This window comes from Gopherus flavomarginatus, chromosome 5 (assembly GCF_025201925.1).
Source record: "Gopherus flavomarginatus isolate rGopFla2 chromosome 5, rGopFla2.mat.asm, whole genome shotgun sequence".
Lineage (NCBI taxonomy): Eukaryota > Metazoa > Chordata > Testudines > Testudinidae > Gopherus > Gopherus flavomarginatus.
This window is the reverse complement of record NC_066621.1, coordinates 136,689,088-136,753,517: the sequence shown is the minus strand read 5'-3', so window position 1 is coordinate 136,753,517 and position 64,430 is coordinate 136,689,088. Positions and strand designations below refer to the sequence as shown.

At 44.5% G+C, this 64,430-nt stretch overlaps 2 protein-coding genes across 4 annotated transcripts in view; one reads left to right on the top strand and one right to left on the bottom strand.

The window, feature by feature from the left end:
- Nucleotides 1-4,065: 4,065 nt before the first annotated feature.
- SLC25A47 (solute carrier family 25 member 47) lies at nt 4,066-32,144 on the bottom strand. The gene is made up of 7 exons (XM_050956010.1): nt 31,926-32,144; nt 27,081-27,114; nt 10,501-10,544; nt 10,182-10,253; nt 9,443-9,625; nt 8,335-8,605; nt 4,066-6,110 (listed from the first exon to the last, which is right to left on the bottom strand). The coding sequence occupies exons 1-7, from the start codon at nt 32,142-32,144 to the stop codon at nt 5,830-5,832; spliced, it is 1,104 nt and encodes a 367-aa protein (XP_050811967.1). The 3' UTR covers nt 4,066-5,829.
- Nucleotides 32,145-54,889: 22,745 nt separating this feature from the next.
- SLC25A29 (solute carrier family 25 member 29) overlaps nt 54,890-64,430 on the top strand; it is a 14,070-nt gene continuing 4,529 nt past the window's right edge. Inside the window, exons 1-3 of one of the 3 annotated variants that reach the window (XM_050954226.1) lie at nt 54,890-55,143; nt 55,518-55,592; nt 60,721-60,764. In XM_050954226.1, the coding sequence (XP_050810183.1) occupies nt 55,110-55,143; nt 55,518-55,592; nt 60,721-60,764 (153 nt within the window). In that variant the 5' untranslated portion in view covers nt 54,890-55,109. Of the gene's footprint in view, nt 55,144-55,517; nt 55,593-60,720; nt 60,765-62,652; nt 62,897-64,430 lie in introns of those variants that run through there. The other 2 variants (XM_050954227.1, XM_050954228.1) reach the window with 2 other exon arrangements.

The window sequence follows — 64,430 nt, the reverse complement described above, 5'->3', positions numbered from 1 at the left end:
TAGATATGGAGTATACACATCTCTGTTGGTGAAGCAGAGAACTGGGAGTCACGCTAACTCCGCCACAGCCTTCTGGCAAGTCACAGAACCTCCTCTCCCTTCATTTTCACATCTGTAACAGTGGAGTGATAATACTTACCTCCCCAGACATTGGACCAAGTTCACTTATGTTTGTAAAGTTTTTATACTCATATGGAAGACACCATAGAAATGCAAATTACTTTTCCATTACCGGGATCTAAAATACCTCGGATTATGCTGAGAAACCCCTTATGACTGAGGTATTTCTTTTAAGTTGTGCATTTGGTAGAAAATCTACTTCCTCAAAATATCCCATAAACTATTTCCTGTCCACTTTCTTTGAGCAACAGACCCTTACAATCTTTGGTGGAACACATGCAATAGCAATACAATCAATCAACTGACATTTTTCGATGGTGATGAAAATATTATTCATTAGACTGGATCTAAAGAATAACAATTTATGTGTATTTATAACTCATACCTGTCTGGATGATAAAATTGTAAATACAGTTGAGCACTGAAAACAGTGTTATATTGTAATATTTGACGGTCATTTAAAATGAAACAAAAGTAGCTAGGACTGTTTCTAAGATTCCATCCATTAGAGGTTGATTCAATAAACTACACCTCTACCCCGATATAACGCTGTGCTCGGGAGCCAAAAAATCTTACCGCATTATAGATGAAACTTGCTTTGATCCGCCGGAGCGTGCAGCCCCTCCCCCCGGAGCGCTGCTTTACCGCGTTATATCTGAATCCATGTGATATTGGGTCGCATTATATTGGGGCAGAGATGTATGTATGTGGTATGAAAGGTGATAGGTAGTTTGAACCCCCTGAAAAATCTATTTGTCAGGACTTCCATACTGTAGAACCTGGGCACGTGCATACCAAAGTCTGTGGTGGTTGTACAATGAACAGTGCCCTAGTAGTCCTTTACCTATGTAAAGATACACTCCCAACTTTTTTCATACCTTACTAGATAGAGGGTGTGACATTCTGAACGTTGGGGGAGCACCCTGTAGCTCCCCATATTCCTCATCTGTATATAATTGTGATATTACATATAAAGCATGCCTTGTAAGGTATCAAAGGAAAGGTTATGATCTTCTGAAAGTCATTTCTCTGTCTGCATATGTATATCATTAATGCATGTGAAGTTATGAGAATTGTGTTGTATGGCTGTCACTAAAACATGCTGTAAACTGGGGAATCAGCCAGGTATTAGCTCTCCAGAGGCAACAGCAAGGAAAGTAACCAACGCCCGGGTGGAGTGTCAAACAACCCATCAAAAGCCATTGTCCAGCAAGGGAGCTACAATTCAATGACTCACCTGCATGAGGCTACACCAGGGGATTGCTCAACTTTGCCTGCAGACTCAGAAATGCCCCCTAGACATGCCTGGACTTGTATTCTACAAGTACATGGACTGAGGGTATAAAACCAAACACAAGGGGCCCAGGCTTGGCCTTTCTCCTTCACCCACCTATGCTGCAAGCAACAAGGATACTCTGAAGGCTCCAACTGAGGGGACTGGCCCAGATTTCAAGGGTGAAATCTATATACTATGGACAGCAATATCCAGTGAGGTGAGAAAAACTGCTTAATCTAAATGTTGCCCAATCTAATAGGGTTGAGAGTTTAGATTGCAGGGTAATATTTTCTTTTGTTTTGGTAATTAACTCTGACTTTTTGCCTATCACTTAAAATCTATCTTTTGTAGTCAGTAAACTTCTTTTACGGTTTACCACTGAGTTTGTGGCAAATCTGCTCAGGTTTGCAGAAGCTGGTGTATATCCACTGTCCGTTGATGAAGTAGTGAACCAATTAATAAATTTGCAGTGCTTGTCTTGAGCAGTGCAAGATGGTATTTTCCTGAGGTACAGTACTAGGAGCTGGGGGAATTCGGTTCTGGTGCCTTTCTCTGTCTGGTTCATGAGTGTCTCTGGGAGCATTCATGCAATCTAGCTGATTGTGGGGTCTCCATATACGGTTGTGCTGGGCAATAATAGCACCTGGAGGGGTTTGCTGCTGGTCACTAGCCAGGCATTGTGAGAGACAGCCCAGGCAGAAGAGAGTTCAGGGGCACAGCAGTCCCACAGCCCCAGGATGCACCCCAGGGATCCCATCACAGAGGTTTATTGTGGGAAAGGAGGAAAATGTTTAATGAGTTAACTTAAAGTCTGATCCAAAGCCCACTGCAGTCAATGAGAGCTTTTCCATTAAGTTCAATAGGTCAGGCCCTTAATGCATAAGAACATGAAGGACTAATACAGTAGTCCTGCTTAGAGCTAGCAGACAGTGCACAATTTCTCCCTTCCCATCCTCAAAATTCTGCCAATGCACTCGGGTCCTGCACTCTCGCAATTTGGCACAACTGGCAGCTGCTGCTCAGGAGTATGTTGAGTGTTTTTTTAGTATGATGCGAACATACATCCACCTGGGACCAGGTGAAACTTGTTAAAGTTGGGATCTTGCTACCACTTGTTTAAACTTCATTTATGTGCTGAAAACAAATTTATGTGCTGAAAACTACCTCTCACCCCTGACCTGATCTTGGGAGGTTTATGCCTAAAATAAAACTATAATTTATATGTTAGGAAAAGTTAAGAAGCTTAAAGATGTTGATAATAAAAATAAATAAAGCTGTAATGCAAGTAGGAGAAATAAAATGTGTAAGTATTTGTAACAGACTTTGCAAAAAGTATGAGGTGTAATCAGTTAGCATCAAACCTAAATAGTTAACCTAAGTGCTTGATTTAGGGTTATAAGAGTTAGCAAAACAGGCTACAAAACAAAGTGCTTAGTTTTTTCTCCTAGAATATGGGGGCCTGTCGTCACAGACAAAATCTCACTGGGTTTAGTACACTGAAGTCAACTTTACCAACAGCTTCCCATTTATATAGGCCATCACATCACCATAGTATCCGAGCACCTCCAAGTATTTAAAAATTAAAATAATTGCTATCTATCTTCCTTCCCAGCCTGTAGGCAAACTAACTTGATTTCCATCCTGTCATACCTACAGAGGGTATGGACCCTGTACTAGAAAGGTGAAACCCTGTGTCTCCATATGTGAGAAGTTAACTGTTTGATTAATGTGGACTTTTTAACAGTGCCCTTTCTAGCTTCCCACAATCCAACTTTAACCCTGTTTGAGCCACACTCTCAATAGTGTAGAGTATTATGGAATTATGGATATTTTTCTCATTTCTTTGAAGAACTTCCAATGCAAATTTCTTCTGTTTGTGCAGATTTCCCAAGCAGTACAGCACTATATGTCCTAATTTGTTTCACTAAACTTACATTACTGTGGAAGAAAGGGGAACAGAGTGTGCAATTCTGTAACTTTTAACTCAGTTACAGAATTAACTGTATAGAATTATTTTGTATTTAAACTGATAAACACTAGAAGAATGTGAAAACAGAATGAATGAAACATGTTTGCTGATATAATGCTTTAATAAAGTACTGCAGTGATTACTTACAAAAAGTATGTTTCTGAAAACTGAAGTTTACGTATAGCAACAGCATGATTAATATTTTCCAAAGGAGACAGACAAACTCAGATTTCCACTGGAAAGTGTCACTCAACAAATCCCAGAGGTTGGGGAGAACAGAGTCTTCAAAAGCCTCAGTGAAATCCTTGAGAGCTTTTGTCAGATAATGACCAATTGAAAACTTTACCTTGACTTGCTGGTATTTTGTTCATCTCCATATAATAAAAATATAGATCAAGTTGACATAAGTCTGTGTTTAATTTCTCCATTTCAGCTCCTAATACCTAATGAGGCCATCTACTTTCATTTCACACTTTTCTTTTAGCCCCTTTCCCTGTTCTTGTGAAGACTGATCAGTCACTCGCAGATACTGCTTGTCCAAACTCTGCAAGGCCTGAAGTTGCCCCCAAGTTTGAATCCTCTATAGTTTCTGTGAATTAAGGATTCCCCCAAGAGGTTCTGTTCACTGCATACTGCCAGGTGGACCTGAGCTCACAGTTAGTCTCCAGTGCCCCATAACAGGGCAGTAAAGCTGGAGCTATGTGGGAGAAGTTAAGGGTATGAAAGCTATCAAAGCTATTGCTGCAGTGTCTCAGGAGGTTTGGCATGACAAGAGGAACTCAAAAATGAAACTATGGCTCTCCAGAATGAAGAGTGGCTGAGAATGACAAATACTCCTTGTGACTAGCCTTGCTAAATTGCCTCACTTCTTAGTGTGATACACCCTGGAAACCACACGGCAATAGTTGAGAACATTGCCTCAGAGACAGGAAGTAAATGGAAAGACAAAAATATATGCAGCAGACTGGCCCCTCTACCGCAACACTGCTTTAAGTGTAAGGCCATTAACTTCATGTTACAAAAGAGGTTTGTTTACACAGAAAGCCGCAGTTTCTGGCAAAATATGTTTGGTAATCAGCATGGCAAATGTGTTGTCTTCCTTGTGCTGACTGGCCTTCAGCCTGGATAATTTATCAGAAGAAATAGTTCTCTGATAATTAAAGTTGCAATTAATAGCTCATGGTCAAGGCAATGTTAAGCAAAACAGAACTGTCAGTTCCTGGATCCCAGCATTCACACCTCAAAAACACTTTGCTTGGTATATTTGTGATTTACCTGTATCTGTGGTACATACACAGTGTACAGTGTTAGACTTACAGCAAAAGTGGGCTGGTTTGTTTTATTAATCATGCATGTGGAGTGAAGACCAGTTTTTATTTTTCTAGGCAACAGAGAGGGAGAGAGGAGAGACACTGAGTGTCCAGGTACCCCTGTTGTCCCAGGGAAGACAGCATGGTGCCTGCTGGCAGGGGAGGCCATGTCTGAGAGCAAGGAGAGCGGCAGAGTCAAATGATTGGCAAGTGCAACCTCAGGAAGAATAACTAGTTGGACCAATAGGAAGGGAGATGCCTGCCCCTGGGAGCCCTGGAAGGGGGAGGAGCTATGTTGGAGCAGTCTGGAGCCAGACACAAAAAGGGCAGGACTGGCAGTGTGAGCAGCTGGTGAGACCCAGGCTTGCATGCAGGGTTCAGCTGAGAACCGGTCTCTGGGGACCTGGATGCAGAATCCATCAGCTTGGCCCTTTCTTCCAGGCAACTCCCAGTTGAGAGGGCTTTGTTGGGAAAAACCCTGCTTATTAACCTGTGGAGGGGCTTAGCAGCTTATCCCAAGTATGAGGCTGTTGGGCTGCACTAAGCCAAGTCAGCCAAGATGCTAATTGCTGCTACAGACCATAGCGTGGTCAAGGGCCCCTACAAAGTGCACGTATAAAGGGGACACTAATTTTACAGTTGCTATATCAGGTCACATGACTGGGGAACTTGACAGATATTATCAGTGTGGGAACTGATGATCCTGAGAGTAGTGTTTTACCCTGTTACATTTACTTCCTGTTTAACAGGATTACTGTGTTTGTGTTATTTCTTGGGAGTTGGCAAGTAAGTGGGGGTTATCCATGGTTAGAATTGTACTTGCAAGCTGCCCTGGTGAAAGGAGCAAGGGGAGGGTGGAGGCACTGTCAAATAAATTCATATGGGAATACAGAAGTTACACCCTACTGAGCTGAGGCAGGATCCAGAAAAACTCAGGCCTGTCCATTAAAACCTGTGAGATTTCCACTAAAATAGTTAACCAGGAGGAGAGAGGTGCTACACAAGTTTGATCAAGTTTTTACAAAAGTAGGAGACAACTTGACAAGACAACTTGACAAGACCTCCGTTGGTGGACTGTTGTTTGAGTGTTTGGTTACATGAAAAGTCTTCTCAAAGGAAGCAGCCACCTTAGAACTGAGTGATGTAACATGCTTTTACTTCATAAGAGCTTCTGCAAGTCTCATTACAGCTTCGTATGTTACAAACACCACCATGTTCACTGGAAAAGCACGAATGCAGTTTAATCCAAGTCCTTTGAAAAGAACTCTTATTCCATCTTCTTTCACACTTACTCGGATGCAGTGTATGAGTCCTCTGTACTTGCGCTGTCCCAAGTTATCTACTTGCATCCGTGATTTAATTACATCCATAGGAGTAGCTACGGCCCAGCCAAACACACCAGCAAAGCCACCAGAAAGAAGCACAGTCAGTATGTCTGAAAAAAAAGAGAACCAACAGTAGGAGTAGTTAACCAGAGTGTGGCAATGATATAGCAGTAAGCATTTCCAGAGAGACTTTTTCCAGCAACTCGTTCAAATCTAATACTGTGAACAGTTTTAGAAGAGGAAAAACTGCAGAAAGACTGTTTTACTAAAAATTAGTTTTGTACAGTGTGACTGACCTCACAACAGTCCAAATCAGAAATACCTCCACTGATGTCAATAGCATTACAACCGTATAAGTGAGATCAGAGTCTCTTCATGCAGACGTTCCACTGACTTCAACTAGCATTCTAGCAACCTCAGCCAGTCCACTGGATTTATCATGCCATATCAGACCATTCTAGGCTTTCTAGGGGGTTGTAGTGTTCCCATCACTACACTATGCATGTCCATTTATACTGTATAACCATTCAACCAGCACTGTTGATACACCATCAATTTTCAGATGCTGCTTCCAGTTGTGACCAATGCTTGACCTGATGCTGAAATAAAGTGAAATGAATCTACAATGAACCTGACCATTTATGCAATTCGGGAAGGGGAAAAAGGAATTCCTTCCTGCCCAAAGACAAAGCTGTGTTCTTAACAAAACTGTGCCTTGTAACTTCTTTCTCTAGATAGCAAGCTTACTATCCTGTATTGTCCGTAGTAGTAAATTCTGCAGGATATCTAGCACCTGTATATTATATATAGTTCCAATGTTTCCAATATTTTAAATGTGCTACCTTTTGATTTCCCAGCATATTCATTTTTTCATGTAGCAACAAGACAGGTAGCTAGGGGCACCTTACCTATTTTAATGTAGTATTTGGTTTTGAGACACTATAGTTAAGGCTGAGCTGGAGCCTGCCACTCCAAGGTGTTCAGAGCCTCTGCAGCTGGAGTCCACCACCTGTTTCCAATTGCTTATATAAATTTCTCACCAAGAACAATCTTCTTTGCTGAAATTTCTCACAGATGGGCTTAGCCCAGAGCGGGGGAGGCATTTTGTAGTCATCTTGGGGTTATTTGCCTATTAGGAAACTTAGGACATTTTTTGTTTGTGTGTCTGGGATAGTTCAAAGGCCTTTGTTTTCAAACTTCAGCCTGGGCATGTAGCGCATGCAGTGCTGTGGGGTGTAGAATGCTTGGTTTGTCTCATTTGCTGGAATTCCTCCCCATCGCTATCTGAAGAGGAGGTGCATGGCTTGAGAACTCAGCATTCTGAGTGTCCAGAAGAGATTGCTACACTTGGAATAATTACAGTCTAATGAAGCTGGTCTGATTTCACAATCCAAGCAGAGCTGAGTGCAACACAACCCGGATGGGAGATTGCTTAAGGAAGACTCATATCCTGCAAGAAGTGGCGGATTGCACTAGCTGACCCTCCTCTCTCTAAAACCCCAAGCCTTAAAGGGACTGAGGACCTGCCACTCTCTCTGATTGAATTAAATCCTTTGTTAAAGGGTTTATTCAAATGAGAGTTGAGGCCAGTTGGCACTTTGTACAATTAAACCCTTAGTACAGAACCAGTGCCCCATGTATTACTGCCGGACACGGTGCTACCATAAATTGGATGGTTCCAACCCCTGGCAGTCATTAAAAACTGCATAGCACATCATCTAAGAGCAGGGGTGTTATCCCCAACATATTTAGTCAAATTTCAGTTCTATTCTTCTTATAGTAAATAGCCTCTGCATCTTCAAATAAATATGACAATCTTTGCTTTTTATCCTAAACTACTCTAATTAGATTGTTTTGCATTTTTAAATCTGTGTCCTGTTTCATCCCAGAGGTAGCTGCATTTATTCTTAAGCAATGTGATTCCTATTGACTGGGAAGCCTTTTTTGGGTAACCACTACATGTCACTTATTCAAGGAATCCCACCCTACTTTACTGAGCTTGCAGTCTAATTAAAGGATGATCAAAACGATACTGAAAGACTTGTTGATACTTTAAAATAGTCACCTCATACAGATTTCACTATATATAGTTTGTACATTCAGTAAGTAAATCATATTGGGAACCACTTGGATGAATGGTACTATATAAATGCAATAATCGTAAGCTTTGTGGCTGAAAACCAATGCACAACAACCTACAATAAGGATCTTTTATGAATCAAATTTCCAAGAAGCTAGGTAAAAAGAATATATACTCAAAATATGCTTTCCCTGCTAATGCAATATAAACAAACCTATTTTTGTAGGCAATCCTGAACTGTTTTCTCCACATACCTGGTTTATTTTTTCCAGCTGGAGTAAACCAATCACACAGGATACTATAGGTTAGGAAATACGTTGCAAATGAGTGGCAGTCCCTGCACAGTAATGCAGAACAACCTTTGTATAAACCCCTAAAACCTTCCTCCTTTGCTATCATCCTCAGACAATGCACAGGTCCTTGATACTTTGGCTTGGAGAGGTGAGAAGCTGTAACTGAGTAATGTGATTGCTTCTGAGTTTGCATTCGAACTTTGGCTATTTCGGTAGGCGATATTAGCACCACCTGGAAAATTAAAAGAACGTATAACATTTGAACTTTCACAGTGTTTGGATTAACATCATTATCCTTCTTGAGCCAATGAATCAGTCACACTTGACTTTTCCAGGCAACAGTAGCAGTTTTACAGCCTAAAGCTAGCCAATCCCATCCTCCTCCAGTTCAAGTGAGCACGCTCTAAATCATCATAGAGCAACTGCAAGTTTAATGTTTGGAGCTGCCTAAACATGAGTTAGGAGCACACAGTGTAATGAGAGGCAGGCAAAAGTGGTGCACTGGGCATAACGCAGTATTGAAGAATAGGAGCAAGCAGTCAGGCCATTAGGGTAGAAAGCAGGGAATCCTAAACTAACACTACATTATACCAGTCCTAGTACGTGTGTCAGTGGGCTGGAACCACTGTCATAAACAATACTAGAAATTAAACTGAGAAGAGAAATCTTTGCTATTTGTTTTGCCTGACTTAATCTGGGCATTAAATTGCTCTATATAATGTGATCTGCTATGAAAAATTATCTACTGAATGGTCCACCAGATGGGGCAAGGAAACATATACATGTAATTTGTGATGTGTTTTTATTTTAGAGAAGATTAATGTCAGACACCCAGCAAGACTGAACCAAACCAAACCAGCATGTGGGCACAACAGAGGAAGAATAGAACTTCTTTTTATTTATTTATTTATTTATTTTAATTCTGTTGCAAGATTCCAAAGGATTATTATAAACAGTGGGTTCCAATGACCTTCCCATAAGGACTGAACAAAAGTTATTCACTATCTTTCCAGCCTCACATATATAGACCTGGGACCTTTCTAAGTGGTCTTTTTTGTGATTTACCTACCCGAACAGCACCAGTAGCACATCCAGCAACGGAAATATCCACCTTTGATGGCTTCACGTCTGAAGTGCCATATCTTAATCTGCAGATGTTATAAAGGAAGTTTCTGTATGCCCCAAATGAAAAAGAAGAAACAAGCGACACTGTGGAAACTGACAGTGACATGCCTTTGTAAAATCCCCAGGCCTGGTTTGAAAGAGAGAAAGAATGTATTAGAAAGGAAATAGCCTGTACTTATGCAAATACCCTAACCAGTCTGCTCTAAAATGCAATCCATTCACTGTAGAGTCACCCTCAGCCTGCAATTAGCTCTCGTAACAATTTAACAATAAAATAAAGTTCAAGCTAAGTCTTCTCCCCAGGGCTGGCTGTTTGTACACTCTCCATTCAGGGTTGACCAGTCCAGACCCTAAGTTCTCTTTGATTACTTCTGAGATCTCTCCTCCCTTCTATCTCGAGTGGAATTGATGGGCTGCTTGAAATATGAATCAGCATGACATGCTTAGCAGTTCAGCAACTGCTAACAAGTGGGTTCACAGGATCATTGTTCTGATTGTTACACTCGCTTTTATGATAAATGTAATGTATTAAACTAGATGTACTTAGTATCAGAGGGGTAGCCGTGTTAGTCTGGATCTATAAAAAGCGACAAAGAGTCCTGTGGTACCTTATAGACTAACAGATGTATTGGAGCATAAGCTTTCGTGGGTGACTACCCACTTCGTCAGACGCATGTACTTACTTTCTCTGCTTTGTATGTTTCTCGAATGCAGTGCCAAATTCCATTATAGCTCCTCTCTGTCTGAATTCTCACCTATAAGCAAAGGATATCATATTCAGAAAATATTAACAAATACATTAATGCCACACCATTTTATTTGCAGTAGAATCTTGTTCTCAAGCAGACAGCAGTTACTATCAGATATTAATTATAGAACGCTTTTGTATAAAGAATTTGAAAGAAAAATTTACAGCATTCAGTTATATCACTGATTTACTAAATGGAGAGGAAGAGGCAAGAGCAAAAAGTTAAGTTTTAGAAGTAAAGTTAAAACAAATACCTTTACTGTATCCAGTGGATAACCCACAGCAGCACTTAAGCCACCTGAAACAGATATTTTATTAAACAAGGTTAAGAATGTACATAATTACAGGACCAATTTCCTAATGCAAAGGAAGTCATTAAATGAATTTCAGTAAAATTCAATTCCAGGTAATCAAGTTGTTTTTGATACCGTAACTCTAATTTGTAAACCAGAAAGTTTAAGCCAAAGATCAAGATGCGAAAAAGAAAGGCTCAGACAAATTCAAAGAAAAACTTTGGAGTGGCCAAGGAAACATCCCAGAGGTAACAGCAGCATAGTGCAAGCCAGGATTGTAAAAGAAAAAAGTAACAAATGTTGCTAGGAATATGCTATGCACAGTACTAATGTCATGGGCTGCGGGCTGCCCTGTTGACACTGGACTTTAGTTGTGTCTGGAGTTTTAACAAGAGATGTCAAGAAAATAGTTGATTGTTTCCTAGTTCCCTGGCTTTTTGCATGTCCTTTCTTATCTTAGACTGTAAGCTTTCTGGGCAAGGACCAAGCCTTCATATGCAGCACACCATGGCTCCCGCTCCCTTGGCAACACATAGGCCTCTAGATGTTACTGAATAACCCTTACTGGAGCCTCTGGATGCTACTGTACCAAAAATAGTAAGTAATAATATCTGAGTGGCTTCATTCTTTAACTGAGGTTTTCAGGCTATAGGTTCCAGCCAGCAAGACTCCATCTTGATCTAAGCAGAGGTAGCCGGTGATTTCATTCTATAACTCAATAGGGAAAAGTTGAAACAGAGCTCTTCAAGAGCCACATATGAAGCCCCAGAGTAGACTACTCAGTGGGAGTTAAGCGTACCCAGCACTTCCAGGATTGAGCCCATAAAGCGATAGTGTGTTTTACATGTGCAGTGAAGAAATACACTAGAGTGCAAAGAAAGATGACCAAGAACAAAGGATTAATGCTTAACCAGGAAACAGCCCTTGAAAAGGAGCCAAGCTGATTTTAGAATCCCTGCACTGTGATGTGATGCAATGTCAGGGCAGTGTACAACATACAGCACAAGCCCAATGGCTGTTTTGCAAATCAGCGTGGCAGAGCTGACCTTAGGCTAAACAGCCCTTGCTGTTTCAGCTTTGGCAAGCTTCAGATGTCACCCCACTGTGACAGTGCTGAGGAGGATTAATGATGGGGTATGAACAAAGTCAGGCTGGTCAACAGAGCTTGTCTGGATACCAGCTGACCTTACCATGGTGTGACAGCAAAGACATTGCTTTTAAAATTCAACAGGAATTTGTCTGCCCCAAATACAGAAACCCAGGAACATTTCTAGCGCTTAAAATAATCACTAGAGATGGAAACTCAATCATTCTAGGAGGAAAAAGTGCTGTCACAATTTGGGCGGGTGGGCAGTGACAAGACACACAGTTTTCATGTAGGTTTCTTTACTTAACAAAAACAAATAGAATTTCATTACTGCCATTATGTCCACCATATTTCTCAGCCAATGGTTCTAAATGTCTCACTCCTCTGTTGAATGATACTACATCAATGCAAAGTATTTTTTGATGTTACAGCCGACTGAATGGCTAACTTCTGGTTAATATATGAACTGCAAGTGACCTCAAAGGAAATCTGGCTCAGTGACAATGGAGCTGTTTCAATGGGACATTTATAGTGGCCAATCCTTTTGTTTTGAAAGCAGATTTAGTTGTCTTAATGTATTGTAGAAGCCCTTTCAGGGAGCTGGGAAATTACACTGATCTGTTTCCAGGAGGTTCACCAGTTAAGAGGAGTTTGTAATTCAGCTCGTTTACAAAGTTAGTGTTGGGCACTGTAGTCATTGCACAAGCCACATTTCACCTGAAATAACAAGGCCATCTTGGTAACTGACTAGCACTGCTACATGGTGAGGTAAACAGTGTCTGCTTGAGTGAGCCACCAAGGTCCCAACAGCTAATCCTGTAGTGCATTGCGCCTTAGACAATCCTGGACAAGATTTCCATGATCCTTGCTCACTTACCAAAAAAAACAAACAAACCCTTTATTTAATTGCTTTGCATGGTCCATCCAGACTCTCCATCAAAGCTGTGCAGTGGAAAAGCTCAATAGGCAGTAACAAATAGGTCAGAAAACAACTTTCTGCATGTAAAAGCTACAGTAAAGTACATTGTGGGAAGGGAAAGGACTATCTAGAGGAGTAAAGAAAAATACACAGGCAAAAGATGGAGTTTAAAAAAAAAAGGAGCTTATTCAGTCTAGGTAGTGGAGCGTGCAGAAAATGAAAACACATCCCAGCCATCCTGGCTCTCCTGCTCACTGACAGATCCTCCAGCCTAGGCCTCTTGCAAATGTACCCAGGGCAGATCACTAAGTTGGGGAGGAGGATTTGCTGGAAAGCAAGGGCATAGCAGCAAGTAAGTTACTGTGCAGACCTCACCCACACCCAGTGTTCCCCCTGTGCATTAGCTGCAAGCTTCTCAGTGGTTTAAGGTGGCACTTTTGGCTCTTGGAAGACCTTTTAAGGGATCTTTTGTGCATGGCAGAGCTAAAAACAGTCTTCTGGCTGCCCCCACTGCGTTCAAGAAGGAAGAACTCCCTGCTACTTTGTGATACCTGCTTGGCTCACAGGCAAGGACCAGGCCTTCCTGCCTTCCTTTTGGATTTGGGTTAATATTGGGTGTATTTAGTATCTTGATAGGGATTAATCAGCCTTGTCACACATTCAAATATGCAGAATGCAAAAACAGACATATAGGCCCTCTTACACGGCTGTTACTGCCCCCTGTCCCTCTGGATAAAACAGCGTGAGGGACTGAGAGAGGAAGAGGCCTGCAAATGAGGTAGGGATATACAAGAGACAGCTGTCTTTAACTCCACCTCCATCCCACAACAGCCCCTCATGCTGTTCCAAGGCCATAAACTCTCTGCAGTTTTGCTCCTCTGAGTAACAGCAGCAATGGCAAATACATTGTGAATTAGGCTGAAGTTTAGGTACATATTGTGTTGATCCCTGAATCCTTCTGCCCTGGACTAGAATAAGACATAGATACTATTAGCCCAAGAGCTCTTGGCGTTCTGTAATTACATCAGAATCTAGGCTTTCATTTAAAAAAAAAGGGTATTTTCTAGCCCTCAGGGTTGGTAAGAAAAGCTTGAACATGTGCCCTGACATATAACCAATGCAGTGATATCTACCTGAGTCTGCAGACAGCCTTAACAATAAACAATAGATTGCTCTGAGCGGGGATGTGACCTGCCCGAAGCATCTCAGTGGGGTGTTCTCTCCACAACCCACTGCTAGACCTGGTTCAAGGTTTGTGTTTGTTTGCACAAAAAGGGTAAAAGGAAATGTCAGGAGGCAGAGGATTGTTTGTTTTGTTTTGTTCAACATTTTCTACCTTTTTCATCGCACAAAGAAATAATCCAAAATGAAATTTCTCAAAATTAAACAAAAAGGTTCTTCCAAATTTTGTGTGTTCTGCCCCTACCCCAACTTTGTTTTGTTTTTATTACTTTCCCTCCCCCAGCTTTTCTAATGGGGTAGGAATATGAAAGAAAGTAGGGGGAAAACAAACACTTTCACCTTTTATTTCCGCTGAATCGCTAACGGGCAGGCAGGGGAAGTTTAAAAATCAGTAAGAAGTGTTACCACAGTGTGAACAGTGTTTTGGGGTTGTTGTTTTTTTTTTAAAAATCTCACTGAGCAAAAGTTTGACCGACCTGGCTCACCGCTCTGAGGGCCCCACCAACACCACCTCCACCACGGGCCACATAGGGCAGGAGAAGAGTACAGCGAACGCAACCGGTACAAGCCACTTCCTAAAGTCATTACTGTAGGGCCCTGCTGCTGCCCAGCTTTTCTCTCCAGGAAGAAGAGTCACTGCTTCTCTTGCTCTTCCTGAGAAGGGGTCCAGGCAGCCATCCCTTCCTCCACCATCCCAAGTGTGCAGCAGGAAAGGGGACACCATGAAGGGGGCCCTATTTCTTCATGTGCCTAGGGCCCTCAGTTAATGTCATGTCCTCTGGGTCCCATTTTGAGCTGAACTCCATCACGGAGGCGACGTAGGAGTGGGAGGCTGCCCCACCACAGCACCCCAGTATTGACAACCCCAACTCCTGTGCCCAGAAGCCACCCTGTTGCTCACAGGAGATGAGGAGAGAGTGGAGATGCCTGCATTGCTGGGATCTTTCTGCTTCCTCCCTTCCTGAGAGAATGGTGTCAGCTGGAGGCAGAGAGGGGGAAGATCTCTCCCTGCTTCCTGCAGCAAGGCTGCTTCGCTACTGTGCCCCAGGAGGCCAGCAAGTGGGGAAAGGAGTCAGTAAAGGGATTCCCCACATCCCTGGGCAGGGTTGAAATCTGAGCAAGGCTGGGAGCTTTTCCTCAATGCCAGACTGACTGCTGTCCTAGCTAGAATCCCCTGACTGGGGAAGACATCACAGGACTTAGCAACACGGATACCCCTCCTTGGCACATTTCACTTTGGCTCCTCTCTGCACCGTGAGCCCCAAAGGCTACCAAATTCCAGGTGTGCTTTTTATTCTCCTGAGAAGGGACTAAACACCCAAGGCATGAAGCTTTTACACATCGGAGGTATCCAGTCAAGTTTATCAAAGGCTGTGGAAAGCTGCAATGCTGTGAACTCCGTCACTTTATATAAATAACCCTGGACAGTGATAGCATGAGCTGGCTGTACTGTTTACACAGCAGAACCAAACAAGAGCAGCTCTGTATGGAACACATAAGGGAGGCAGAACCTATAGAAAGACTCTGTTCAGTAAAGTGGTGCCTGGCTGCTGTAAGTTGGATAGAAGCTAAACAGTGAAATAAAGTTAAGGACCTATCTGGGTTTTAATAATACTTAGCTCTTATACAGAGACTTTCATCAATAGATTTCAAAGCACTTTACAAAGGAGACCAGTATCACTATGCTCATTTTACATATGGGGAAACTGAGTCACAGAGCAGTGAAGTGATTTGCCTAATGTCACCCAGTGGCTAAGCCAGGAACAGAACCCAGGTCTTCTGAGTCCCTGTCTTTGTGCCCAGTCTGGGATTATTATTTTTTTTTATGTACATAGTTATCACAGCAGCTTGTGTTCCCCTGTGCCAGCAGTTCCTGATATGTAACATAGCCAGGGGTCCTGTGTGGATATGGATTGAGAAGAAGCAAACTGTTCAGGTGATCTTCAATGAAAAAATAACATAGTGGAAGACAAATTATATTAACACAACTGACTGCAATAGCTATATGTGAAATCCTGGCCTTGCTAGCACAAGGTACAGGGAGAAGCAACCAACCTGGCTCATGGGTGCTGGGACAGGAAGATAGAATAACTTGCCCATAAGGGAAGTTTTTCTAACCCTGGGCAGTGTGTGGTTGGTTTATATAGCACTAGCTATTGATGGTAGCAGTTGGCAGTAGAGCCAGGACATGCCCACAGGTGACTGGTCATACTTCCCTGAAGGCTACAGAGCAATAGCGAACATACTTTGCCTTCTGCCTAAGAGAACACTAGGTCTCTATGCCTCAGGCAGAAAAGAGCCCTTTCAGTCATCTCCACCCTGGCCTGGGCACCTGCAATATGCAGGCCAGAAAGCAGAGGTGGACTCAGTTATATATGAAGGAAGGGATAAGCTTTCTAGCATCTCCAGCCCATGTCCTGATTACTGACGATCTTTCTGAGCTGTGGACATGTTTACATTGGTGTCGTGTTGCCATTTGGTGTCACAAGTGCTGGTACTGTGCATCCTCTGATTTCTCTCAGGTATGTCTCATACGGTGTCACTGGGCACTCAAACCTTCCCTTGATTCTGAGCTAGTTTGATATACTCTGAACCAACAGCAGTGGGAGGAGCTGTGCAGTAGGTTGTGTGTGTGTGCACGTGCGAGGAGCTGCACAACAGTTCTGAGCATGTTTGTGCTTGTAGATAACTTATCAACTTGAATATTTTACCATAGACATCAGCCAAGATTTTAAGAGGGCTGCACCTCTTTGCTATTCTCTAATAGGAGTCATGTAGTGTTTTCTCCAAAAAGTGAAAACTCATCAAGGTCTTAGGAATGCAGTTAATTAAACAGAAACACTGTTGCCATTTTAGTTGTTTGATGCAAATCATCTGGGTTTGCAACATATTTGGAAATGTGAAAATACACAAGATGAGCCTGCTTAAACTCTCTAACATTTGTCAGAATCAAACACAAGCCATACACCAACTCCAAGGCTCAGAGAAAGTCAGCCACAAATGTTTGTATTCCAAGAAATCTCTGATCTGGAAAACACCCCTCAAGGAGATAATGGCATCACCCACATCAGACTGGTAATGATGGACATTGGGCCAGTCCCTGACATCCTTGCACAGACAAAATTCCCACTGACTTACATTCAAACTCTCTAGGTACTGGACAAAATATCTCAGAGGAGCTTGCTTTCTATAGGTATTTCACATCATAGAAAAACAGCCAGTTTGCCTTAGGTAGCAGCTAGGAGGATTCTGTATGCATAGCAATGTGGTGCATTTAAAATAAGCAAAAGTATTTCTGATTACAACCCCAGAGGGACGGCCCTCTCCCCGATGCATCTACGTAGGGCAGGATCCAACAAGTATTGAATGCCTCCCATTCCCATAATGCACTTACTGCACAGTTGCTGCCCAATGTGGTAGTCAGTACCAAGGTTTAAAGAATCTCTTTCATAGCCTTGCCCCAACTTCTCATTGTCAACCATATCCCTCCAGTGCTCAGGCTCCAAAACCACCACACAGTTTGAGATGACTGAGTGCAGAGAAGGGAAGGGAACCACAATGAAGGGACTATATCCATCTCTCCTGCTCCTGCTGTCATTCTAGGTCCCACAGGGCTCAGAGTACCTCCCAATCATTACATAAAGGGAGACCTTAAGTAAGTTCTCCTATTTAAATCTCTACATGGGCAATGAGCCTCTCCTGAGCTGACCAGCAAAGGGCTGCCAAAGTTCAGGGGATCTGGAATTTTGGTTGGAATTGTTCGTAGCATGTCTCAGCCATATGCCAAATTTGTCTGACCCTCTCTAGCAAAGATTACACTGCATTTCTCCAGTTCTGATCAATCTTAGCCATTTAATGTTTCTCTTTCAAAATCTCCCAGGTAATTAGACCATACTCTTTGCTGATCACTTGCCAAATTTCATTGTTTACAGCAAAACTAGCTTTCTGTAAAAATTTCATTGTTTACAGCAAAACTAGCTTTCTGTGTACAGCAAAACTAGCACCCCTAAAAAATCTAAAACTAAGCAGTACCTTTTTTAAAAAATTGGAAAATATTTGCTCCCAGATCACCTTCTGCCATGCAACAAGTCTGTGTAGTAATAACCCATGAAACTGCAAATAAAGATCAACCTAAGGTTATCCAAATGTCACTCCTCCAAACCTTGTTAATTGAAACAGTCATTTCTCTGCACTATTAATTGTACTGGAAATGACCTCAGTTCTTCCTACTCTGACTGCCTTGGATATCAGATAACGGAGGCTGTACCATACCAGCAGTGTCTGCCAGTATCTGCATTCAGTTTGTTCCATCTTGTTGTCTCCTGCTGCCACGTGTGGGTTTTCATGTTGTTTTGCTTAATACTTTTGGAATTAGACTGGGCGTTGCAGAGCAATAACCTTAGCTAACCATATGTTTAACTATATTCATTAACAGCTCTGTAAGTTTGCTGATTCTTTAAATTAACAGAATACTTTTTTAAAAAAAGAGATTTCTCAATAAATCACTGAAAGACCCTCAACTATAGCATTGCCATTTGTGGCATTAGGATCTGCCTTTAAATTAATAGGAAACATAGCTTTCATCATACACTATTTTACTTATTTATTTACCTCCAATGGCTCCAGCAATGAAATCCATCTGCACAGAGTCTGCTGCTTTGACTGTTTTGATCAAACGTTGGAATTGTAGAGAAGGCAAAGAGGAAAATTCAGCCTTTCCATGCACAAGCCAGCTTCAGTCCTTGGGAAATTATACTGTTCGTAATATATTAAAGCTAACCCTGTTAACTCCACCTTCCTCCAGAGGTTATGTACTCTGGGGAAACTTCATGAACTATACATGTGCAGGGAGAGACAAAGATTGAATTGGTTCCAAGAATATTGTGAATAAATAATCCCATGAAGAAGTGCACCAGAACATTGACCTGAAACCTCTATTCCAGTGCCTTTCACCCTGCAAATCCCTGGATGCCCGGCCTTTTAAAACAACGATGATGTTGAACATAGAGCAGCCACATTAATACTAATTAACCGCAAGAGATGGTCTCTTCCATAACTCACCCAGGTACATCCACACACAGAGGAGTGGAGATTTTGGGAGAGTCCCCCCACAAGAACTATTTCAAAGTAGACTCCCTTCCCAACTACAGGCAAAGCATGCCACCCCCTCTTCCCTTGCCATTCACCCTGACCTTCCTACTTATGGTCCTGGTTCTTAAGCCTTGCACAGCGCTCAGCTCATCCTTGCCAACTCTTAAAAGCAGTGGTGGATACAGTTATATATGAAGGGATTGGCTGTGGCTGAGTGGTGCTCATAAACACAAGGAAACTCAGCCTCTGAACAGGGGAGCACTCTGGAGTTCCAGGAGGTGACCTCTCACATGGGAGGTCTATGGGAGAAGGAATGGGAAGGAGGCCCCTCCAGGGAAGCAGTTCCTGAGCTCCACAGGTGCCAGCCTCCCACCCAAAAATCTGCCCACTCTGTTGGGGAGCAGGGAGCCCCATCTGCTGGATGAGTTTTTCAATGTTGGCAGAGCCTATGTCCTTCCTCTCCCTGCAAGGCCTGGTGGGTGCTCTGACTTCCCACAGCATTTATATGGTAGCATTCTGCAGCACCTCCAGTCAGTTACTGCACAGGGGGCTACAAAAAGCCTCAGTCTAGTGGGCACTCAGGGAGGGCACAGAAAAAAACGAGTCAAGGATGAGATTAGAGTAAAGTGTACACGTTTATACGTTTGGCTGGGGGTGGCGGGGAATGCTGCAGCTGAGGGGGCTCTGGAGCAGAGCTCTCCTGCTCACTGCTGTGGTCATGACTCTAGCGGGACACCAGCTATGTCAGACCAGAAGCGCTAAAGGGGCTCCAAGATCGGCATGTATTCTCCTGCAGGAACAGTGTTTTTGACAGTGCCATTTTGGCATATCCACATGCAGTTGGAACTCAATAATGCCCTGATTAGCAGGTCATTTTGTGTGTTGTGGCAGAGCTCTGACCTTGCTCCCATGGGTCCTATGCTTCTAGGCGGTTTATGCTAGCCTCAATGGCTCACTGTGACCCTCCACATAGCCCTTCTCTCTCTAGGGCCAGGGTTACAGTCTACTGAGCCCTTTTCATCATAGACCAGCAAGGAAGTTGGTGAGAGAACTCCTACAGTCTCTGTTGTCTCTGGGGGCTTATTTCAGAACAGTTTAGCCTCCTGTCCTGACAGGGGCCTGACTTCCTCTCCCAGGAGATGTTCCTGTAGTGGTGGATTGGGGGGAACCCGGGCCTGCCCTCTACTCCGGGTTCCAGCCCAGGGACCCTAATGGTAGCAGCTGTTGGCAGCCAACCTTTCACTGCCAGAGTTGCTACATTTCCCTGGGCCACTTCCCCACAGCTCTCCTGCTTCTCCCTTCTTCACCCTTACCTTAGGGCTCCCTTACCTATGGTTTGAGAGTGTCTTCATTAACCAGCCCTTCAGCTGCACTTCCTCTCCCCTGCCTGACTGAAGTAAGCCCTTTTTATAGTATCAGTGGGGCTTTAATTAGAGTCAGGCAGTCACATTAGCTTAATGGCCTCACCTGACTCTTTGCAGGTTAATTAGAGTCAGGTGTTCTCATTAGCCTGGAGCAGCCCCTGCTCTGGTCAGTCAGGGAACAGAAAACTGTTAATCCAGTGGCCAGTATATCTGCCTTCTGCTGTTCTGCTGTTCCCAACTGGCCTGGGTCTATCACGTACTGTGAGTAAAAACGTGCCCCTTTTTGCCCCACCAAAAAAATTCAAAATCATTTTTTTCCAGTCAGTTCTAATGTCCAGCTCTGTTGTTGGAAACTGGGGCTTTGAGTTAATTTGTGCAGATGTGCACACGCATGCACACACACAGCACTACATCACTGCATCCAGTTCTGGCGTCCACAATGCAAGAAGGCTGTTGATAAACTGGGGAGGGTTCAGAGAAGAACTACGATAATTAAAGAATTGGAAAACCTGCCTTACAGTGATAGACTAAAGGAGCTCAATATATTTAGCTTAACAAAGCAAAATCTAAGGGGTGATTCAATCACAGACCATAAGCATCTACAGTGGGCTCTGCAGTCCAGCAGACAAAGCAAGGCATAACAAGATGCAATGACTAGAAGCTGAAGCTAGACATAATTCGAAGAGGAAATAAAGCACAGTTTTTTAACGACGAGGGTAATTAACTATCGGAACAGTTTACCAAGGAGTGTGGTAGATTCTCCATCACTGGCAATTTTAAAATCAAGATTGGATGCTTTTCTAAAAATTATGCTCTAGCTCAAACAGGTATCAATTAGAACATAAGAACATAAGAACAGCCGTACCGGGTCAGACCAAAGGTCCATCTAGCCCAGTATCTGTCTACCGACAGTGGCCAATGCCAGGTGCCCCAGAGGGAGTGAACCTAACAGGCAATGATCAAGTGATCTCTCTCCTGCCATCGATCTCCACCCTCTGATGAACAGAGGCTAAGGACACCATTCTTTATCCTTCCTGGCTAATAGCCATTTATGGACTTAGCCACCATGAATTTATCCAGTTCCCTTTTAAACATTGTTATAGTCCCAGCCTTCACAACTTCTTCAGGTAAGGAGTTCCACAAGTTGACTGTGCACTGTGTGAAGAAGAACTTCCTTTATTTGTTTTAAACCTGCTACCTATTAATTTCATTTGGAGACCCCTAGTTCTTGTATTATGGGAATAAGTAAATAACTTTTCCTTATCCACTTTCTCCACATCACTCATGACTTTATATACCTCTATCATATCCCCCCTTAGTCTCCTCTTTTCCAAGCTGAAGAGGCCTAGCCTCTTTAATCTTTCCTCGTATGGGACCCTCTCCAAACCCCTAATCATTTTAGTTGCCCTTTTCTGAACCTTTTCTAGTGCTAGAATATCTTTTTTGAGGTGAGGAGACCACATCTGTACACAGTATTCAAGATGTGGGTGTACCATGGATTTATATAAGGGCAATAATATATTCTCAGTCTTATTCTCTATCCCCTTTTTAATGATTCCTAACATCCTGTTTGCTTTTTTGACCGCCTCTGCGCACTGCGTGGATATCTTCAGAGAACTATCCACGATGACGCCAAGATCTTTTTCCTGACTCGTTGTAGCTACATTAGCCCCATCATATTGTATGTATAGTTGGGGTTATTTTTTCCAGTGTGCATTACTTTACATTTATCCACATTAAATTTCATGTGCCATTTTGTTGCCCAATCACTTAGTTTTGTGAGATCTTTTTGAAGTTCTTCACAATCTGCTTTGGTCTTAACTATCTTGAGTAGTTTAGTATCATCTTCAAACTTTGCCACCTCACTGTTTACCCCTTTCTCCAGATAATTTATGAATAAATTGAATAGGATTGGTCCTAGGACTGACCCTTGGGGAACACCACTAATTACCCTTCTCCATTCTGAGAATTTACCATTAATTCCTACCCTTTGTTCCCTGTCTTTTAACCAGTTCTCAATCCATGAAAGGACCTTCCCTTTTATCCCATGACAGCTTAATTTACATAAGAGCCTTTGCTGAGGGACTTTGTCAAAGGCTTTCTGGAAATCTAAGTACACTATGTCCACTGGATCCCCCTTGTCCACATGTTCGCTGACCCCTTCAAAGAACTCTAATAGATTAGTAAGAAACAGTAACCATGTTGACTATTGCTCAACAGTTTATGTTTTTCTATGTGTCTGACAATTTTATTCTTAACTATTGTTTCGACTAATTTGCCCAGTACTGACATTAGACTTACCGGTCTGTAATTGCTGGGATCACCTCTAGAGCCCTTTTTAAATATTGGCGTTATATTAGCTAACTTCTAGTCATTGGGTACCGAAGCCGATTTAAAGGACAGGTTACAAACCTTAGTTAATAGTTCCGCAACTTCACATTTGAGTTCTTTCAGAACTCTTGGGTGAATGCCATCTGGTCCCGGTGACTTGTTAATGTTTAGTTTATCAATTAATTCCAAAACTTCCTCTAGTGACACTTCAATCTGTGACAGTTCCTCAGATTTGTCACCTACAAAAACCGGTTCAGGTTTGGGAATCTCCCTAATATCCTCAGCCGTGAAGACTGAAGCAAAGAATCCATTTAGTTTCTCCGCAATGACTTCATCGTCTTTAAGCACTTCTTTTGTATTTCGATCGTCAAGGGGCCCCACTGGTTGTTTAGCAGGCTTCCTGCTTCTGATGTACTTAAAAAACATTTTGTTATTATCTTTGGAGTTTTTGGCTAGCCATTCTTCAAACTCCTCTTTGGCTTTTCTTATTACACTCTTGCACTTAAACTGGCAGTGTTTGTGCTCCTTTCTATTTGCCTCACTAGGATTTGACTTCCACTTTTTAAAGGAAGTCTTTTTATCTCTCACTGCTTCTTTTACGTGGTTGTTAAGCCACAGTGGCTCTTTTTTAGTTCTTTTACTGTGTTTCTTAATTTGGGGTATACATTGAAGTTGGGCCTCTATTATGGTGTCTTTAAAAAGGGCCCATGCAACCTGCAGGGATTTCAGTTTAATCACTGTACCTTTTAACTTTTGTTTAACTAACCCCCTCATTTTTGTATAATTCCCTCTTTTGAAATTAAATGCCACAGTGTTGGGCTGTTGAGGTGTTCTTCCCCCACAGGGATGTTGAATGCTATTGTATTATGGTCACTATTTCCAAGCGGTCCTGCTATAGTTACCTATTGGACCAGCTCCTGTGCTCCACTCAGGTTTAAATCTAGAGTTGCCTCTCCCCTTGTGAGTTCCCATACCAGCTGCTCCATGAAGTAGTCATTTAAAGTATCGAGAAATTTTATCTCTGCATTTTGTCCTGAAGTGAAATGTTCCCAGTCAATATGGGGATAATTGAAATCCTCCACTATTACTGGGTTCTTAATTTTGATAGCCTCTCTAATTTCCCTTAGCATTTCATCATCACTATTATTGTCCTGGTCAGGTGGTCGATAATAGATCCCTAATGTTATATTTTTATTAGAGCATGAAATTTCTATCCATAGCACTTCTATAGAACATGTGGATTCGCTTAAGATTTTTACTCCATTTGAATCTACATTTTCTTTCACATATAGTGCCACTCCTCCCCCTGCACGACCTGTTCTGTCCTTCCGATATATTTTGTACCCCGGAATGATTGTATCCCATTGATTGCTCTCAGTCCATCAGGTTTCTGTGATGCCTATTATATCAATACCCTCCTTTATCACAAGGCACTCTAGTTCACCCATCTTATTATTTAGACTTCTAGCATTTGTGTACGAGCACTTTAAAAACTTGTCCCTGTTTATTTATCTGCCCTTTTCTGATGTGCTAGATTCTTTTTTATGTGACTGTTTATCATCTGATCCGGCCCTTACATTATCCTCTTCCGTCCTCTGTTCCTGACTATAACCTGGAGATTCCCTATCATCAGACTCTCCCCCAAGAGAAGTCTGTGTCCGAGCCACATGCTCCTCTGCAGCAGTCGGCTTTCCCCCATCTCCTAGTTCTCTGGCCAGTATTATGCAGGTCAAACTAGATGATTACAGTGGTCTCATCTGGAGTTATAAACTATGAATCTGCAGATCATGGGATGGGGTTTTGCGGATCAGTGGTTTAGAGGATCAACAACTACAACACTGGTAGATTGCAGACCACGCTGGAGAGAAACTGATTAAGTTTGCATTGGTTTGGGTGGATCTGTGCTAAGGAACTTGGGTCTACCTCATCCCAGGTATAATTCATCAAAAGTCAATGGAGTTACGTTAGAGATAAATTTGGCTCCTTATCACAAGGGTTGAAATCAGCTTGTAACCAATGCTTGTAAAATATCCTATCATTTATAAGCACAGGGCATTGCAAGTGCATTGAAGCTTAAGGCATTCCAATCAGTGTTATTTTGGAGCACCTTGTCACGTAGGCTAGGACCACAATGTAAATTGTGCTGTGATCTCACTCCCTGTTGGCCCTCAGCTTAGTACACTCCACAATATCTCCACCAAATATGCCTGTTTTGTCTGTTCTGTGCTTCCCAAATCATATCCCTTATGACTGGTCTGTTCAGAGAGACTTGTACATTTACATTTCCATATGTAAAATTTATGCCTGAATTTAGGCAAGCCAGCTAAGAGATCCATTACACAATGTTTGATCACAGGCAACCTCACCAGAGCAGCTTCTGCAGGACCAATTGTGCACGTCCATCAAAAGGAATTCCCTGTGGGGAAAGTGATAGCGAGCAGTCCAAGTGATACCATAGGAATTTTAAATGAGATGTCAGTGGAGGTTTTAATGGGGTATGTCTTCTTATTGCAAAAGCATATTGTAACATCATCTCAAAAACCTCAGAGATTTGGTACGATTGGCTGTCGAGTAACCAGAAAGGTCACCACAGGGTTGGGTTCTGTGATTAATGAGAAAACAGGAGCAGCAACAGAGGCCACCCTCTACATATCCACTACTCCTCCTACCACTTCACTGCTTTACTCAGACCAGGGCTAGGAGGAACCATTTCTAGGACTCTAGGCAGTTGGTTGACCATCCTCCATTCCTTTGCCTTTCTGCTGAAAGGGCCAGCGCGGGCGGCAATGCTGGTGGGTTCTACTGTGACAGGCACACCTGTCCAGTAGGAACTGGAGTGAGACCATCAGCTCTTTTCACATAGGCCCCTGAGCCATCAGGTAACAAGAACTGCCAGTCATTTCCTATCTGGACAACATTCATGTTTATGACTTAGAGGTTGTTAGTTTTGTATCTCATTTCTGAGATACAGTCCTCCAAACCAACAAACATAACCCGAATTAAACCTGGACTGTTTTGGCTGATCAAACAGACTGTATCAAAGATAACAACACTGATATCAGATGCTTAATCAGGAAAAACACAGGAGCTTTGCTCCAGTGCCCCTTCTGAACTAGAAAATGCAAACTTAATTTTACCATCAGTTAATTGTTCATCAGTTTTGATACTTTGAATATTTTCTGGGGTTTGGGCTGGTTTGTTTTCCAATTATTTTAATTTGGGGGGAGAGGGAAGAGTGGCTTTAATAGCGGTGGGTGCTTGTGCCGGTAATTTTTCCAATCTCAGACACTGTGGGGCCAAGAGAACTAATCTCTGAAAATTTAGCCATAGCTAGCAAAGTTCAGTGAGATAAGAGAAGCCAATACTAAACATTGTCAATGTAAATGGTTCAATAAGGTTAGTTGAGAGTGGAAAAGTAACAGCCCATGAATGGATGGTTACTGTTCTGTGCTGTACATGGAAGACTGACCTCAGGCCTACAGGAGGGGAAAGGGGAAACCAAAGTGGAAGAGGGATTGGCTCATGTGATACAGCCTCCTGTTTCGCACAGTAGAACTACATCAGTTCTGATGCCCAGGTGGCATCCATATCTGCAGAGGAGTGGGCTGGATTTCCTTTGATTGATCATGGAAACCAAAGTCCTGATCCTGCAAAGTACTTAAGCATGTGCTGTGCCAACATGTACTTATGCGCTTTGTTGGATCAAGGCCTGAATCACACATTTCTAGCAGAGATCACACCAGGTCACATTGAGTGGCCAACACTGTATTTCAAAAATAAGGAACTGTTTCCTTAGCATCCCTATCCCACTCCTCCTCCTGGTATCATGATTATCAATAAATAATCATAACAATAAGCAGCACTCACCTACCTTTGCCAGGGGTATTTTTTGATGCTTTTTGCAGCACTCAGCAACTCCTGATCTTGCTGTACAGAAATGAAAAGATAAGGGACTGTGGGCAACCCAGACTGAGGGAATAATTGCACTGCCCCCGCCCCCCTGCATACCTGTTTCACTGGTAAGATGAGGGCATTAGTCCCCAGTGCTGTGGCCCTCATCCTTTTCACAAGCACCAGATTCACTCCAGAGAACAAAGTTTGAATGAATATACTTATCAATGTCCCCTTGTAGAATTACAGCATCATAGGTTACAGCAAGTGGGTAGTGGATGGGAACTAAAGATTATTCGAAGGATTTATATCAAATTTAAATTTTTGTTAAGCTGGGCCATTATTTTCCAACCTGAAAAGAACTTTTACTCCACAATATAATATCATGTGAGTACAGCATGAATGCAAATAGAAAAGTAAAATATTACCTAGGGAAGTAGCAATGTAACCGCTACACACATGCTGAGTTATTCAGTAGCCATCCCTGGTTATATTTAGTAACCCTACATGATTTATTAACAGTGCTTCACCCACAGTCCATGTGATTAATCAAACATTTCCAAGTATGGTAAAGGGTGTCTTCATTTGTACTCCTTCCATTATTCTTTCACAAGCAGCTGCCTGGGGCAAGTGAAAAAATCCAGTCTATTCCTGCTATCAAAGAGTTGTCACTTACCTCCCTGCCACCATTTTGAAAGCAGTTTTAGCACCTAGAAATAGCAAAGAGAGAGAGAATATTATCGCATGGCATTTTCTGACTCATAGATATAAAGTCATCAATATTAGGTCTAGCAAATATGTCACCCTTGAATTGTACAAGCCTAATCAAGGATTTTTACCTTTATTAACTGTGAACAGAGATGGACAAAATGTGATTTTTCCCTCTCAGGAAAACAGAAGAATATAAAACATAAGAACGGTCATATTGGGTCAGACCAAAGGTCTATCTAGCCCAGTATCCTGTCTTCTGACAGTGGCCAACGCCAGGTGCCCCAGAGGGAATGAGCAGACAGGTTATCATCAAGTGATTCATCCCCTGTTGCCCATTCCCAGTTTCTGGCAAACAGAGGCTAGGGACACCATCCATGCTCATTCTGGCTAATAGCCATTGATGGACCTATTCTCCATGAATTCATCAAGTTCTTTTTTGAACCCTGTTATAGCCTTCACTGTCACAACATCCTCTGGCAAAGAAAACTATTGAAGCTGTTCTCATTTCACAGGGTGAAAAATGGGCCTTTTTGTCATGAATGTTTTGCAATCATTTTCATCAAAATGTTGGTTGAAACTAGGGCTAGAACAAATGAAAGAATTTTGATAGTGGTTTTCAATCATTGTTTGAGAAAACAAATATCATGAGAAAAGAACATTTTTATAAAGTCAACAATTTTCCACCAAAAAAAAAAAAAGTTAAATAAAAGCCATTTTTAGAGAAAATTACTTTAGTGTTTGAAAAATGTCAACTAGTTCTGTGACTGGCTATCCAGCAAGAAGCCCTGTCTGGGGGACAGACTGCAGATATTTGTACTGGCACAGCTATATCAAAGCTTGCCAGTGCAAACTCCAAGTGTATACACACTGAACTGGAGGAAACTGGAGCTGCAAGAGTGCAGCTTATTCTTGAATCATAGATTCTAGGGCCAGAAGGGACCATTAGGATCATAGATGACTGGTGCCTCCCCATACTGCCCCTCCATTGGTTGCCAGGAACAGGGGCTGAGCATGCCAGGTGGGTGACAGGGGGTTCCGGCTCACTGAACTCCTGTCCTCAGCAGCAGAGCCCTGGCAGGGAGCGGGCCGCTGCTGCCTCCCAGCAAGGCTCTCTCAGGCTGAAGTGGCTCCATCCCACTCCCTGCCCGGCTGCCAGGGAGAGCAGCTGAACGTGACAGAGGAGAGGTGCAGGGAGAGAAGGACAGAGCTCCTCTTCTTCCCACCCCCAGCGGGCCAATCAGGGGCACTTGACCCTGCATGCCTCCCCTACACCTCTGATTAGGATTGTCTAGTCTGGCCTCTGGTATAACACAGGCCGTAGAACTTCCCAAAATTAATTCCTAGAGCAGAGCTTTTAGAAAAGAGAAGGTTACTCATCCTGTGCAGTAACTGAGGGTATGGCTACATTTGGAATTTCAAAGCGCTGCCCCGGCAGCGCTGCGGGAGCGCTGCTGTGGCAGCGCTTTGAAGTGTGAGTGCAGTCAGAGCGGCAGCGCTGGGAGAGAGCTCTCCCAGCGCTGCATGTAAACCACATCCCTTACGGGTGTAGCATGCAGCGCTGGGAGCCGCGCTCCCAGCGCTGCTGCCCTGATTACACTGACGCTTTACAGCGCTGTATCTTGCAGCGCTCAGGGGGGTGTTTTTTCACACCCCAGTTGCAGCGCTGTAAAGTGTGAGTGTAGCCAAGGCCTGAGGTTCTTCAGGTGTGTTTCAATATGGGTGCTCCACTGTAGGTGCAGGAGCACCCCCTGCACCTGGGATCGGAGATCAGCAGCAGCAGTGGCCATTACACTGCACATGCGCACCTCCCCCATCTCACATCATAGCAGGACATATATATATAGTGCTTGGCAGGTTGACCCTCCCCCAGTTTCTTCCTGCTGCAAAGCTTATGTTTCAGCTCCAAAGCAGAGGGGAGGACAGGTAGTACAGCACCCATAGAGACACACATCTAAAAGAACCTCAGTTACTGCACAGGGTGAGTGACCTTCTCTTCTTCGAATGAGGGCCCAATAGGTGACTAGGAAGCAGTGCCCCTAATTGGAAGGCTGGGCCCTAACCCTAACCCTAACCCTAACCCTAACCCTAACCCAGGATTTACTGCCAATGATAGGACAGCATGGCCTAGGACAGTATCTGCTGAGGCGTCATGAGTGATGGCATAGCGATGGGCAAAAGTGCCCGCTCATGCCCGTGTGGCCACTTTGCAAATGTCAGCAGTCAGGACATTATTGAGAAAAGCAATGGATGTGGCAAGTGGAATGTGCTCTAGTTCCAGGAGGAGATTTTCCATTGTGTAGTTGGCAGGATAGATGTATACACTGCAAGATCCACTTGGCAAGGCATTGCTTAGAGATGGCTCTGCCTTTAGATCTTTCGGCCATTGAAAGGAGTAAGTGTAGCTTCCAATTTTTGGAAAGGTAGGAAGCTAATGCTCATCTGACGTCCTGGTGTGCAGTGGTGCCTCCTGTTGGTTGCTATTAGGCTTCAGAAAGAAGCAAGTCAGGTGGATAGATTGATTAAGATGGAAAGAGGATGGTACCTTGGGTAAAAAATTTGGGGTGTGGCCATAACATAACTTTGTCTTTATAAAAAAGTGTATATGGGCAGTATGCCATAAGTCCTCCAATTTCACCAGCCCATTGGACACAGGTAATAGCAACAAGAAATGCTGTTTTCATAGATAAGTGAAGTAGGAGCAGACTGCCATTGGTTCAAACACAGATCTAGTAAAAGAGTGTAAGACAAGGCCAGGGTCCCAGGCCAGGGTTGGATCTTGTATGTGAGAGTAAAGATTTTGGAGACCTTTCAGGAAACTTTTTGTGAGTGGGTATATGCAGACAAAGTGGCTGTCTATGTGGCAATGGATGGTTGTGATGCCATCCAAATACCCATAGATGGAGATAGTGGGTAATCCCAATTGTTTAAGGTGTAAAATATAGTCCAGGATAAGTGGTAATGGAGCACTCATTGCGTTGACATGATGGGAGATGCACCAGCACTGGAATCTAGTCCAATTTTGGAAGTTAGTGCATCTAGTCATGTCGCGTCTGCTATTCAAGAGTATCCCTTTGCTTACGAACAGGTTATTTCCGAATCCCAGAATCATAAAGGAGCCAGGCTTTCAGGTGGAGCAATTGTGGATTGGGATGGATGATACAACCCGCATCCTGTGAAAGGAGTCACGGACTAAGATGGCAAGAGATCGGAGGCCAAATCGTCATGTGAAGGAGGTAAGTATACCAGATGTGTTGTGACCATGTCCGAGCTATAAGGATGACAAGGGCTCAGTGCTCCTGTATCTTGTGGAGCACTTGAAAGAGAAGGGGGAAGGGAGGGAAGGCATAGAGTAGTGGCGCATCCCTTGTGATGAGGAATGTCTCTCCCAGAGATCCATGTCCTAGTCCCACCCTGGAGCAGAATTGAGGGCAGTGGGCATTTTGCAGTGTGGCAAAAAGATCTATGGTGAGGAATCCCCAGTGGTGGAAGATAAACTGAAGGATTTGCATATCCAGTTTCCACTCATGATTGAAGAATCTCCTGCTCAATGAGTCTGCAGTGTTGTTTCCTTGTGTCCAGGAATGTATGTGGCTGAGATGGTAATTATAGTAAGAGGAGGCCCTGAGATATAAACCTTGGTATCAGAGGCCTTGTTTGAGGCCTAAGGCCTGAACTAAAGTAATGGTCAAGGCCTTGTTAACATAAAGCAAAGTTAAGCTGTGAGCCAGAGGCAGGCCCTGCTCACAGAAGCTGGCAAGGAAAGGGCTGATGCTGCAAGAAGATACATACCTAAAAGGTACTGGACACCAGATATCAGAACATTCGCATACCTGTACACTCCACACAGATAACAAGGAACAGGCTGACCCATCCCAATGACAGGGGCAAAAGGGGAATATGATGGATAGAGTTGTTTTGTTCAAACCAACATGTACAAGGTGAGAGGCAGCACCTTACTACGTAGAGGGGTTGCACCTCAATATGTCTGGAGTGATGTGTAACTTGTTTGTACCTGTGTATAAGAATGCATCCCTGGGGCAGTGTCTTTGTCCAGCCTAGGGGGCAGTGGAAAGTCCCGCCACTGACTGAGCTGAGTCCATTGCCAGGGAGCACATATGTACTGGCTAGCAGCACCTTAGCAGCACCTTGGACTTTGTTTGCCCAGGAGCTGGAGACGGTGTTTCTCTTCGACAATAAACCTAGCCAACGTGCCTTCGTACCTTAGTAGAGTCTGTGGTCATTGAGGGTTCTCTCGGGATCTGCTGTGTCAGCTATCTGAGCAGAGCTGGGGCAGCACACAGAGGGAACGCACACAGGCAGCCGATTGATATAAACATTGAACAGAGCAGAGCACCATACCGGGAGCGTCTGACAACAGTAATGTCGTGTTGGATACACCAGATCCATAATTTCAGTGCATCCAAAAAAGGTGGGACTTCACTCCACCTTGCCTGTTGATATAAAACATGCAGATGATTTGTCCATCCGTCATGACTTTGGTGGAATGTGAAATCAGTGGGAGAAAATGTTGGCAGGCATTGTGGAGAGCTCATAGCTCTAGAAGGTTGATGTATAGGGTGGGTTCAGATAAGGACCATCTGCCCTGCACTGTCTAAGTGTGAAGGTGCACTCCCCAACCGATTAAGGAGGCTTTGGTTGCTAGAATCATGGTCGGCGGGTGCCAGTTGAAGGAAAGGAATCCCTACACAGATGTTTTTGGGTTGTGTTCACCGCAGTAGCAAGTCCTTGACCTTCATGGGCACAGATAAGAGTTTATGCAGGTTGTGTCTGTGAGGGACATATATTGTACATAGCCCCACCTGAAGACATCACATGTGTAACTGTATAACCATAAGTCATCAGCAGCAATAGGAGTCATGAGAGCCTCATCAGGGGAAGAAGAGGAGAAATGTAATGGAGCTTCCTCCTCCTGTTCTTCCTCTTCATCTGTTACCAGGGGAGGCTTGGTCTCTGGTGGAAGAGTAAATGGTGGAGAAGGCAAAGGTGTAAGTCTCTGGATTTGCACCATGGGTGGCTTCCTGAACTGGGATCTGTACATGGGCCAGGGGAACCAGTATGGCCAATGTGGAAGGAGTGGAACGTTTGGGGTTGCATCCACAATGGTTCATACCAGGGTTCTGGTCCAGGAGTGGATTGTGAATAGTGAGGACATGTAAAGGAAGTCATTTGCACCTGTCTTGAACACTCCTCCTCTTCTTCCTCCTTGTCACTGGGGAAAGGGGTTGCGGTCCTCAAAGAGAAAAGGGAAGAATGTCATGAGCCCAGAGGGGAGGGTGGAAGTGGTGGGAAGTCATGTCTGAGCAGTGGTGACTCAGGCATGTCAGATACAAGTAGCTCTTTAGGGTATCTGAACCCCTGGGGAGGAGGTAGGAACATCATCTGCACCGCATGAATCGGTGCAGAGGAAGAGATACAGTCTCTTGAGCAGCCAGCAGGTGGAGCTGAAGACATGCTCGGTGCCGACCGCTTCATCGGTGCCAACAGTTTTGTTGGTGCCTTAGTGCCCAAAGTTGGTCTTTCTTGGTCTCCAGAGCTGAGAGATGGTGTCAAGGGCTGTAGGTCTGGCCAGTTAGGGTCTTTAGACTGTTGTTTGTTCCTGTACTAGAGATATTCGAACAGGCCCTGGAGCTATGTCCCATGTCCAGTGATGTCGAGGTGACTGACCTTGCAGGGGATGGTGTTCTAGTGGGCAGTGCCTCACAGGGTGATGAGGGAGCCCATTTCTTCTCATCAAAGCAGGAAAGTTGCATATGGGGAGAGTCCAGGCCCTGGTCCGATGGTGGATGCAGTTATTTCTCCATGAACAGAAGTTGTAACTGAATGTCCAGGTCTTTTCTAACTTTGGCAGTCAAGTCATGGAGGTGGGAACACTTTTGTGAGACATGTCCTTCTGCTAGACAGTGAATATACTGTGGGTGGCCATCTGTTATCAGGAAAGTGAGTTAGCAAGAGACACACCTCTTAATCTGGGCATAAGGGTGAGGAAAAAGCTTCCCAATCGGGAAGGGCGGGAAGTGAGGAAATGAAAATCTAACCTATGAAGTAATGAGCAGGGTAAAGTGAAAACATTTTTTAACACAGAGGAAAGAAGAAGAAGGAAGTACTAACTATACTAAAACTAACAGGTAAGGCACTATCTAGTCAAAAAGGAGAAGTGGGCTCTGCTGTCGATTCTGTCTCAGACCAAAGGCTTTAGAGAAGGAACTGGAGGCTAGTCGGACCACACAACGCTATATATATGTCCCGTTCACTCTTGAGATGAGGAAGCTGCTCATGTGTGGTCCGATGGGCACTGCTGCTAAAGATCTCTGATCGCAGGCATGGGGCACTGCCGCACCTACAGTGGAGCACCCATGGGGACATCACTTAAAGAAGAAACATCCAATCTTGATTTAAAAGTTGTCAGTGATGGAGAATCCATCACAACCCTTGGGGAAGTGTTCCAGTGGTTAATTACTCTCATTTTTTAAAATTTACACCTTATTTCCAGTCTGAATTTGTCTAGCTTCCACTTCCAGCCATTGGATCATGTTATACTTTCTTCTGCTACATTGAAGAGCCCATTATTAAATATTTTTTCCCCTTGTAGATACTTCTTTAATTGTGGACACTAGAACTGGACACAGTATTACTGCAGTAGTCATACTAGTGCCAAATACAGAGATAAAAAACCTCTCTACGCCTACTGGAGCATCCCCTGTTCATGCATCACCAGATCACATTAGCTCTTTTGTTTGCAGAGTCACACTTGGAGCTCATGTTCAGCTGATTATCCAGCATGACCCCTACATCTTTTTCAGAGTCACTGCTTCCCAGAATAGAGTCCCCGGTCCTGTGAGTATGGCCTACATTATTTGTTCCTAGATGTATACCTTTACATTTAGCAATATTGAAACATGTACTATTTGCTTGCACCCAGTTTACCAAGCAATCCAGATCTCTCTGTATCAGTCATCTATCCTTTTCCTTATTTACCCCTCCCCCAGTTTTGGGGTCATCTGCAAACTTCATTAGTGATTATTTTAAGTTTTCTTCCAGGTCATTGATAAAAAGGTTAAATAGTAGAGGGCCAAGAACCACTCCCTGCATGACCCATTGGAGATTCCCCATTTACAGTTATATTTTGAGACCTATCACCTAGCCAGTTTATAATCCATTTAATGTGGCCATGTTAATTTTATATCATTCTAGTTTTTTGATCAAAATGCCATGCAGTACAAATCAAATGCCTTATAGAAGTGTAAATATATTGTGTCAGCACTATTGCCATTATCAGTCAAACTTGTAATCTCACCAAAAAAAAGATATCAGGTTAGTTTGACAAGATCCATTTTCTAAAAACGTATGTTGATTTGCATTCGATACATCATTCTTCTTTAATTCTTTATTAACTGAGTCCTGTATCAGCCACTCTATTATCTTGCCCAGGGTCGATATCAGACTGACAGGCCTATAATCACCTGGGTCATCCCGTTTACCCTTTTTAAATATTGGCACAATATTAGCTTTTTTCCAATCTTCTTGAACTTCCACAGTGGACCGAGACATATTGAAAATCAACATTAACAGTAAAGCAAGATCCTCAGACAGCTCTTGTAAAACTCTTGGATGTAACTTATCTGGACCTGCTGATTTAAAAATGTGTAACTTCAATTGCTTCTGTTTAACATCCCCCAGAGATACTAGTGGAATGGAAAGAATGTTATCATCATCATATGGTGGACTATATAATCGTTCTTTTCCCCAAAATATGGTAGAGAAATATTTATCGAACACTTCTGCCTTTTCTGCATTATTAATAAGTTATACCATTTCTATCTAATGGACCAATATCACTGTCAGGATTCTTTTTGTTCCTAATATATTTTTTAAAATGTTTCCTTATTGTCCTTTAGTCTGCTGGACGTAGAGCTCGCCTTGTATCCTTTGGCTTCCCTTATCAATTTTCTACAATTCCTAACTTCTGATTTATATTTATTACTATTAACTTCTCCCTTTCTTCCATTTGTTACATATTATTTATTTGTATTTATTTATTTATTTTTACAGCTGCCTTCACTTCCCCTCTAAACCAGTCAGGTTTTCAACCAGCATGGTCTTCTTCCTTGATTGTGGCTTTTGGGCATATAGGATTGCGTTCTTAATGATTCCCAATTATCATTCACATTTTTCTGTTTAAAGTTTTCCTCCCATCTGATTTGGCTCATAATTGTTTTTGCTTTGTTATATATATATATATGACTGCTCTGGACTTTATTCTGCTTGCACATAAATGTGAACAAGTCAGATTTGTACCTAAGCTACCATTAATTTTTAGTTCTATGATCAGTTCCTCTTTATCTGTCAAGACAAGCTGTAATACAGAATTCCCCTGTGTTGGCTGCAAAATGTCCTAAGTTAGAAAATTGTCATCTATTATATTTAGAAATTCCAAGTATGTTTTAGTATTGGCCACATGAAACCTCCACAGCATAAATCACTAAAACTGAAGTCCCCCATGATCACAAACTGTTTTTTCCCACCCCACACATTGTAGATAGGTGCATCCTGTTTCTTAGTGTGATTTCATGGGCTGTAGCACACGCCAAATAGTACCCCATCTTGTGCCTTATCTTAGCACATTAATCTATAAGCATTCAAGATCGTTTTCTTGAGCATTACTGGTGACTTGGAAACAGGCAATGCCATTTCTGACAGAGTGCCAGTCCCCCTGCCCCTTTTCCACTTGAGCCTTTCTAAATAGGTTATAACGATTGCTTTTAACATTCCAGTTGTGTGAATCATCCCACCAGATTTCAGTAACATTAACTAAACCAAATGGATACAATGCAGTTATACTGCCACAGATACCCAATATAAATAGGCCCCAAAGGAGAAAGAGGTCATGATCCAATGACTCAGCCTCTCCCAGGGGTCACCATAAAAATTTCTGAAGCATGGAGTCATTCTAAGACCTGAGCTCCCTCTCACGCACACACAGTCCTCTTGGTCATATTCTATGTTCTTTGGGGCTTCAAATAGTTATGAGTCCGAGGCATCATCCCATTAGAAACATCTCAGAAATCCAGACCCTCCCTGCCCTACACTATAAAATAAACAAACAGAGATGTTTCAAAATTGTGGGATGATTTTCAAGCTTGTCCTGCAGTTGATCAAACTTTAAAAACTTCATTCCATACATGGTATGTAAAGACTATGTACTAAGGATAGCTACGATTGTTCCTTATGATTCTGGCAGAGAAGAGGAGCAGCTCAAGTCTATGCAATGAATAGCTGTAGTACTCAAACAACTTCAGTTATGATGTTAATCCTGCCTTTCTACCAAAGGTGCCAACTTTGTGATTTCCTCAAGGGTGCTGGATCCCTGCTCTGCCCTAGGCCTCACCCGCACTCCACTCCTTCCCCTAAACCCCCACCCACACCCCGCCTCCTCCCGCCTCTGCTCTGCCCACACCCTGACTCTTCCCACCCCTGCCCTGCCTCTTCTTACCCCATTCTGCCCCCTCCCTTACCTTTTTCTGCCTCCACTCCTCCCTCACAGTGCCTCCTGCATGCCGCTGAACTGCTGATTGTGGCAGGTGGGCAGTGCTAGGAGGGAGGGGGAGGACCCAATCGTCAGGGACCACCAGCGGGTGGGAGGCACAAGGGGTGGAAGGAGCGGATCCCTGGGGCTTCCAGTGGGTGCTGAGCACCCACTATTTTTTTCCATGAGTGCTCCAGCCCCAGAGCACCCACAGAGTTGGTGCCTATGCTTTCTACTGATTTAGTAAAATTCTGAGTGAAATCTGACACATGGAATTTATGTGCTGAGCCTGCTCTAGGGAGATTATTTCATTAGAAATAACAACTCATCTTACAGCAAATTCCATCAGTCAATTTTTTGTAAGTGTTTTGCTTGGAAGAGGTGGGTTTTAAGGAGGAGAAGGCAAGGTGGTTGCTTGTCAGATGAAGACTTGGCAGGAAGACTGCTTCAGGCAGAAGGGACAATATGATAGAATTTACAAAGCCAACAGTGGGAAAAAGAGACACAGGCCCCAATCCTGCATTGGATATGAAGGATAGACTACTGCACTAATTTCAACAGTGTGAGCGCAGCACACCATGCATATGGATAATAATTCAGTATCAGAGGCCAGAGACAGCATTATCATAGAACACCAGGGTTGGAAGGGACCTCAGGAGGTCATCTAGTCCAACCCCCTGCTCAAAGCAGGACCAATCTCCAACTATTTTATTTTAGCCCCAGATCCCTAAATGGCTCCCTCAAGGATTGAACTCACAGGCCAATGCTCAGTGAGAAGATTAGGAAGAGCATATAGAGCAAATGAGGTGAGATTAAAGAGACACTAGAGCAGCTGACGGTTGGGCAGGATTATGTAGATGTGTCAGAGGCACTTGACTGCACCAGGCTCTTCCAGGAGTGAAGAACCCCACTCTCAGGACACTATACCAGCACCATTCCCCCTGCAAAGAGAAAGAACATCATGCATGTTTTAGTCTCTGATCTCTCTCTGCTTTATCTGCTGAGTGTTCACGGCCAGCTTCACTGGGAAAATTTTCCCATGTCCTGTTTTCTATGGCCTTTGTGTTTGATAAAATCAGATACATACACAGACCAGTTTAATTTCTGTCTACTTTATTTTGGAAGACCCTTGATTAAAGAGACATATCAAACAACATGCCCGTGCTGTTTGCAAGCTGCAGAACAGGAGAGAGTTACGGCAATGCTATAAAGTTGGCAAGGGGCCAGGATGATTTAAAAGGGGGCAAAAGGGGCAATTGCCCAGGGCCCGGATGATTTAAAAGGGGCTCCCGGCTGCTGCCATGGTAAAGGCAGCGGTGGAAGTGGCCAGGAGCCTGATGCCCTTTTAAATTGCAGGCTGGGAGGTCAGGGTGGGGCGGGAAGAGGCAGTGCGGGGGCAGGGGCGGGTCAAGCACGCAAGGGGCAGAGGGTAAGTTGGCACCTATGCCATTGACTGATCTGCCCTGGGGCACAGAACTGCTGTCAGCGGGCCTGGACAAGGCCTGAAACTTGGCCTGTGGATGGATGGGCTGGGGGCGGAATCTCTTTACTAAGTCCATGCAATCGTTTTTCAAAACAAAAGGCTTAATTTCTCCTTTAATTAAGTAATAAAACCCAACAAATATAATAAGGTAGGAGCCCAGATATTGACAATCCAGCCCTACAATAACAAACCTATGAACCTGTATGCCAGGACAAAGAAAGAAAAAGATGACTCTCTGCTCTATTAACATCAGTTTTACCCTGATGTTATGCCATTGATTTCACACTTCCAGGGAAGGAAGGATGGTGACAGAAAGTTTCGAGAGATGAGAGGGTCCGTTCCTAGCTCCAGCACAGACTTCTTGGGTGACTTAGAGCAAGTCACTTAACCTCTCTATGCCTCAGTTGCCCATCTGTTAAAATGGGGGTGACAGATTCATTCTCGCAGCAGCTAATAATGTTTGTGAAACGCTTTCAGATCTTCAGATGGAACGTGGTATGGGAGTACAGAGTATTACAAACAGCAAGAAAAGGTATTTTAAAAAATATGAAAATGCCTTGCTGATGTCATTTGCATGGTTTATTTCAAACTATTCCTTCATATCCTGCTACTATTTTTAATCTCAGCAACTCTTGTACTGAGATTTAAAAAACAGAAGGGAAATGGATTGTGGAGCACCTCAATTAACTCTTTCTAAGGAGTCTTAATTTTATATTACTGACAGGGAGTGATGGCTGCCCTGCAGAGAAGGACTGTCAGGACCATTATCTGATAGTACAATAATGTGGCAGTTTTCCAGCATTTCTAGTACACATTCTACCACTCCGTGGGAAGCGTACGTCTGGGCTAGTGATCTGAGCACAGGATTTGGGAGGCAAGAATTCCAACATCCTGCTTTGACACTGACTCCCTCTGGCCAAGACCTTCACCCTGTGGCTCAGTTTCTCCATCTGGTTAGGATACACACTGTATCTGCCTTTCAGGATGTAAATATAGTGCCCTCACCCCCAGGTGAGCAACCCAGATAGAATCCAGGATGTTCAGCTCCAAACACAGGCTTTCTCTACCAGCTGAGCTAAAGAAGAAGCAGCTCCATTAGCAGGTAGCAAAGATGCTCTTGTAATGCTTTAACTCCATTGCATCTGACGAAGTGGGTATTCACCCACAAAAGCTCATGCTCCAATACATCTATTAGTCTATAAGGTGCCACAGGACTCTTTGCTGCTTTTTACAGATCCAAACTAACACAGCTACCCCTCTGGTACTTAACCCCATTGCTTTCCCCTTCTAGTCACTCCAATAACTGTCTCCTCCTGCATCGTACTCAAATGATTCTGTGCACCTGCTCTGCCTGTGGAAAAATCTCCTGAGCTCATGCCTGAAATCAGATAATTCTGATGACTGTCTTCGCACTTTAACAACCATCAGCTTGAGATCCCCTTGAAGCTTTGTAACGAAGTGGGAATTTTTTGTAATTTTTTTATGAAACTCATGTGTGGCTCAGTTTCTCCCTATGCTTTGCAATGCTACCTGGGAGAGGCGAGGGGGTGGGGGAGGGAAGGATTAAGTTTGCTCTCAGAGCAGGCTAAGAGACCTGGAGTGTGTGTCACCACGCTGTCTGGGTGGAATGAATAGAGTCATTAAGAAGCTGGCCAAGGCCCACCCATACGGAAAATCCAAGAAGACAGTGGAAAAACCAGTCACCAAGACAATTACACCTAGTATGGGAGGGAGAAGGATTTACCCACCTCTCAGCAGGGACTGGGTGGTGTGAGGTGAGGTGGGGGGGGATAAACATGGGCTGTGGAAGAAGTTTGAGCTCTCTCTCTCACCTGGGAACTGACTAGGGAGGAAGTCAGAGAGAGACCCACAGAGCCTGAAAATGGAGTTCACCACAGCTTGGCTGGGGAACTGCTCTGGGCTGACTCAAATGGACTATGTTTTAATCTTTATTTCTTTATGCTAATCTAAGGACTATGCTATGCTCCAGTTGATCAATAAACCCTACTGTTTTGAAAACACTGCTTGAGTGTCACTGCAAATACTGAGTGAGGTGCGTTGGTCTCTGAAGAGTGTCCAAGTCTTTACCAGGAGCCTCTCTTAGTTGGACTTGCTAAGCAGGGTTCACAGCGTGAAGCAGGTGATGAAGCCCCAAAGATTCAGTCTAAGGAGGCATTAAGGCTACATGGCCTATCCTGAAGAAAGAATAAGACCCTGGCATACAGAAGGGTTCCTCCAAGAGCATGTTCCAGAGGTGAAGGCTTAGCACCGATCCTGCAAGCATAGCATCTGAAAACTTGGAAGGAAACCCATCTCTGAAATTATAAATCATTGTTCTCCAAGAGTCTGTTCACTATCATATGGGAAAGATTGTGGCAAAGGCACTTAGAGGCAGCCTTTCACAAATGCTTTCAGGAGAAGGAAACATTTCTAAGCACTGGCATTATGCTGAGCTTACCTTAAGAGGGGCTATCTACAAAAGAATTTAGGAAGGTTTTATTTTACAGAGAGTAGGGAACAAGTGGAATGGACTCCCACACAAGGGGATCTATGTTAAAGTAATATCCTCCTGCCAAAATGGAATGACTAATTGGGCCCATATAGAAGTGAGAGGGGAACAACTTAATTTTAAAACTCTTCCTCTGTATAAGAGCCTGTATTCTACCTTTAGACCAATGGACTGGCAGAGGCATGAACCAGTCACACGGGCCTGGCCATAAAATAAAGAGGCAGCAGCCAGAGAAATGGATCCCCAAATGTACAGATCGTTGGCCAGTCATGTGGAGGGACTATCCCTTGATAGTCTCCTTTCCCTTAGCCATAGCAAAATATCAGGGTCAGTATCTATGCTGCAACTGGATGCAAGCCCATGGCTGTGCTCTCTGATATTCTCTGAGATAGCATTAGCTTCCCATTCATTTTGCTACTCCTCTCCTGCACAAGGTGGCAAGAGCAGCATACTGCTGAGCACAGCTTCCTCCCAACCCTTCCCTCTCCCACGCACAAACATGTTTTTCCTGCATAGCTGATTGGTAGCATAGATCTTTAATGGAAGCAAGACAAATGGCTGTGCAAGGGGGAGGAGCAACCCACCCCACTGTGCCTTCCTCCTCTTCCCTTTTCACCACACAGCATGAGTGGGGGAACGTAGGGGGCTTGGAAGTTTTAAAGGGTTATCAGTCAGTTTTGTGCTTGGGAGTGCCCTGAAGAAGGAGGTTAGAAGGAGGAGGTTTGGCTATGCCTTCTCCCCTAGATTAACTTTGAGATGTTATCTCTTCCCCCACAATCCTCTCCCTTTCTCACAAAATGATCTTTCGTCCTCCCCAGCACCATTTCTCTTAAAAGCATATAGGATAGAACTGATAGATTGGTGTCACACTGTGCAGATAGTAGGGCCTAGGATCTGCTTCTGATGCTACACAGATTCATAACTGTACAGTAGAACACCATTTATCTGACTCTCCATAATCCAGTTCTCCATAGTAACCAAACAATGAGCACACAGATCCAGAAGCTGGTGATCTCTCCTGAGGCTGATAGGTGGCGCTGCAGCTTTGCACTTTCCCATTCTCCAGATTATTCGAATTTTTTATTACCTGATCTGGCCTCGGTCCCAATTAGATCAGCTGAATGGGGTTCTGCTCTCTGTGTGTGTGTATCTATCTATCTATCTACCTATATATTCTGCTATGTGTGTGTGTGTGTATATATATATATATATTCTGCTCCCATTCATGTCAATGGGAAAAATTCCCAGTAACTTAAAAAGCACAGGCTCAAACCCTTATTGAATGTGTGTGGGTGCACATTGAATACGTGTGCGCACACGTACACACAGGTGTTCAATAAGGGTTTGAGCCTGTGCTTTTAAAGTTACAGGAAATTTTTCCCATTGACATGAATGGGAGCAGAATTTAGCCCTATGATTTTTTCTGGTTTTAAGAGAAAATTGGAAGCCAAGACAAACCCCCGACATGATGCTGTCTTGATGAAACCTGACACATGAAACAAAGACACTTACACCTTTTATGTAAGTAACTCTTAAATGCTAACCATTGCTGGATGGTAATCCCACTTCCTCTTTTCATGGTGTGTTGCTTAATTAATGATGACTAAGGCTACGATTTAGTCATAGGTATTTTTAGTAAAAGTCATGGACAGGTCACGGGCAGTAAACAAAAATTCATGGCAAATGACCTGTCCATGACTTGTACTATATACCCCTGACTAAATCTTGGGGATGGGGAAGGGGACACCTTCATTCCTATATGTTAATAATTTGGACTTGACCAGAATGAAGAATCTGTATTGATGTCACATCAGCAAATAAAAAGAGGGATTTTGGAACATCTGATGCAATTATGTATATTTTGTTACACTATTTTTGAACCAGAATTTCTATACACTGACAGTGCCCCTCCACTTTTCTGTTTTGTTTTGTTTTGTTTTCCTTATTCATTCTATTTTTTCCTTTTCCTTTCTTCTTCCCTTAGTTTTTCAGCTTTCCCCCTAACATTAACTCCCTTCTGTTCTCCTCCACTCTCTTCGTTTACCCTCTATTTGCCACTTTCCACCCTTCCCTACACATTTCCATCTGGGCTGACATTCTCCCAAGTCACTCTTTCCAACCCCACTATGGAGTGCCAGGAGAGGAGTGGGAACTGAAGGTCAATTTGTTGCCCCTGGGGCAGCGGGGAAGCAGCATCTCCTCTTCTACTTCCCTCCTCCTTAGTTAGCAATAAGGAAGCTCTTTCTTCCCCTCTTCCCTAGAGGGAAGACATAACTGATGGGGGAACAGGATCTTTAAGCAAGGAGACTTTCTGCCCCTCCCTCCCATCAGGTGGTAGTACTGTTACTGTTCTACCTACAGGATGGCCTGGGAACCACAGAAATTTCCCAGACTGGCATCAGCTATTTCCGCTTCAATTCTTACCTGGTGTGTCCTCATTCCAAGCTAGAGAAAGCTATTACTTCCTATCTACACGCTGGTCCCAGTTTATTATAGATTATGTTTGGAAATTCTTTAGCAGAATGGAGATGAACATGTTCAGATTATGCCTGAATAAAGACTGGGAGTGGTTGGGTCATTACAAAACCTAAACCTAATTTCCCCAATACTAATTTCCCCCCTACTGTTACTCACACCTTCTTGTCAACTGTTGAAATGGGCCACTCTCATTACCACTTCAAAAGTTATTTTTCCTCCCTTGGTATCCTTCTGTTAATTGAATTATCTCGTTAGACTGACCTCTCACTTGGTAAGACAACTCCCATCTTTTCATGTATTTATATCTGCTCCTGTATTTTCCACTCCATGCATCTGATGAAGTGGGTTCTAACCCACAAAAGCTTATGCTCAAATCCATGTGTTAGTCTCTAAGGTGCCACAAGGACTCCTCCTTGTTTTTGCCGATGCAGACTAACATGGCTACCACTCTGAAACATGTTCAACAATTGTTATTCCTTCATCAGAGATAACTATAAAGAACCAGAGATACAAGAATTAGCACATCTCTTTTGAATTGCACTGCACCGCACCCTTACGCTTCACCAAATAGAGGAGGTGTATGGGAAGGGGAATAAGATATACCAGCATCATCCCTTTTAAATCATATAACTGCATCTGCATTGGTGGTGTGAAGAAAAGTTTTCCCCAGCCATAATTCAGAGATGAATCAGCTTTTCTCAGCCATAGTCAAATAGGACAGTTTGAACCAAACACAGGATAAGATTAGGTTTTGTTGCAGCATGACAGACTATACCCATATATGGCGCTGCTTGTTTTACACGGTAAGGCCACAGACTAAACCGGTTTCACTACAATGTCACTCTTTCTACCAATCACCTTTCACCTTTTTTCCATGCTGTTTTATACCCCACCCCCACTAGAGACTCAGGGCAAAGTCCAAATACCAGGGTCCACCTTAAAACAAACATCACTGGCTTATGTCCAAACCCAGAATTTCTGAGCTCCCTAAATACTTTCCCTGGTTACCTTACCAGGCAATACTTCCCCTCCCACAAGCACTGTGTGTGTATGAAACAAGGAAAACTTTTAGGGAGAAAAAGAAACAGGATGAGTCTGGGAAAACACAGCAGCACTATCTATATGAAGAAAACAAAAACATTGCCACACAATAACTTGGGCAGTAGCCCATTACTGAGATCAGCACCTGCCAGAGTGAACATCCTATACTAGGCACATGTCCCTTTATCACATCACTTCCCTCTTCCCCAGCTGCTAAACCCTACTCACAGTTTGATGTCAGTGAGTATAGGAGGCAGGTGCTTGGGCTCCAGGAATATTCAGGGCTGGGGGCCCTGCTCCAGCAATATTTGGAGCTGGGTCTCTCCCCTGGCCCTGCCTGGATTGGGCCCCGGCCCCTGCGGGCCTCCCCCGCCGCGTCCCTGCCTGGAGCAGGTCCCAGCCCCCGCCTGCCACCCCTCCCCCTGCATGTCCCACCCCCGCCACGTCCCTGCCTGACAAAAAGTAGCCCGCGCCTTTCCCCTGCCTGGTCCTGCTGTCGGAGTAGAGCGATTCCAGGCAGAACTGCTGTCTGCTGCCCCAGAGTCCTAGTGCCTGTCCTCCACTAAGGGCAAGGCAGGCTGCCCTTACCCTGCCCTAGCCCTGAGCCTCTCCAACGCCCCAAACTCTCATCGCCAGCCAGAGCCCTCGTCCCCTCGCACCCTAATCCTCAGCCCCAGCCCTGAGCGCCCCCGCATCATGAACACCTCATCCTCAGCCCCAACCGTCATCCCTCTGTACTCTGATCCTCTGCCCCAGCCCTGATCCCTCCCACAGCATGAACCCCTTATCCTCAGCTCCACAGCCCTCACCCCACACCCCAACCCGCTGCCCTAGCTGCCCTAGCCCTGAGCCCCCTCCTGCATCATGAATCCCTCATCCTCAGCCCCACAGCCTCACTCCTGCACTCCCTCCTATCCCAACTCCCTCCCAGAGGGTGCACCCCCTCCCCCTTCCCACACACCCCTTCCCATCCCCAAACTCCCTCCCAGAGCCTGCACCTCTCACCCCTTCCTATGCCCCCACCCCCAGCCCAGAGCCTGCACCCAAACTCCATCCCAAAGCCTGCACCCCTCACCTCCTCCTGCACACCCACCCCCGTCCCAGCCCGGAGCCTGCACCCAGCACCCAAACTCCATCCCAAAGCCTGTACCCTGCACCCCTCCTGCACTCTAATCCCCAGCCCAGGATCTGCATCCCAGACATCTCCTCCCCCAAGTCCCCTCCCAGAGCCTTAGGCAGGTGGGGGCGGAGTTGGGGGGCGGTTCTGGGCACCACCAAAATTTCTACAAACTTGCCACCCATGTCAGTGAGTAGCATAGTCCCAGAATTCTCAGGTGCATTCAAACAAGCTTGTCTCCAGTCCTTTGGGAAGTGCTGCCTGTTCCTATCCTGAGGCTCCACCAGCTAAACTAGCTATGGTGAATTCAGCTTTATTTAGAGTCTGGATAGGAGGGGCCCTCACTGGAGTTCACTCAGCTCTGTTGCTGTCCTCCGTGGCTTCAGCCCTGCACCCTATTGAGGAGCCATCGCTCAGTCTGTGTCCAAGAACAATTCCTGCCTCATCTCCCATTGAAGAATTCACCTAATGGCACAGAATCTTGGGGGCAACATGCATACAAATCTTTCTACAGAGTTTTTGCTACCAAAGACGCATTTCTTGCTACAAGGTGTCATCAGCTGGCATGCATGTGTTTTCTTTCTGTGTGCTGTTCCAGCTCTGTGCAGCTATGCCTAGCAGATCATGACAGCACTACCCAGAAAGACCAGACTCAGATCAGTGGTGAAGGCGCTTGGCTAGATTTATTGTCGATGAATTGTGGTACTAGCTTGCTGGAGCCTTGTCTACAGATACGCTAACACATGTATGCTTGTCACAATGGTACCAGCTCAGTCAGCATCAAGGCTTTTTGCTGCCCCTTCAGCTGGAAAAAGGTTAGGGTAACCAGATGTCCTGATTTTATAGGGACAGTCTTGATTTTGGGGTCTTTTTCTTATATAGACTCCTATTATCTCCCACCCCCATCGCTATTTTTCACATTTGCTGTCTGGTCACCCTAAGAAAGGTACCCCTCCTCTGATTTTTTTTATATATATTTTTATACAAACAAGTTATGTATTACATTTCTGATGTGGTTAACTACCAACCCTACATCTTGTACATCTCTACTTTGATATAATGCTGTCCTTGGGAGCCAAAAAATCTTACCGTGTTATAGGTGAAACTGTGTTATATTGAACTTGCTTTGATCCACCGGAGTGTGCAGCCCCGCCCCCTGGAGCACTGGTTTCCCGCTTTATATCCAAATTTGTGTTATATTGGGTGGTGTTATATCAAGTTAGCGGTGTATCTGATGGATCCAACAAAAACATCTCTATCCACCATCCTGTCCTCCCATCCTTGTCTTCCTCGGGGTTGGAGTGCTCTTGTACCATCTCCCAGAGTTGTGTTTATGTCATAACGTTATGTTGCGGTTTACCTGTTGTGACATACCCCTGGGGAACAACCTGGAACTGTGGGACCACTATGCTCCCTTAACTCTCCTCTCTGGGCTCTCCCTTACAATGTCATGCTAGTTACAAGCAGCAAACTCCTCCGGTGCTGTGATCTCTCAGCCAACAGCATGCAGAGACACATCCAGCTAATTGGCATGAATACTCTGTAAGCCACTTAGGAACTAAACATAAGAGTCACCAGCAAACACCCCCAGCTCCAAGCCTTGCACCCCAGAAATGTATCATCTTGCACTGCTCAAGACCTTCTTTTGAACAATGCAAGCTCATTAGTTAGTTTGCCACTTCTTCAAAGGATAGTGGACATGCCCGGCCTTTATAATCTGAGCAGATTCCCCAAGCACTTTAGACAAACTCACTGGTAAGGATAAAACATTAAAATACGTTTATTAACTACAGAAAGATAGATTTTAAGTAATTATAATTGTTAGGCATAGAGGTCAAAGTTGGTTGCACAAGAAATAAAAATAAAATCACAGTCTAACTTCTAAACTTTATCAGACTAAGCAAGATTTGAATAAAACATCTTTTCTCACCCCACTGGATGTTGCAGGTGGCAAGGGCTGAATTCTTTGCTCAGCCTGGAATCTCCTCAGTTCAAAGTCTTTTCTTCTAAACATTCTTGTTGCTTTCAGAGTAGGTGGCGGAGGAGAGAGGCCAAGGCCTGATGTCACAGACTCCAGTTTATACATCCCAATCCATGTGCATGGAAAGATATTGTTTCAAACAAGTCAGGGATCACATGTTCTATGTCCCCTGCTGAGTCACTGGGTTAAGCAATCCCCATTGTCTACGTCGGTCTGGAAGGTCCCACTGGGAGAATGGATTCTCCTTAATGGGCCATCAATAGATGGCCAGCTAGTTCTGTTGTAAATCTGTCTTGAGGGTGTTGGCTTTGTTGTCATTGAAAGGCCAGCTATGGGCATCTCCCAGACTCAAAGTATTTCAGGAACAATGGTAACACGCATAATTCAACTGGTTAGTAATGTTCAACAGATCATGACTAAGGCTAAGATTTTGTCATGGTTATTTTTAGCAACAGTCACTGACAGGTCACAGGAAATAAACAAAAATTCACGGAGCCCGTGACCTGTCCGACACTTTACTGAAAGTAATGGGGTGGGGGTAGGCAGGGCTAGGTAAGGGGGAAGACTGGAGTCCTATGGGGAGGGACTAGCAGGCTGAGCCTCGGACCATGGCAGGGGGGGCACAGCCCTGGCTCTAGCAGCAGAGGTCCCCCTGGAGTGCACAGCCCTGCTCCAGATCTGACCGCAGCTGCAGGACAGGGGAGCACATGGTGGGGGTCTGCTGCCTCGGCTGTGGGGCCAGGGGAGGCGGGCACAGGGCCCTGGGAAGCCGTGAGGGGAGTGCTTGATCCCCACTGCAGCCCCCTCACCCTCAAGCCCGGGACCCCCTGGGCTAGCAGTTTTGCCCGCTGTTGGGAGGGAAGCAGTGGGGAGGGGAAGGTGCTTGTAAAGGCAGCACCGGGGAAAGTCCCAGTGATTATCCAGCCAGGCTTCTACTGCTTCCTGCTGCGGTAGGGGTGGCAGCTGCGCCGCAGGGCTGGGTTGCACAGCCCAGCTGTAGCCCCTGGTGTAAGGTGGCCCCAGGTGCTGCCCCGCCAACCCCAGGACTGTGCACGGTCCCTGCTGCAGCCCTGCATCCCCCTAACCCAGGACACCACACGGCTGGGGTGCATGGCCCTGGCGGAAGTCGCCGGATAGGAGCTGCAGAATCCTCCTGGTTCCAGCTCCAGTCGCAGTGAAGCCGCGCACAGTCCCGCCTCCGCCTCCTGAAACCCTAGAAGTCACGGAGGTCCAGTAAAGTCACAGAATCCATGACTGCTGTGACCTCCGTGACTACATTGCAGCCTTACTCATGACTTCTCAAATTATACCTCACAAGGCATATTTTATACAAAATATACCATAATCATATCACAGTGGTGAATGTGGGGGTTCCAGGGTGCTATTTTGAGATACAGTGTCACCCCTATGCTAGCCTTCTGTAATCTGTTTATATTAATATCCAGTACCTAGTACTTCTCAGGAGGGCCTGTGTTTTTGCAACGCCAGCTGTGTTTTTGCCAAGTTCATGTACTGGACAGTGAACTTGTAAGCAAGTATCTGCTTTATGACAGGGTCTGATTTTGGTTCATAGCCTGGGTCTTGCTGACTTTGGTTCAGGCATCAGGCCTTGCACCAGACGCGGTGCTCCAGGTTCCCTTCCTTCTATTAAACAAGATAGGAGCCTTTTCCCCTTATTTCAGTTCAATTCCACTACCCAACCAGTTCTGAGCTGTGTATCTTTATGTGTCTCTGGAAGAATTCTTATTCAGAGGAAGCTTTCTGTAGCCATACTTTCCCTCCCATTCATCAACAGATGGCAGAGAGTTTGGAGTTTCTGTCCACCTGGAATTATAGCTTTATACAGATGAAACAACGATGTGGCCATTCTTCCCTCTGTCCACCAAATGGGAACAGAGAGCACCTTACCTTCTAGAGCAGGGGTCAGCAGCCTATGGAATGCGTGCCAAAGGCGGCATGTGAGATGATTTTGAGTGGCACTCACACTACCCACTGGTCCTGGGGGCTCTGCTGCCAGCCTGGGGTCCTATCCCCGGTCCCCTGCCACCCGGGGTCCCATCCGTCAGCCCCGCTCAGCCCACTGCCGGCCCCAGGTCCCAGCCACCAGTCCCAGGGGCTCTGTTGTCATCCTGGAGTCCCAGCCGCTGGCCCGGGGCTCTGTTCCTGCCCTCGACCCATGGCTCTGCAGCTGCCCCCAGCTCTGGCCCACTGGGCCCCGTGTGGGGCAGTGAAGAGTGCAGACGGGGCAAGAAGGGGCGCAGCTCAGCACCCCCACCTTAAAAATGCTTCCAGCGCCCCTGTACTGGGATATTTTTAAGTCCTGATTTGCTGCTTACATCACTATCACGTCACATGAACAGCACATTGCGTTTGACGTGAGTGCCGTCTGTCGCGATTTTTTTCCCCACTGTAAGTTGAGGATACCTTTGACAAAATGTCAGCTCCTAAGAAAGCAAAGTTAGATGTCCATTCATTTCAGCCTTCTTGGACAGACACATTTGGATTTATTCAAAAGGACTGTGCTGTTTGTGCTTTCTGTTGAGAAAGTGTTGTTTGTCGCACATCAAGTGTTCGATGACATTTCCAAACAAAGTATGAGAAAACCTTTCTTGATGAAGCAGACAAGACTGAATCGATCAAAAAGGCAGTAGCAGGACATGAGAAGCAAAGCAGTGTTTTTAAATGCTTAAGTGTAAGTAAAAATCAAGACACAGAAGGAAGTTACAAGATTGCACAGTGCATTGCAAAAAACGGAAAGCCATTTACAGATGGGGAATATATAAAAAGTTTTTCTCAGCAGTTCGGAGGTTTAAGGAAAAGCAGACAACTGCATTAAAAGACACAGCAGTATTTGGCGTTGCAACTGATGAGAGCGTGGATATAAATGACGTTCCACGTTTGGCAGTTGTTGCAAGATATTGTGCTTCTGATGAAATCCAAGAGGAACTTTGTTGCCTAAAACCCCTGTGTGGCACAACAAAGGCAGAAGATATAGCGGAAACTTTTGTAAACTATTTTGAAGAACGAAGAGTTGACATCAGAAAAATATTTTGTGTGACAACAGATGGTGCTCCTGCCATGGTCAGAAAACAGAAGGGATTTGTAAAGTTACTTGAAGATCAAATTGGTCGCCTGACAGTCAAATTTCACTGTATCATCCCCTGTATACTAAAATTTCTAATTCGGAGCTTAATAATGAGTTGAATATAGTGGTGCAAATTGTGAATGTCCTTGTTGCTCAATCTGCTTTGACTCACAGACAGTTTCAAGCACTGCTAGAAGAGATGGACAGTGCTTATAATGACATTCCACTTCACAGCAACATTTGGTGGCAAAGTCATGGCAAGGTTTTGGTGCCCTTTGTAAACTGTTTTGATGCAATCAAGGCCTTTTCGTCAGAAAAAGGACAAAACTACCCCAAACTGGATGATGACAAATAACTGTATAAGCTCATGTTTCTAACTGACATCACTGCTCACCTAAATGTACTCAACCTCTGTCTCCAGGGTGCAGGGCAAATGGTTCTGGATCTTTATGACACCTGGAAGGCATTTGTAGTAAAACTAGCAGTTTTTCCTAGGGAAATTCGAACTTCGACTTTCCGCTACTTCCAACACATAAAAGAGCTATCGACACGTTGCACTGTCAGCGTCGATGAGATTGGAATGCACATGCAAGAACTGGAATCAGAATTTTCTGACAGATTTCAAGATTTCCAGCGATTTGGCCCAATGCTTTCTTTTCTAATTAAACCTGAAAAGTTCAATGAAAGCAACTTGGATTTGTCTGTATTTCAGTGGATGGGTGTTGAAGATTTTGAAATGCATTTCATTCAGTTAAAAAGCTCAGAATTGTGGACATCAAAGTTTGGAGATCTGCGGAGTGCACTTGAAGCTACTGAGAGAGATCATGGGGCCTCTATTCTGACCTGCTGGACATCCCTGCCAGTGAAATGTAACTGTCTGAAGAAAAGTGCGTTTGCAATGCTTTCAGCATTTGGATCCACATACCTGTGTGAACAGGTATTGTCACACAGGAAATCTGTCCTCTGTCCCTCTTGGAGCCAGTTAACAACTGATCACTCAGATGCCTGTGCGCAGCTTAAAGTATCCAAATACGTGCCAGACATTGGAAAACTCAGCAAAGAAAAGCAAAGGCAAGGATCACACTAAACTGATAAGATCTGCATTTGAATTTAATTTTAAATGAAGCTTCTTAAATATTTTAAAAACCTTTTTTACTTTACGTACAACAATAGTTTAGTTATATATTACAGAGAGAGACCTTCTAAAAACATTAAAATGTATTACTGGCACGCGAAACCTTAAATTCGAGTGAATAAATGAAGACTCGGCACACCACTTCTGAAAGGTTGCCAACCCATTCTAGAGCTTCAGAGCACAGGGAATACATCAATAGAACAGGTTTCATGGCCAAATGGTTCTTCTGTTAAATGAAAGAAAAATTATATATAACAAATATTACATGTAAACAGCTGCATGTTTGTTATCAACAGCAGTCTACTGGTCCAGCTGAAACTGAGAAATTCCTACAGTTTTACTAGGAATTGAGAATATTTACACTCTTGTACGTTGCTAATTCCTGTAGACAACAATAGTATAGAAAACACTTCCCTTCTCAGTGATCACTACCAGGTAGCTGTAGTGTATACTATAGCACCATCTTCTATCTGTCTTAGTACTTAAATGCCCCACTTACCATGGTATCTGTACACTTGTTAACCTGTTTATCCACACAAAACCCAAGTAAGATAGGGAAACAGACAGGAAATAGAAAAAGGGGAACATTTTCAGAACCTAAATCTAATTTTCAAACATGTTAAGGGCTTGTCTACACAGTGCAGTAATGAGCTCTGAATGGGTGTGATTTCTAAAACATACTATGATTGGTTGGCATAGACCTCTCTGGTGCACTTTAACATAGTGCTGTTTAAAACAGTACATTAAAGAAACACACTAAGGAACTTTTAGTGTGCACCAGCAGAATCTACAAGGACCAGCTGATGTGCAACATATTAGTGTGCTTTAGAAATCACACCTCCATAGAGCACATTTTAACCTAAGTCACTTTTATGTAAAATTTCCAGAACTGCCTAAGTGACTTGACAAGGGCCACATAGGAACTCTAAGGCAGAGGATGGAATTGAACCAGGTATCAATAGTGCCCTTACCTGTAATTGCCTTGTTAAATAGCTATAAAAACAAGGGAAGGGAAGACTGGGATGACCAATATAGGCAGGAAACTTTTTTTAAGATAGACAGGCATCAATTTAAAAAAAAAAATCACATTTTTGTCTGAAGCTGCATGCATAGGTGGCAAGTTATATGGGCTCGAGGTGCCCGGGCTTCAGGAATATTCAGGGCCGGGTGCCTTGCTCCAGCAATATTTGGAGCTGGGTCTCTCCCCCGGCTCTGCCTGGATCAGGCACCGGTCCCGGCCCCCACGGGTCTCCCCTCACCGCCCCGCTGCGTCCCTGCCTGGAGCGGGTCCCGGCCCAGCCCCCGCGGGTCTCCCCCCATCACACCACACCACCGCGTCCCTGCCTGGAGCGGGTCCTGGCCTCCGCTTTCCACCCCTCCCGTTGTGTCCCCCCTCCGCCGTGTCCCTGCCTGCTCGCAGATCGGCTCCCGGCAGAACTGCTGTCTGCTGCCCCAGGGTCCTAGCGCCTGCCATCTATTAATGGCAATGCAGGCTGCCCTTACCCTGCTCTTCTGCCCCAACCCTCATCCCCCTGCACCCTGATCCTCTGCCCCAGCCAGAGCCCTCATCCCCCTGCACCCTAATCCTCATCCCCAGCCAGAGCCCTCATCCCCCTGCACCCAAATCCTCTGCCCCAGCTAGAGCCCTCATCCCCCTGCACCCTGAGCCTCTGCCCCAGCTCTGAGCCCCCCCGCATCATGAACCCCTCATCCTCAGCCCCAACCCTCATTCCCCTGCTGCCTGATCCTCTGCCCCAGTGTGCACCACCTCCCCCTTCCTACACCCCCCAGCCGAGCCTGCACCCAAACTCCGTCTCAAAGCCTGCACCCCTCACCCCCTCCTGCACACCCACCCCCTGCCCTAGCCCAGAGCTTGCACCCAGCACCCAAACTCCCTCCCAGAGCCTGCACCCCTCACCCCTTCCTACACTCCCACCACCAGCCCAGAGCCTGCACCCCTCACCCCTTCCTACAACCCCACCACCAGCCCAGAGCCTGCACCCCTCACCCCCTCCTGCACACCCACTCCGTGCCCGAGCCCAGAGTCTGCACCCAGCACCCAAACTCCTTCCCAAAGCCTGCACCCCTCCTGCACCCTAATCCCCAGCCCAGGACCTGCACCCCAGACCTCCCCCCTGAAACCCTGCCCAGAGCCTGAGGCAGGTGGAGGCAGAGTCTGAGGGGGCAGAGTTGGGGAGGCGGGTTCTGGGCACCACCAAAATTTCTATAAATTTGCCTCCCATGGTGCACGTATCACATGAATAGACCCCCACTGACTTCATCGAGGCTCTTCTCTGGCCCCACTTGCAACATAAGAGTCCACATTTTGATGAAGAGGGAAACTGAATACTGTTAGCAGATTTTAAAAAGGCTATGCCATCTTAACAGGATTCAGTCTTGTGCGGACATCACTGAGCAGAACTGGAGAGAAATCCTCCCTCTCTACCCAGAAAATCTATATTGACTGGAACCCTAGGAATCCAAATAGGAAAAACTGTATAAAAGTGAAAGGAGCACCACAGAGGCAATTCACAGCAGCATACTGCTAATACTGATCTATACCATAGACAGCTGCATAGTGTTTTATAAAGACACCCACATCACATCCTGCATGGTCTCAGTCCTTATAATAATCTATCATTGATTCTCTGGAACCATTAATTCTGCATTAGGCCTGGTCTACAGCATTTTTTGGCTGGGGGTGTTATTGTATACAAATCCAGTTAAATTGGTACAGCTCTAGTCTAGTGCAGACATGGAGCATGCGATACTGGGATAACAGCATCCCCGCTAGGGGGCCGTACGGCTTTAGCTGTATCAGTTCCTAAACCGATATAAGAGATTTTTAAAAAGCGTGAACCAATACCAGCCCGTAGGCTGTCTAATACCCCCCTCCGTCTGAATCTGTTCCCAATTCGGAGCGGTCATCGGCACAGTGCGTAGGGCCTCAGAACCGCTGCTTCAGCCGACTCAGGAGCAGGCGGGGTGAAGGTGGAGCAGTGGCTGCATTATTGCGAGAACTACTAGGCTGAAAAAGCCCTTTGTCAGCCCGCCCTGCATCTGACGGGGCCGGGTCCCGGCTGGCATCTTGCACGGCAGCGATAGGCTCTGCCCCAGGGCGGAACGCCGGGCCCCTGCCCAGAGAGGCGAGAGCACAAAGCATCCACCAGCCTCGCGGGTTCTTTGTCTCCGTGATTTCCACCCTCCTCCCCAAGCGCTTCAGCCACCCCCGAGGAGTCGCCAATCGGCAGCCAGGCGGAGGGCTCAGCCGGAGGGGTGTTGTCTCGCTCCGCTGCCGCTGATTGGAGGATTCCCCTTCCCCATAAGGCACCGTCTCCCCCCGGCTTCGCAGCAGCGGCGTCAGAAATAGAAAGGGCGAGAGCCGAGCAGGTTGTGCTGGGCTGGAACGTGCGCCGGGCGCCCCTGCCATCACTACCCGGGGGAGGCCTCGCGAGTCCCTGATCTCGACCGATCCCGAGCCGCCGACCCCCGCATCCAGCCCCTGCAATCCCGGGAGGCCCGAGGAAGCCGCCGGAGCAGCAGCCGTGGTGCCCCAGTGCAGCGAGGGGGGAGCGGCAGCAGCACGCACCGGGCCTGCAGCAAGGGGCCGCGGAGAGCAGGATGGCGCTGGATTTCCTAGCGGGATGCGTTGGCGGTAAGAGAAGAGCGAGGCTCCCCCGGTGCTGGGGCTCCGCGCGAGCGGCGCCGGTGGACGGGCGCGTGCCTGGGGATTGCTGCAGTGATCCGGCTACATAAGCGGCTGCCAGCAGCGAGGGGCGGGAGCTGAGCCGGGCGCACAGCGAAGGGACCGTGCGCTGGGGCAGCGTGTCCGGCCCCGGGGCGCAGAGCAGGGGCCGCTTGGGAGGCGCACTGACGTGGGGGATGGATCGGCTGGGGTCTGGGGAGGAGGATTCCGAGCGCTGGCGGGTCCTTCCCCCGCCCTGCGGGCTGCTGGCGTGGCAGCTTCGCTCTGCCAGCGTCGGGAGCTTGACGCCTCCGCTCGCTCTGAATGGCTCCGGCTCTTTGTAGGGGCCGGGCTGGGCCCATTGTCTCTGCCCGCGGTTGGAGGCTGGAGCGTGCGCGGAGCTGGTGCAGGAGCAGGAGGTGAGTCAGCGCCCAGGAGTCGGGTTTCTTCGCGGAAACGCGAGTTCTGCTCCGTCCAGAGCCGCCAAGAGCAAAGGGGGGAGCTTGAACAATGAGCCGCACCTCTGTTCTCACCCCCCTCCACACTGCTCCCCAACCCGGTCACCTCTTCTGGCGCACGGCCTGCGCCCTCTCAGCTCCATCTCCCCCCAGAACAGCCACCACTTCCGCCCTCCCTCCCAGCCAGCTCACAACGTGCAAACCCCGAGGCTGAATCTGCCCCTGCTCGGAGCTTACTGTTCCTTGTGCCCATACGCACCCTGTGTAGGTCTTACACTAACTTCCATTGCCTGCCCACACGTACAAAGCACACAAAGGGAACTCTCATTCCTGCTAATCACATTGATGGGAAACGTGCCTAGATGCGGCATTAGCTGCTTTCTTTTTAAGCTTAAGTACTTGCCCTAGCAGCGGATGTCAGGGCAGGTGGGAAGGCCCTGCAAGGGTAGGATATGGCATCCGCTTGGCAATCTGTACCTGTGTTTCTTCTGCAATTGTGCACAGCCCCTAACTTCTGTGTAGGGAGTTGCTTGCCTGCCTCTGGCTATAGCTGTGAACTCCAGAGAGCGAGAGATCTTATCTCTGTTAGAAAGAATAGAGGCTTTTTCCATTAAAAAGTCAGGGATTAAGGATCAGTGAGAATAAAGGATCATCTGAATAAAACAATGCAAGTGTAACCTTTAGCTTTCTCCCTTGGAAGAGGTGTTAAATGTTTAGCTAACTGATGGCAATAAAACCTTTCTCATAGAAGAGGGTGGGGGGGAGGAACACTATTGGAATCCAGTGCTCTGTAAATGAAGTATATAGTCATCAGGGTGGATTTGATTTAAATCACTAGTCAGGAAGACTCTGTAGAAATCCATGATTACATCAAGTGCATTCTTGTTGGTTGTTATAACCTTTAATACATATTCTTCACAACTCAGAGATTAGATGAGACCCAGTTTGGGTCTCATCTAATCTCTGAGTTGTGAAGAATATGGCAGCGATTGATCCCCAGTGGGGATTGATTTATCACGTCTAGACCTGATAAATCGAGACACACCCCTGCCCCCAGCCCTCTCCCATTGACTCTTGTACTCCAGTGCCATGAGAGGCGCAGGCAGAGTCGATGCAGTGAAGACACGACGGTAAGTCTTATCTAAATAAGTCGACTTCAGCTACGTTATTCATGTAGCTGAAATTGCGTAACTTGGATCGGTCCCTCCCCCACCAGGGCTCAGAAAGATCTCAAGACGTGTGGAATATGCTGCTCAAATAGTTTCACTGTTGTTTCTACTGCCCAGCCCTCTCTTTTCACATTTAACTCCAGACGACTTCTCCTTGTCCAGATCTATTCTGCCCCCAACAATCTTCTATTCATTGAACTTTCTGAAAATTTGCACTTTTAGAGAGAGGTAAGGGATTGACTCTGTACACAAATTTGCAGAGGTCTGTTTCTCACCTCTGTATATTTATTTATTTTATTTAAAAACATTTTTGCTGTTAACAAGCATGGTATCTCTGGAGACAAATCCACAGTTTGAGAACTGCAAAACTAAGCATCTCTGATGGTATCTTCTAGACTTAGCACTGAGTCCCATTGGGTAGATAGGTTATTTAGGTTAATCTTTCTATACAGAAGCCCCTGGAACCCCATAAGATTGGGGTCCTTGATCTATGAACTATTGGAACTCACTTAAACTTTTTTTAAACATTACATGATATATTGTCTTACACTTTAGAATTTATAATCTGTATTCCACGATGAGATATCTTTGAGCTATAATGATCTTTAGGTAGGTTTTTTAAAAAAATCCAATTTAAATTAAAAAATCATTTTTTGTGTGGTTTTTTTTTTAAATCATTGATTTTTGTTCACCCTGATAGTCGTGCTGTAGGGGATGTGCTAGGTATTTAACACCATGCCTTCTGATTTATACATCAGAATTTCATAGAGGATTTAAATACATTAACTCCTCACCTAACGTTGTAGTTATGTTCCTGAAAAGTGTGACTTTCAGTAAAATGATGTTAAGCAAATCCAATTTTCCCATAAGAATTAATGTAAATGAGGGGGTTAGGTTCCAGGGAAGTGTGTGTGTATATATATATGTATTATTATATAGTCATCAGGCTGGATTTGATACATACACAGAGTATAAGCTTTAAACAAACAGTTTAATACTAGTACACTAGTGAAGCTTGGTTGAGGTGTAGGAGTCAGAGGGTGAGAGAGTTCCGAGGGAATGCCTTACTGCTAAATGATGAACTAGCAATTGGCTGAGCCCTCAAGGGTTAACATTCTCCCTGTACAAGGCAGCAGGAATGGAGGGAGGGGAGACAGCATCACAGACAGACACACACACTGTGTGTGTGTGTTGTGCATTTCCCCTTTAAGTAGCTGACCCTACTCTTAAGTACACTGCCTTGTTAATTAGATCAGCTTGCTGAGACTGCAGCTGCTGCCAGCAAGCTCCCTCTGTCCTGAGCCCAGTCTTTTGTCATCCCATCTTCCATAGAGCAGGGGGGAGTATGTGGGGACACCCTGACAGCCCCCCTTTTCTTCCCCCCACACACAGCAAGCAGAAGTCTCTGGGAGCAGCTCCAAGGCAGAGGGCAGAAGCAGCATGTGGCAGTGGGGGGAGGGACAGCTGAACTGGTGGCAATTGCTAGCCTGCTGGGCAGCTGCTGCACAGGGAACTTAGGGGGGCTGCCGGTCCACCCTGGTTCCAAGCCCCCACCAGCTAGCTGCCACAAGCTGTTCTTCCTGCAAGCAAGAAGCTGCCAAACAACATTAGAAGGAAGCACTCCACAACTTTAAACGAACATGTTCCCTAACTGATCATCAATGAAACAATGTTAGCCAGGATGACTTTAAGTGAGGAGTTACTGTACTTAGGGTTAGATTCACAAAAGGACTTAAACACCGAACTCACAATAATGCCCCAGTGGGATTCACAAAATGCCTGCTTAGCTGCCCCCTAACCCTGTAAGTGCCTGCAGTTGCTCAGCACCTAACTTTTTGCAGTAAAAGTTCTCTAGGTGCCTATATTTTTTGCCTTTGCTTGCTGCACCAGGGCACCTGGACACCTAAGCCCCAGTGAAATGCTATGATTAGCAGCAGATAGGTGTTCCTATCCTAAATTGCCACTGGCCTAATCTGGTAAAGCATGCCCAGACCTTGTCTACCAGGTCAGGCCCCTATAGGGAAGCTTACACAAAACAGCAGGGGAGGAAGAGAACATTGACAACCCTCCCACACACATTCTGTTTTTAGGCCAGTGGTTAGGGTACTCACCTGGGCTGAAGACCCTTGGTTCAAGTCCCCCTTCACATAGGGAAAAGTATTTCAACAGGGATCTGCCCTCCTGTCAGGTGAGTGTCCTAGTCAGTGAGCTGGGGTATATTCTGATGTGGCCTTCCTCCATCTCTTCTGCTGAAGCTTTTCCCCTGTAGATAACTACTGAAAGAATCATTGATGCTTGGGACTGGATGGTGGGTCTCAACTCCCAGGCCAGTTCTGTATCCACTAGGCTAGAGTCATATTTTCTGATTCTCACCCAGTGATTATCTTGTTATTTATCCACAGTGGAATATCTTAGCACAGGCAATCTAGAGGGAACACTCAGCTGAGAAGTGACAGATCTCTCAATTCTCTTTTTTCCCCACCCTCCCTCAGATGGAAGGGGACTTGAACCAGGGGTCTCCCACACCCCAGGTGAGAACTTTTAGCTCAGTGGCTAAGGTAATGAGGGAAGTTCTCTCTCCTTGCTTCTTACTAAAACAGGCTAGGCATGTAACACCAAAAGAGAGCATGCAGTTGAGAATCCCAGACAAAGGGAGGTGCCTTGTTGCAGCTTAGAGTTGGACCCTTATCTCCAAGAAAGGGGCAGAGCTTATTACAGGGAGCTTCAGCTTGGCCCTTAGCAGGTTAAGTGAGGACCTACCTAGTATACTGGCTTTTTTGTGACTCCTAGTCTTAGGCACCAGTCTCTCTCCATTCATTGTATAAGAAGCCTAGGTGCCAAGATCAAGCTTTGTGAATCTCAGTGACTTGTTAAGCATGGGAACACCCACTGTCACCATGCTCACATTCCTTTATGAATCTGGCCTTAGTAACTGAGGCCAGGTCTCCACTCAGAAGTTAAGCTTATCCATATAGATGAGGCTAGGTCAATGGAAGAATTCTTCTGTCAACCTAGCTAAGGCTTCTCAGGGAGATGGATTAACTACACTGAAGGGAGAACACTTCCCATTACTGCAGTGAGTGTCTACACTGAAGGGCTACAGTGGCACAGCTGCTCTGCAGTAGCATATCACATGTAGGCAAGCCCTTAGTGTATTTAAACAATGTCTAATGGTAAATGGATGACTAAGGGTAAAGCCACCAATCATCATCAAAGAACTGTTGTCACTGAGTTGTTTTTTTTTTTTAATATTTCATTACCCGAAGACTTTCTTTACAGGCTTCAGAATAGTAGGCAAAGAACCTTATCCCTGGTCCTAACCACGCTGTGAGATGATCTCCTCCCTCCATTCAGTTAAGACTCAAGCAAATTTTATCAGGTGTTGCTGTGTTTGGACACTGCTTTCCACCACATCTGGAAAGATTGTCTGCCTATTCTTACAAGAAACCTGTTTGTCTCAGTTTTGCTTCTATCCGGTAAAGATCATAAATACCTGACAGTCATTTCCACTTCAAGGAAATCTGTCACTTCTACATGGACATGCCTGTGGTACCACAATATTTGCCTGCTGGGGATGACTATGTCCATAGACTTTAAGGCCAGAAGGGATCATTAGATAATATAGCCTGAGTGTCTGAATAACACCACAGAATTTCACCCTTTCTTTAGCCCAGTGACTTGTTTGACTAAAGCATATTTTCCAGAAAGCTATCTAGTCTTAATTTGAAAGCATCAAGAGATAAGAAAATCCACTGCTTCCCCTGGTAATTTGTTCCATATGTGGCCTGCCTGTAACACAGTATACCTGAAGTTACACTTACAGTTACCAGCTCATTCTAGGACTACTGTAGTGTTGGATTGCTGTAAGGGAAAAAATACTAGATCGTACAAACATAAAACTGCCATTTATCTTGTTGCAGGTGCTGCTGGCGTGCTAGTAGGACATCCATTTGACACTGTTAAGGTGGGTTGATTTTTGAACAGGTTTAACTTCCACACTCTAGGCAGAAAGTAGTGCAAAAGTATTTACAAGGGGAAAAAATATAAACACTGGCATTTCAGAAGCTTAAGCCTGATGGTCCAAACTTGAAGCAATCCTTTTCAAGTATTCTTCTAGACTTGCTGAAGCCCCAGATCTTTAAAAGCAAATGAAAACCATTTGAATGTAAGATTGAAACCAGTAACAGGACAGAGTTTCAGGCTTGCTTCCCTGCAGCTGTTTATCACTGACCTCTAAAACTGCCTGTTCCCTCTCTTGTAATTTAATCTTATCTTGTTATGGGCTGGAATTTTTCCTTTTTCTTTAAAAAAGCTTTCCTATTCACTTTGAAAGCATTGTTTGTTATATTGGCCAATAGTTAGATCATTAGTGAACAAAAGCAATGAACTGCACTGCATGAAGCAGCAGTTTCACAATTTGACACACTGTTTCGGACTTTTCTTTTTCCTCTTCAAGGAATCTTTTTACCTTTCCTAGCCAGAATTGTTTTTTCCTTTTGAGACACTACTGACTATCAGCTGTATGTATTCTGTGTGGATAGACCGAGATTTAGGAGTCAAGTAGCTAGAAATAGAAGGCATATGAAATAAAGGGTAGTATTTTCAGAATTGGCTGTGTCTCTTGGAAAGTCAATGAGGCTTAGGCTCCTAAGTGTCTTAAGTCACTTTTCAAAATGGGATATAGGCACTGAGAGTTTTACTCTGTCTAGGCACCTGTAAAGGCAGAATATAGAAGATGTCAAGTACAGCATATTAATTTAGTACTGGGTACATTTTCTCCTCTACAGCGCATGCCATCTCGCATTATGCTGATTAAGTTCAGCACAACACTGGATATCTAAATGCAATAAATAAGGAAAATATCTGAAGGCTATTAAGGGTGTGCATTGCCCTATTACATATTGTAGCCACATGGTTTATTATTGAAAAGACTCTCATATCTACTGGGTATTAAGTTCCTATCAGTCCAATTCAAATTCTTCACACTTCAGTATATATTAACCTTCGCTGTTAAACAGTTCAGCGGAATTTCACTATATGCATTCTCATTGATTGTATTACTTGAATTTGCAACTATTTTTAGAGTTAGTGCAGAAGGAAAGTACTAGGGCCTCACATCTACAAAGATTTAATCACATGCTTAAATTTATGGCTTGTCTAGTTTCATTGACTTAAGGTGGAACAACTAAAACGCATGCTTAACTTCAGGTTTTGGGAGATGTTTAAGTCAGTGGAACTACTGAGAGGATATAAAAATTAAGCAAGTGCTTAAGTCTGAAGGATTGATGCTCTAGTGTTAAATGTTCTAATAGTTTGTAATTTTTTTAAAACTAAGCATTTATTTAATGCACAGTGACAGCTGGATTGGCCGTAGACTAACTGTTATGACAGTTCAATGGAGTATTTGTTTTAATAGTTGTTGCTTTATTAAATCCAGGGTAACTTATTTTTGTACTGGTAGAAGGAAATAGCCTTTCCTACCTTTTCCATTCTGGAGAATACAGTTCTAACCAGTATTTGTATAATCACTATTAAAGTGTGGGGAAAACTAAGAGTTTTTAACCAGTCTTTAAAAGGAGAGATCCATTTACAAAATGCAGTCTCTTGTGCATTCTGTTAAGATTAACTCTACAGGACTGATGAGGATTAGATGGCTAATTGGACTGTGGTGTTTTTTTTTGTTTTGTTTTTTAAACTATACTAAAGTGTTAATACAGTAATTTAAAAATGAGGAAGCTGCATCAATAGAGCCAGAATTCTGCTTCCTCAACTTTTAAACCTTTTTGCCAGCAATCATACTTCATAAGGGCAAAAACATGGGGGAGAGGGAAGGTGGGATTTTGGGGTGGGGGGGAATGGTGGAAACACATAGGATAAATACATTCTAAAATCATGCTAAAACAAATCAAACAGATTTTGAGTCTAATCTCAAAAGTGGCAAACTCTTTCTTTCCCTGATTTGTTGATGTAATGTGTAAAATTGCTTTGTTGCTTTTAACTGCCTTTACTTTCTGAGCTAGGGGCTGTCTTCATTAACAGCAAAAGTGTTACTTTGTTGTAGATGACAGATAAGCCTCATCACTGGAGAGTTACCTAGTAAGTATAGACCAGGTGAACACTTCTGTTTCTCTCAGTCTTAATTTATTCCAAAATGTATGATTAGTTCAAACAGACAACCTTATGTAGCTTCCCCCCTGCCCTTTTTAGTTTTAAACTGTGTCCCATTACTAGTGTTCTGAATTGGAGGGAGTGGGGTATGAGAATCCTTTTTTTGTTTTTGTTTTTCTTAAATGGGAACATTTTTAAGCCTATAGATTTTCTTCTGAAACTCTTACTAGTGTGCATTTCTCACCATGTGCTTAAGGTTGTGCACAAAGTGGTTGTGAAACTGGATCTTGGGCACACTTTTTTTCCCCTGATTGATCTGTCTCATCCACTTCTTAAATTTGGAGGGCATATGTTTAGTTTAGTCATATCTAAAATGCACCAAACTTGTGCACACTTAATACTTGCTTTTTTTTCCTGCTCGCTCTTTGATATCTTAAAACAAATTTTCAGTAATTGTAAAGTGAAGTTGGGTCTGCCTATTTAAATCACCATGAATTGTCAGATGCAGGAAGGAGGAATATAAGAATTTATCAGCAGATTAATGATATTCTGTAATTTTGTAATAAAACTGACCTCTGTGCAGACTCTCTCATAAGCCAAATTGCATAGCATAAAAGCATCAAACTTTATTTTCTGCTCAAAATATTAAAATGGGGCAGTGAGCCGTGGATAAATTGCATTTATGAAACATTTACCTCCACTGTGCCAGTTAACACATCCTGTTCTGACATTAACAATTGAAGTGTCTTCAAACAGCTGCCATTTAAAAAAACAAAATCCTTCCCATCATATCTAGATTTGCTGTTTTTATGCCCAATTATACTGGCCTAAAGTTTGAGAGGTAGTATTCAGTCCTGTCCAAGTGATAGGTTCAAGGTCCAATATTTCCGTTAGGGCTAGAAACTGAAGCTTTATACCAAGGGTTCCAGTCTGGATACAGAGCACACTTCTGGTAGCTTTTATTTGAAAACACTTAAGTATAGAAGAGTTATTGGGCAATGAAAGGTCTTAAACTTAAATTATTTCCTTCACTTCCAAGGCCTATACAGTTGGGACTCATTGTAAACAAGGCTACTTGGCTTTACAGCCAGGGGATATGAAAAATAGTACCAATAAAATTAAACTGATTGCTCTTTTATTCATGGTCGTGTAGTATAAAATTTATTGGCATTGCTCGGCATGAGCTTCATAGCTCACTTAACGGCTCTGCTACTTGTAACAAATCCCAAATTCAGGCTGATAAATCCTTCACACCCCACTATCACACACTCAGTAATCTGTAGGAAATTAAGAGGCTACAATCTCTTTAAATCACATTGTAAACTTAGTTCAGTGTGGTTTGCAACTTTATCTCACTCTGTACTGCAATATCCCTGGAGTGAGTTGTCTTGCCGTAAGGCAGGCTAAAAAAGGTACTCTTGTGCCTACATAGTTCAAACCATCTTTTGCTTTTAAAAAGTGACCCTGGACATTTAGTTTGCGTATTACATGGTCTAGTTCTTTGAGGAAAATACTAATGATA

Bases quoted from the DNA above. Each gene is read 5' to 3' on its own strand.
- SLC25A47 (XM_050956010.1), bottom strand. From the start codon at position 32,144: ATGGTGCAAATCCAGAGACTTACACCTTTGCCTTCTCCACCATTTACT. The intron at 27,115-31,925 runs GTACAATATATG...TGCTATTTCTAG, and splicing joins ATGTCTTCAGGTGGGGCTAT to GTGCTAAAACTGCTTTCAAA. The intron at 9,626-10,181 runs GTAAGTACATGC...CTTTCAAACCAG, and splicing joins AAACATACAAAGCAGAGAAA to GCCTGGGGATTTTACAAAGG.